At 47.8% G+C, this 71,087-nt stretch overlaps 1 protein-coding gene and 2 long non-coding RNA genes across 4 annotated transcripts in view; 2 read left to right on the forward strand and 1 right to left on the reverse strand.

The window, feature by feature from the left end:
• Positions 1–5,601: 5,601 nt before the first annotated feature.
• Positions 5,602–37,841, forward strand: LOC144307157 (uncharacterized). The gene is made up of 3 exons (XR_013374083.1): positions 5,602–5,754; positions 6,011–6,136; positions 37,531–37,841. It is a non-coding gene; the product is annotated as an uncharacterized LOC144307157 (long non-coding RNA).
• A 4,072-nt stretch (positions 37,842–41,913) lies between these two features.
• On the reverse strand, positions 41,914–52,909 carry LOC144307064 (uncharacterized). 2 transcript variants are annotated; one of them, XR_013374026.1, is made up of 4 exons: positions 52,524–52,881; positions 50,322–51,342; positions 47,121–47,211; positions 41,914–45,698 (listed from the first exon to the last, which is right to left on the reverse strand). It is a non-coding gene; the product is annotated as an uncharacterized LOC144307064 (long non-coding RNA). The 2 variants fall into 2 exon arrangements; XR_013374027.1 differs by lacking the exons at positions 41,914–45,698; positions 47,121–47,211 and having other exon boundaries at positions 50,188–51,342; positions 52,524–52,909.
• A 9,931-nt stretch (positions 52,910–62,840) lies between these two features.
• The window catches only part of FMOD (fibromodulin), a 10,204-nt gene continuing 1,957 nt past the window's right edge, over positions 62,841–71,087 (forward strand). The window contains exons 1-2 of the mRNA XM_077887264.1: positions 62,841–63,028; positions 65,715–66,702. Of these exons, the coding sequence (XP_077743390.1) occupies positions 65,724–66,702 (979 nt within the window). The 5' untranslated portion in view covers positions 62,841–63,028; positions 65,715–65,723. The remainder of the gene's footprint in view (positions 63,029–65,714; positions 66,703–71,087) is intronic.

A 71,087-nucleotide genomic window follows, 5' to 3' on the forward strand; every position in this document is an offset into this window, starting at 1 on the left:
GGATCTTAACTCCTAGATGCTACCATTTCCTACAAAGGATGTGGAGGGATGCATGACATATAGAAAGCTGGGAGATAAGTAGACTAGTGCATGAAAAGACAGGAGGTAGAAAATCTATTTTAAAACTATAGATGGAGGGGACTTGAATGGTTCAGCAGTTGAGCATCTGCCTTTGGCTCAGGACGTGATCCCAGGGTCCTGGGATGGAGTCCTGCATGGGGCTCCCCGCAGGGAGCCTGCTTCTCCCTCTGCCTATATCCTATATCTCTCTGCCTGTCTGTGTCTCTCATGGATAAATAAATAAAATCTTAAAAACAAACAAACAAACAAAAAAAGCAACTATAGATGGCATCTTTGGGGCAAGGTTGAAAATTCCATTGCTGAAAACAGTGACCCTGGGGCACCTGGGTGCTCAGTGGGTTAAGTGCCTGCCTTCAGCTCAGGTCACGATCCCAGGGTCCTGGGATGGAGTCCCACATCAGGTTCCCTGCTCAGTGAGGAGTCTGCTTCTTCCTCTCCCTTGGTTCTGCCCCCTGCTTGGGATTTCTCTATCTCTCTCTTAGATGAGAAAATCTTTAGAAAAAAAGAAAATAGTGTCTCTGTTCCTTTGTTTGGCAAATACAGACATGGAGGCCACAGCTACAAAAAGTTTGTACCTAACAGAAGTGAGAATAAATCTGTTGGAAGGTTTGGAATGCACCAACAACTTCCTCCGAATACAGGTTTCCTCCACTATTGGGAAGTAGACCCTTGCTAGAAAAATGTTTTTGTAAGCAGAAATGGCATAAAGCAAAGAAACGCTTACCATTAATTTACATGGAAAAAAATTTGAGTGTTTCCAGACCCCAAAATAACCTCTCTTAGGCTTTTCTGATACCTCAGGACTCATCTTGCTAACAGATGCACGATACAAATGGAAATAAAGCACAGATGCTTGTAGACACAGTTCAGAGCCTGGCAGCTGGAGGCTGAGGTGCTGAGTATAGTTCGGGGGGAGGAGTTAGGCAGGGGCATGCTGCCTCTGGGAAGGCTCCTGGCAAAACCAACACTGCACCTTATTTCTGCTTGTTACCTTTATTCATAAAAGCGAAGAATCCTCGCATAATTTCACTCAGCAAAAACAGGTACTAATTTAGGTCTTTCACCAAAGTAGCTCACAGGGAACTTTTGAAAAGCGGGAAATGTGTAAAGGCAGAGCGTGCTCCTTCTCCCTGTCCTAGCTCAACTCCAGGCCTTCTGTTGAACCACATTCCCCACCCCATCCAACCCCACCAAACTTCAAGCCTAACTCATTGACTTCCAGGGAAATGGCAGGGTGGGACAGAGGATGACAGCTCCAAAGGAAGCTGCCAAGCCTGCCCTGCCTCCAGAAGCCAATGGAAGGCATGATACAGAGAGGAGGAGGGCCAAGCTATTACTGGGTGGGAAGCTGGATTCTCTGTCCAGACCATCTGTGGGTACCTGTCCAAAGTTTTGTTGCTGGGACCTTCCTGAAGACTCTGAGGGACTGGGGTGGGGGTGTATGTGGGAGGTGGTCAGTAGCTCTTTGAGGGGTAGAAATTTGGGGTGAAAGATTGAGCAAGGGTAACCAGCTGCCTAGGAGACACGCCTGGCTTAAGACGGGGGCTGGATGCTGGGCTTCCAAAGAGTGTTGAGAGACCTGGCAGGAAGCTGCAAGCTTTCTTATTACAAGCTTCGAAAATTCCAGAACATTGCTTCTGCTGTATTCTATTGGTCAAGCAAGCTACTAAGGCCAACCCAGATCTTAAAGGAGGATTAGGCATCTTTAATCTACCACACATCCCCATCTGCCAGAAAGCATAAGTGAGGCCCATAGTGGTACCTGACTGCTTCTAGATCATGCCATTATAGTATCAATTAGGTAGTATATTCATTTTGTATTGCTGCTGTATAAATTATCATTAACTTAGTGGCTTATGACAACACATTTCTTCTCATAGTTTGAGAAGTCGGAAGTCTGCAATGGGTCTTATCAGTAAAAATCAAAGTTTCAGTAGACCATGTTTCTTTTGAAGCCTCTGAAGGAGAGAATTAGTTTTCTTGCCTTTGGCAACTTCTAGAGGCTGCCTGCACTCCTTGGCCCGGCCCTTCATCCTCCAACCTCTATTCTACCACCACACCTCCCCTCTGACTTTGACCCTTGTGATTAGACAGCGCCCATATGGATAATGCTGAATAGTTACTCCATCTCAAGATCTTTTTCTTTCTATTGCGAAAAAATTTATATTTAGATTTAGTCAGCTGAATTCAGTTTAGATGATCTCTCTCTCTCTCTCTCTCTTATTTAGAGAGGGAGAGAGGAAGGGGAAGGGCAGAGGGACAGAAAGAATCTTTTTTTTTTAAAGATTTATTTATTTATGATAGACCTAGAGAGAGAGAGAGAGAGAGAGAGAGAGGCAGAGACACAGGAGGAGGGAGAAGCAGGCTCCATGCTGGGAGCCCGATGCAGGAATCCATCCCGGGACTCCAGGATCGCGCCCTGGGCCAAAGGCAGGCGCTAAACCGCTGAGCCACCCAGGGATTCCGAGAGAAAGAATCTTAAGCAGGCTCCATCCCTAGCACGGAGCCCTAGGTGGGGCTTGATCTGACAACCCTAAGAACATGATCTGGGCTGAAATCAAGAGTCAGATGCTTAACCAACAACAACCAGGTGCCCCGAGATGATCCCAATTTTGTTGGCAACATCCAAAGTGTCATAGTCAAGAGCCAGTCGAACATATGCTTTCTTCTCTCCATCAGGCCTGATCAGGGTGCTGACCTTGGTCGTGTCGATGTCACAGAGCTTCTTCATAGCCTGTTTGATCTGGTGCTTGTTGGTCCATCTCAAGACCCTTAATCCTATCTGTACAGGCCCTTCTACCATGTAAGGTAACATATTCACAGGTTCTCGGAATTAGGATGTGGATATTGAGGGGCTTTTATTCCATCTACTATAGATACCAACTTTGACCTAGAACAGAGGCTCCTAGCTCATGAGGTGTTTTCCATGACAATAAGAGGATAGTGCTATATGAGTCATGTATTGCTTCAAAAATGCAGCATAACTGATCAACCCCCAAACCTGAGGCCTTAAAGCTAGATATGTTCATTTAGCTCACAAGCCTGTGGGTGATGGGTGGTTCTTCTCATCTTCCCTGCTCACATGTTTCTATGTTGGTGCTCATCAGCTGGGGAAACTGAGGCAAATCGGCTCTTTTCTGCATGTCTCATATCCCCCAGTGGGCCAACCCAGCTTATTTTCCTGCCAAAGGTCAAAGTGTAGGAACCCCAGGAGAAACATGTGAGTGCATTTAAAGGCTGACCCCCATCTGCTAACAGCCTATCATTCAGGGCAAGTCATATTGTTGGGGCCAGAGTCAGGGTAGGGAAGACATGCTAAGACTTCATGGCAAAGAGGTAGATAGCTAGAAGGGTGAAGAATTAGGACTCCGAATGTATTTTCCTCTTTATATCAGGCCCCCTGTGATGTCAGTATTTCAGTTTCAGGTGCCAATGGGTGCTGAACTCACCACTGAGCATTTGCTATGGGCTTGCAAGGGCTGGCAATGTTGCAACTCTGTCTTCTTCAAAGGTTGCCAGGCCTGTTTATTTATCCCATCCCTTGAGCTCTTCTTACACTGTGGCTGAACTCCTTCCAATGAGATGTAGGGTTTAATGATACCCTTGCCTCAGTGGGAGCCTGGGATTGCTCTGACCAATAGAACACAGCAGAAGTGGTATGATGTGACTTCCAAAGGTTAGGTTATAAAACAGGATTCAGCTTCTGCCTATCTCTGTCTCTCTGTTTCAAGATGGTTTTCCTTTGGAGCCCAACAACCATGTTGTAGGGAAGCCCAAGCCACATGGAGGGTTCGTTGGGAAACAACTAAGATCTTCCACCAACAGTCAGCACCTACTTGGCAGCCGCGTAAATAGGTCACCTTTGGAAGTGGATCCTTCAGTCCCAGTCAAACCTTTTGATCAAACTGCTTGAGAACTGAGCCAGAACTTCCCAGCCAAGCCACACCCAGATTCCTGATCCACAGAAACAATGAGAAATAATAAATGATGACTGTCACTAATATTTGAGATGTTTTGTTATGCAGCATTAGCTAACTAGCATGCACCTGTTCTTGAGGCTTAACACAAAATGAAAGTAAATATAGTCTGGGACCTTGAGGAACCTATAATCCCTAGGTAACCAAGTAGACATTAATGGAATCAATAGGAATATATGTGTTATTCTGTTTGGGCTTCGATAACAGAATACCATAGATGAGGTGGCTCATGAAGAACAGAAATGTATTTCTCACAGTTCTGGAGGCTGGGAAGTCCAACATCAAGTTACCAGAAGTTTTGGTGTCAGGAACCCACTTCCTGACTCATAGACAGCCCTCTTCTCTCTATGTCCTCACATGGCAGGAGGGGCAAGTCTGGTCCCTGGGGTTTCTTTCATAAATCTGTTCATGAGGACAGTATAAAGTGTTGGTTTACCTGTCAGAGGCCCCACATCCAAATAGCATCATGTTGGTGAGGATTTCAACATATGACTTTTAGGGTAACACAAACATTCAATCCATAGCAATAGTGGAAGTATTTAATATAATCAGGGTATATGATGTTTGCTAAGAGGGAGGATGGGTCAGTGATCTGGTGACCATATTTTCCCAGCTCCAAATTGGGACAATTGACTAATGATAGCTCATTGTAGCTTGGGTTGGGAACAGAATATCTATATCAGGACTGATGGAAATAGTTTGGTATGACCACTTTGTCCGGAAATTGTTCTGCCCTGGTGGGACCTGGCATGATTTGGAAGGGCTATCTGTGGTGTCAGCTCCTGTGCAGGGGAATAAATGATCACCGCATGAATGTTTCCAGACCTTGCCTTCTCTCCTGCCTAGGAAAGATGGGCTTTACCCAGTCACCTACTTCCCAACCCTCTCTCCAGAGTCTCTGGCTTTGCCAGACTGTGTACTATGGGCTTTTGTGCTGCAGAATCAGGAGGAGAGGAGAGAGAAGAGGGATGAGAAAGGGTGTGTGTGGCTATAGCTGGAAGAGGAGCTTGGGAAGTAGGAATTTGGAAGAGAAGAGGTAGGGGATCTGATTTGGTATGTAGAGAAATAAAAGAGAGAGGTAAAACAGGATTTTAAGAGGGATAGTACTGATCCACTGCATCCTCTTCATAGTATTTGAGAATTTGCACAAACAGCTTGAGTTATTTTGAAACATGTATTGGTTGCCAGACTGAGTTGATTTGATGGCAACTGCCACGAGAATGGGCCATGTGGGTGATGGCTAAGTGTTGCACTGTGATTTCAGAGCGGAGAGGAATGGGGTGTGGTTAGTTCTATGGGTAGGAGGCAGTTGGGTCAGTGGCTGTGAGGGGAAGAGGCTGGAAGCCAAGGAAATGTTTGTTCCAGTGTGACTTATGACCTGGAGAATTTGGGCTGCCCTGGGTCCAGCTGTGTCCAGATGTGTGAGCAGAACTCAGACTCAGGGCTTTTACAGCCTGTTTGTGGCGTCACTGCCCACTCTGGCAGGAGCCACCCCCACCCCTGGGAGGGAGTGGTTTGGCCAGAGCTGCCCAACCTCTCCCAAAGGAGGGAGGGAGGGACCTGGGGCAGGAGGGAGAGGTGAAACTTTGCTGGGCCCCCATGAGGAACTCAGAAGTAAAGACAGGGAGGAAAAAGCCCTCTGGAGGGTGAGGAGGTGTCCATAAAGACCTGCCTCAGGTTTCTGGAATTTCCCAAGGTATTGTGAATTTTCCAGGGTCAAGGGCCCGTTCCTATTTGTTTGTTCCTCAGAACTAGCATGATGCCTGACAGGTTGTAATTGCTCAGTAAACAGTGTTGGAGGGTTAGAGAGAGAGAAGGAAGGAGGGAGGAGGACAGGAGGGAAGAGGGGGAGGGGGGAAGGGAGGAGGAGGGGGCAGGGAGGGAAGGGGCAAAGCCAGAGATTCTGGTTTCAGTGCTAAGTTTCTTAAGTCCTCTTGTTCTCTCTGATCCAGCCATGCCTCCTCTCTCAGGTGAGCACTCGGCTGTTAGGAACCCACTTGGGATCCAACAGAGCTGGATTCGAATCCACACTCTACCACGTTACCCATGGGACCATAAGCAGATGACTGATGACTTGTGTAAGTTTCAGGCTCCTGTGAAAGAAGTCGGGGCTTTGCAGCAAGGGGGGGCAAAGGAAATAAGGGTATCCAAGCCCCTGGCACCACCCCAGCTCAGGGGTCTCCCTTCCTTCTGGTGAGTAAACACAGCCCTTGTCCACATCTGGCAGCCATCTGACTGTTCCTTACACTCTGACATCTGCAAGCTGCCCTCCCGCTCTCTCCTCCTTATCTCTGGCTCCGAGTCCTCTTGACATCTTCCAGGCTCGGTTACTGCTCCCTGGCCCCTTTTCCTGTAGTGTTTCTCTAGCTCTGCTTTGCTCCCGTGGTAGAACTCTGCCAATGACCCTCCAGGAAGCTCGGGCCTGGGACATGACAGGCCAACAGAGCACCCCAAGATGAGCCCTCAGGATAGGACTGTTCCCTTGGTGCCTTCAGAGGGTTACCTCTCATCTTCTTCTAGCAACTTAGCACAGTTTACTATGGGGGGGGGGATAAAATTAAAATTTAAAAAACAAAACAAAACAAGATGCTCCCACATTCCAGAGCATTCCAGGGCTGTGTCTCAGACCCAGGTCAACTCCATCCTCATCCAGCTTTCCACTGCACCCTTACATCCCCAGGCTCAATGGCCTCTGAGTTGCCATCCCTTCTGACTCTGCCCTCCTGTGCTGCCTAGAGAGACAGTCAGCTGCAGGCAGAAGCCTTGTTTTCACTCCCATCGCCCCCGCCCCAAAGACGGGAGGATTACACAGGGCGCCCCAGCCCCCATGTGGGCTTTTAGATTCAGTAGGTTTCTGTGTCTAAGATGAGCTGGAATACGCCCACCAGCAGAGAGCAGATCTGTGCCTGGTTTGAAGGACAACACCAGGTCTGGGGTCCGGTGAAATTCTGACAATCCAGGTAAAAGGTTGGTGGTCATGGTGGAGAGACTTCAGGGGCCATGCCCTAGGCTGACCCCTATGCCAGGGCAGGAACAGCAGCACGCAGTGGGCAGTGGCACACAGGTTTCCGAGCCTTCTCCGTCAGTGGGACACAGAACCTCAGGAGAGAGTGAGATCAGGGCCTGCTTTCTGTCCACCATGGGGCACCAGTGCACCATCAGGAGGGCCCAGGGGCTGCCAGTGTGGCTCTGTCCAGGGTGAGCAGCGAGTGGCTTGGGGAGGAGCCGCTGCAAGATGCCCTGGCAAACCCTTGTCACATTCCAAAACGCAGAGGACCAAGAACCCCCGCTTGGCCTGAGGCATCTCGGGCTGGCATCCCGCCCAGTCACTTCCTGCCCTTAGTCCCTCCTTTCTCTGCTTTCTTTCTGCATCCTGGGGCCAAAGGTTGGACTGGAGCTTCCATCTTTCTTCCTTGCAGAGGAGCTGTGCTGGAGCTGGGGAGACTAGGGAAAGGGGTGGGTGTCAGCTAGAACTTTCCACCTTGTTTAATGGAAAGCCAGACACCTCTAAAATAGGGACTGAGCACTCCCAAGTGCCTATCCCTGAGCCAACCAGCCCCAGAATAAAGACATGAAGAAGCCTGATCTCTGCCTGCAAGAACTGTCAGTCTAGAGGGAGGGCCCTTACGGAAGGGCCCTTAAAAGCCTCGTGGGCTGGGCACCTCAGAAAGATGGACACAGGAGCTGTCATGGAGGCTTCCAACCGCTGTACTCCACAGGCTGCACAACACTGGGAACCAGAGCAGCTTGTTCTTGGCCAGAGCCTAGCACAGAGCCGGGCCCACTGGAGGAGCTTAGTGCACATTGCATCGTGGAATAAATGAATGAATGAAATGAACCAATGAAATGAGGTGGTCTAAGAAGGCTTCCTAGAGGACAGGGAATCTAAATAGTGCCAGTGAGGGTGGGCAGGATCGGACCAGGCCAAGCAGAAGGGAATTTATCCTAGGTAGCCTTGTAAAGAAAGGCAGGAACAGGGACAGTCCACAGAAGGGTGGTTCTGGACAAGGGCAGGAGGAACAGCTGCTCCGTTACCCTCAGGATAAAGTGCAGTGTCCCTCCCAAGCCCCTCTGCTGGCTTTGCTAGCCACTTTGGTACTGTCTCTGACCTCTGTCTCTGGCTGGTGTCTCTGTCTCTCCCTTCCAGCTGCAGTCCATGGAGCAAGCCTCTTGCTCTCTCTCCTCCAGGCCTGAATCTTTCTCATGCCCCCTGGCAGGAAGACTCTCACCCTGCTCCTCCTCCTCCCCGCCAGAGGCCTCCCTTCCCAAGTCAGATCAGCCAGCCCTCCTAGTGTGGCCATGCGCTTGCCCCATGCTCACACTTAACACAGACCCCCGCCCATGATCAAGTTGCCAAATCCCCCTGGAGACCGCCAGCTAAGGTCAGAGACAACTGACTAGGACTTCAGCAACACAGACTTCCCTGTCTGAGGAGCTGGTAGCCAGGGACCCCATGTGCCGCCGTCCTAACAGGCACTGTGTGTCCCAGATACTCCCAACCTTGACTCACGTGGATCTTCCCTTCTCATCTCTAAATGGCAGAGGCTGGGCTGAAGTAGCCTTGGCTTTCAAAGCTTTCCTATAAAGCAATAACGATTTCTGATCACTCCTGGCAAACAGCCTTTGTGGCGGTGGATTTCTCATTAGCCTGTAAGCTCCTCGGAGCTGGAGGTCAAGGCTCTCTCTCCCTTTAAGTGTCACTCCAGACACACAGTAGGCTTAATAAATAATTGGCTATTTATTTGGTTAATTAACTGATCGCACCCTCTGAAAGAAGCTATCATCAAAATTTCCAAGCTCGGTTCTCAATTTTGAATGGGCTACAGGCAGGGTACCCATACCTAGAGTGTATGCACAGAATAGAACATACTACCACAAGTGGGAATAAGAAAGCTATTCCTGGGGCACCTGGGTGGTTCAGTCAGTTAAGTGTCTGACTCTTGTTTCAGCTCAGGTCATGATCTCATGGGGCGTGGGAACAAGTCCTGTGTCAGGCTCTGCACTCAGTGGGGAGTCTGCTTGAGGTTCTCCCTCTCCCTCTCCCTCTGTCCCTCCTCCCTCCAAAATAAATAAATAAATCTTAAAAAGAAAAAAAAGGAAAGCTATGGCATTCAATGGGACGCAGGTTCCCAACAGAATAAGCTTAGCTTTGGAAAAGGTTTTAGAGAGCACCTAGGCCAAGCCCTCACCTTATATGACTGGAAACTGAGATTAGAGTATGGAAATTATTTGTCCAAGGTCACAAGGCATCTTGCACCTTTTGCACATCAGATCCGCATGTGAGACCTTGGTCCTTGAGGAGCAGTGGTCTCTTCACTATAGCGGGCTGCCTTCTTCAACTACCACTAAGCCTCCTCCTGCTGCCTTTTCCAAATGTAGCCTGGTAGAAGGATCATGGGCATTGGTGAGCTGCTGTTTGGCCTTGTACGGCTCTCTAACTACTCTCCTGCAGAAGAGAGATCAGGCACCTGTCCAGAGGCCAGCATGTGAATTCTCAGTGAGATGATGTTGGCAGATCCAGTGGCCCTCAGTCAACATCGACTCTGTCTTCTTTCTCCCAGTTATTGGGAATTGTTCTTGCTTCTCTGCCCTTTCCCTGGTCCAAGAAAATCATGGAATACTTAGACGGGCTTCTGGGGATCTTGTGTGCCACTCTCTAAAACAGCCCGTCCACCCCCGAGCTCCTGAGGAAGGCATCTCACCGTGGAACTCATGGCAGCAGATGCAGGCAGGTGGGACTCCCCTGTGCCTGGGATCTAACCCGACACTTCTTGCTGCAGTTTAGGGATGAAGCCATCTTCCTTAGTTTGCACTCCAGAAGGAAGCAAAAAGCTCCTTTTTCCTTCCTCCTTCCTTTTCCTATTCTGTGTGTGTATTCTTCTTTCCGTGTCCTAATTTATCCTCCTTTTCCCCTCCTGTTCCCCCAGGGCTACAGGAGCTACCCCCATCACCTTCTCTGGCCTCCCTAGCCCTGTCCTTTGTTTTTAGATGGCCCCACATGACGTGTCCCATGCACAGCCCCCATCTGCAACATCGCACCCGGACCCAGGCATCTCGGCCACCCTCGGTGCCTGCTTCTGGCAGAGCTTATCTCTGTCCTCACACACAGCTCCTGTGGCAGGCGGTGTGGGCAGAGGGACACAGAACGACTCAGGTGAGTCTGCAGATGGAGTCACCCCAGCCCCCTCACCCAGCTGCCTGCTCCAGGAGAAGTGGAATCAAGGCCACCGTCTCGACGCCTAGGGCCTCTGTGCATTGCACAAGACGGGTGCTACTACCTTGCCTTGCCCAGGCCTTCTCCCTGGGCTGCACTGGCCACTTTGCCAGAAAATTCCAGGGCAGGCCAAGGCAATCTGCCTGGAAAACAAACCCTATGCCGAGCCACCACAGGATGGGCCAAGGCGTTTTGGTTTAATCCCAAAACTCTGACACAGACAAAACCTCATAAATCAGGGGGGAATTTTTGGTTGTTCTTTTAGAGCAGCCCGTCTTCTCTTGTGCTGGATGCCTCCCTGCTCCCTTTATCCTCCCCCTCTCCGCTCCCCTTCCTGGAGGTTGGGAGGGCAGGCGGAAGGGCCAGCAGGGAAGAGATGGGGTGATTTAGCAGGAGCCATGCTCCTGCTGGCTGTACCCCTTGATTTGCAGACTGACTAGAAGGCCTCACTGCTAATTCCAGTACTGACCATTGTGGGGAACAGCACGACCTTGGATTCTGGGAATGCGTTCCACCTTTGCCAAAGCGACTTCATTTCTGTGAGCCTGCACTCTCCCCCTGATAGCCCTGGGTGGTGGTTGGGGGAGGGGGAGTATTAGATCAGAGAGACTGGTGTCAGAGGTCACAGAGGTCAGCTGTGTCCAGGCTTGACTTCTTCCAAGCATGTGGACTCAGGAGGCCTCTGGCATTTGCCCTTTGCACCTGGGACCACCTCCCTGGAAAGCATGCCTTCTGTGGATATATAGGGCATTTCCAGAAGCTTCTACACACTGACCTCATATTGAGGTGCTTGGGAGCATGGGCTCCAGGTTCAAAAATCTGCCTCTGCCCCTTATGACTGTGGAGCCTTTGGCAAGTTATTTGGCTTCTCTGGGCCTGAGTTTCCTTGTGTGTGAAATAGAGGTAATGCTAGCACCACCTCACAGGGGGATTGATTATCATGTAAAACGTGCTAGGAGGGGCTTGTGGTGGGAAGTAAGTGCCATATCAGTATTTGCTAAACAAGTGGGTCGCAATTCTGAAATACGGGATCATACAAATGACAGTCCTCTCTCAGGTATGAAGCCCTCCAGACCTGGAATGCTTCTTCTCTGAGCCCTTCGTCTGCTCAACAAATATTTATTGCACACTCACCATGTGTCTCTGTGTTTGGCCTAGAGTTTGCTGTGTGAATAAAACAAAATGGCCTCATGTTCATGGACTTTACAGTAAATGCACAAATGGATAAATCATCTCAGACCATGCTGTGGACTATGCAGGTAGCTGGGGACAAGAGTGTTGGGCCAGGGAACAGCAGGGCAAACCCACGCAGGAGCTGGCAAGCATGAGTCCCTCTACCAGGACCTGGCATTGACCCCTGCCCTGAAGGAAGAAAGGAGCAGCCACAAGAGTTGGACGGTGGGGAAGAGCATTCTAGGCAGAGGGAATAGCATGCACAAGGGCCCTGGAGAATTTTGGGACCAGTTAGGGTTGAGGCCGTGCTCCACGTATGGCATGAGGTGTGGAGGGGCTTTAACTGGCAGGACGGCAGGGGCCTGTTTCGATTGTCAGAGCCCACTCTGGCTGTCCTGTGGAGAGTGACTTGGTGGTGCAGGAATGAAGACAGGATCAGTTAGCAGAGGGTCTGCAGTGATCAATGGAGGTAAGAGATGCTGGTGTCTTTGGCTGAAAAGTGGCTGTGAATGGGAGAAGGGGCCAAGGCAAGATGGGTTTTGGAGGGAGAAGGCGGATCTGAGAAGTGGCATGTGTGGAAAGCCTTCAGGGCTTTAGGAGCCTGCTAAGCTTGCTGTGACTCAGGGCTGTTGCTGGGAGGATGTGGGAGAATGGCTTTGAGGGTGGTATTGCAGGTGACTCCCCACACTGCGGCTAGAGCACTAGGTAGATGAAGAGGAGGAAGGTAACATCCCCAAACATCCCTTTCTGCAACATTCCTAAGTTCCCTCTTCTGAACATGCTCCGTCTTACCTACCTCTAAGGAAGACTTGGAGTGTTGGTCCTAGAACAAAATAGAAGACTCTGGAAAAAGGTTTCTTTTCAGCACAGAGCAGAAAATGACTGCCTCCCCGAGCTAAATTCCATGCTTCCAACCCAGAGCACTCAGGGTCTGGATCCAGAGGACTCCTGGCTCTACTACTTACTAGCTATGCGTTCTTGGGTAAGCTACTGAAATTTCTGTGCTTCCACTTCCTCTTCTGCAAAATGGGCATAATAGAGTAGTGCCCACACCATTGGGTATTTCAAGGCTGGCAAGAGATTGTGCTGAGTGCACTGTAAACACTGCCATCCTATATCCAAGGGGCAAATTCTTGTTTTTACTGGCAACTTAAGTCACAACAAGCTCATCATCCCCTAAAACTTAAAAGCTTTCCTATACGTGCCACTCCTAAGCCCTGCCGCTACCGTTCTGTGCTCACGCACTTGGATTTTTATTTTATTTATTTATTTTATTTTATTTTTTTTTACTTGGATTTTTAAACTCAAGTTCAGGGCCTGACATTTATCCCTGTTAAATTTCATTTTATTAAACGGAGCCTGTGGCGCCAGTCTGTCAGCTTCCTTTGTATTCTGATGAACGGAAGGCCCCACGGTGCATGCTAAACCCATTTTTGCAGGCCACAGAGGCATCGATGGATCCTGCTTCTGCCACTCTTGTCTCCTGGGGAGTGGTCCCTGGCCTTGAAAGTTGGAGGCAGGAGCAGCTTGGGGCTGAGATGGAGCTGGGGAGATAGCCAAACAATGCCTTGGCTTGAGGATGGTCCCGCACAGCTGTCCTGGTTCCTTCTCCCAAGTCAAGTGCTGGCTTTGAGTTTTGAGGTATAGGGCCAGAAAGACAAAATCATATCGTGGGTTGGCCAGTGACATGGACCTAGAGCTTGGGCCATAGCTCACCTCTCTGTCCCATTTATTTCCAAACCACTATGCCACATTCTCTGACCTTGGATCAGAGAAGAATGTGGGCCAGAGGGAAAGAGATGTCCAGCCCTGTAGCCCTCTTTTCTCACTTTATTAGCATAGTGTGGGGGTGGGGGAGATGTTCAAATGCATTTGAGTTTAGCCATGCACTTGCCCCCGATACACACGTACTGTTTCTGTACTAGTCAGAACTATCTCTTCCATATTGGTTGGGGGAATTGTGCCCTGTCCAACTCATATCCTATCTCTCCTCTGAGCCTTTCCAAAGCCCCCGTCCCCAGCTTGGAGCTGATCTCCTCATAGCAGAGGTGGCTACCTTTTTAAAAAAGATTTTATTTATTTATTCATGAGAGACACAGAGAAAGAGAGGCAGAGACACAGGCAGAGGGAGAAGCAGACTCCTTGCAGGGAGACTGATGTGGGACTTGATCCCGGACCCCGGGACCACACTCTGAGCCAAAGGCAGATGCCCAGCCGCTGAGCCTCCCAGTCATCCCCAGAGGCAGCTGACTCTGATGCTCTGGCTCAGCTGCATGCATTATGGAGCCTTCTGGGGGAACCTCTCTTCCCTAACTTCCTGAGGGCAGGAGGTTCTCCTGTCAGGACAGAGCCGAGTGTCTCAGGAGCTCTCTTCCTATTCTTCAGACACCTACTGGGCCCTGCTCACAGAGAGAGCTGAACCTGAATGTGACCCTGGTGCTCGGCAGAGGCCTGCAAAGAGAGCCAACCCTAGAAGCCCAGTAAGACAATGGCCCATTGATTTCATGGTATACTCAGACTCCAGGGGAGCAATGAGTGAGGGACCCATTCAGACACCAGGCATGTGTGGCTGTTTTCTGGGCCAGACACACATGCCTTTGGTACAACTGGAAGACTTAACCAGATTTCAGACCTGATGGCCCACCATCAGTCTCCCTCCTCTGTTAATGCACTCCTTGTTCACCGTGTGTTCAGTGAGGCATATTTCCAGGTGGTAGGTTCTAGGGAGAATCGAATTTCCCCTGAGGAGCAGGCTTGCAAATAACTAGGAGGGCAGGGAGAGAGGGGACATGGCTCCTGTTAAAATCTAACACTGGCAACCACATATTAACCCCTGCTGAAGCAACAGTGGGGATTATGGGGAAAAGTTCTAGAAGGTATCCTCTTTTTCAAGTTTTCCATTCCTCAAATAAACCCTTGATTAATTTTCTCTGCCAGTCTGCTAGTCTGCCTTGGAGATGACTCTGGGACAGGGCCTGCGATGGAGGACAGAGAAGAAAAATATAACCCCCTTATATTTCACAACACTTTATATCTTTGCAAAGCACGATCCCCTCCATAAGCCTATGTGCTATTATTAGACACCATCCACCTGTACGGCTTCTGGTGCAAGCCTACTGTGTGCATGAGGCAAATTAGAAGTAGAGGTGGGGCGGGGTGCCTGGGTGGCTCAATTGATTAAGCATCTGCCTTCAGCTCAGATTATGATCTTGGGGCCTGGGATCAAGCTCCACATCAGGCTCCCTGTTTAGCAAGGAGCCTGCTTCTCCTTCTCCCTTACGCCTATTCTCCTGTTTTTCTCTCTCTCAAATAAATAAATAAAATCTTAAAAAAAAAAAAAAAAGTAGAGATAGGGACACCTGGGTGGCTCAGTGGTTGAGCATCTGCCTTTGGCTCAGGTGGTGATCCTGGGGTTCTGGGATAGAGTCCCACATCGGGCTCCCTGCATCAGCCTCCCGGCGGTGAGCCTGCTTCTCCCTCTGCCTATGTCTCTGCCTCTCTCTGTCTCTCATAAATAAATAAATAAATAAATAAATAAATAAATAAATAAATAAATAAAATCTTAAAAAAAATTAGAAGTAGAGGAGATAAAAGCCCAGGTGGAGGGAGACAGAATAAACATACAATGAGGATTTAGGGTAGAAAAAAGGGCAATGAAGGCTGAAGGAAGAGGCATCTGGGCTTCTCAAAGGAAAAGATGGCTGATGCGGGCTGCTCCTGATAACGGAGTCAAGGAGAAGAAGGAAGGAAGGAAGGAAGGAAGGAAGGAAGGAAGGAAGGAAGGAAGGAAGGAAGGAAGGGAGGGAGGGAGGGAGGGAGGGAGGGAGGGAGGGAGGGAGGGAGGGAGGAAGTTCCTCATTTTATCTAACCAAGTCTCCTTACAGCTGATGCTCAGCAGCAGAGAACTGCCAGCATGGCAAAAAGCCTAGAAACCACAGTGTATCAGGAAAAGGAGGAGCTTTGGAGTCTGCCCTGGAGAGGGGGTTTGGAGATAAGGAAGCATGTCATCGTTATTTGGACTGATGGGTGATATAAAGACAGAGTGGTTGCTCTGTGTGACTGCAGCAGGGAGAACCAGGCCAGTGGGTGGAAGGGAAATAGTTGAGCCCAGCAGAGAGACAATAGGTGAAGCAGTGCAGACAGATCAACCACAGGTGCTGCCCCTTCCCCCAGGAGAACATTTGGCAACGTCTGGAGATGATTTCAGTTGTCATGACTGGAGGAGGAGGTGTTAACTGGCATCCAGTGGGTGGAGGTCAGGGATGCTGCTACATATAACCTACAATGTTCAGGAAGGCCCCTCAACAAAGAATTCTCCATCCCCAAATCCTAATAGTTTAGATCAATGTAGTGGAAAGAACACAGGCTTGGATTTTAATTTCAAATGCCAGGCTTGAGACCGTGGGCAAGGGATTCAAGCTATCTTGTTGGCAGTACCCTCATCTGTGAAATGGGGTAATAAAGCTGAATTTGCTGGCCAGAGTGCCATTCAGTGGGGTCTTTCTGTACAGTACCCGCTATAGAGAAGGTGCCTTGGGATCCTGTTGTGTTTTTTTTTTAAGATTTTATTTATTTACTGATGAGAGACACAGAGAGAGAGAGGCAGAGACACAGGCAGAGGGAGAAACAGGCTCCACACAGGGAGCCCAACGTGGGACTTGATCCTGGGACTCCAGGATCATGCTCTGGGCTGAAGGTGGCACCAAACCACTGAACCACCCAGGCTGCCCCGGATCCCTGTTATTATAACATGAGGGAGATGCTTCCTTTAACCAGTAGGACTGCCCACTACTGGATCAGAGCCCCAGAGAGGCCTGAGTTGTAAAGAATTTTCTGTCCCTGGGAATGCCCAACTTCTAGCAGGGGTATTGTCAAGGGTTTTCTCAAAAAGAGGGGGAATTAGGCTACATCATGTGGCAATGGCTTGGTCCTTCCATTCTGGCATTTCTCTGGAGGGGAATCCTGACATCTGCCCTATAGTCCAACACACCCAGGGATCAGAGAGATGTACTGTTCTGGAAACCAAAGAACTGATGTATAAGTCTGGTAAAAGTCTTTATCAGAGCCTTGCTCCCCACATCCTCAACAATGCCTCTCCCCAACCCTAGCCCACCCCCTGAGTTCTGGTATTTATTTATTTATTTATTTTTAGATTTTTATTTATTTATTCATGAGAGACACACAGAGAGAGGCAGAGACATAGGCAGAGGGAGAAGCAGGCTCCCTGCAGGGAGCCCAGTGCAGGACTTGATCCCAGGACCCTGCAATCACCACCTGAGCCAAAGGCAGATGCTCAAACGCTGAGCCACCCAGGCGCCCTGGTTCTGGCCTTTAATAGAAGGTGGAAAATTGAACAGGGTTCCCAAAACGGAATGCAAAGGATGCAAAGTTCAGAAGAGGATCCAGGAAGATGGGGAAGAGCTCTCTTTGGGAAGAGGGAGGTCGAGGGGAGCATGGGGAGTCTCAGTTGAGGCAATTGAGGCATCAAGTGGGATATTAGCCACTGTTCTCTGCCTCCTCAGAGGCCAGAAGGAGGAAAGAGCTTCCCCTGTAATAAGAGGAAGGTGAGACTCAAGTGCCTCCTTGTCAAAAAAAGCCAGGATCTATGACCTTGGTACACAAAAGACGGCTGCATCTGGCCACACCCTGCACTGTGCAGGGATACTGTCTCACTGTCTCGCTGTCTCAGGAACCTCTAGGGAAAGTCCAGCAAATGGCTAAACCATCTCCTAGAGCTGGTGTCAGCATCCCCATGCTGATCCCTCCATGCAGGCTGGGAGGGCCAGACTGGGAGGAGGGATGGGGAGAGAAAGAGTGGCAGAAATCCACAGACCTTAGGCAGGAGGCTGATGCATTTAATTGTACAGTTTATTCAGGGAGCAATGAGAGCTATAGAATTTTCTTACCTGAAGGCCAGAGACTGGACCGGATGACCCCTTGTGTTCCTTGAGTCTATAGTATAGAGAGGATCAAATGAAGCCTCTAAAGCCACCCTTCCCTCACACAGCAGTCTTGTGAGGGCTCACAAGGAGGAGACTCCCAGGAGGCCATCTGCTCTCCTAATCCTGCTCCGTAGAAGGGGTGTTTTGGGTGGACCTCTCCCTCCCCACCCTTGCCTCACTTCCCTGGAGGAGTCCTGGCCTGGAGATAAGCTGAAGGCCACGTTCAGGGGGCATGGGCAGTTAGTGGAGAGGCCCTATAGCTTCCAGAGCAGAGACGATGCAAGGTATCTCTTCAAGCAAGACAGGCAGACACTAGCCTATAAGAGGGGCCTGGGGTTAAGAGTGGTTGAGGTGGCTCTGAGGCTTGGTGGCATGCTGCCCAATGTCATGAGGGGTCCGGTCAGATTCTGGTCTGGAGTTTAGAGGATGTCACCTTGAAGGTACTTCCCCTCCTATGGGACTAGAAGCTAGAACAAATCTTACATGTTTGTCTCCCTACTAATCCTCAAGCTCCTTCAAGACAGGGCACATCTTAGTCCTATTTGGTTTCTACCACCTAACAGGGTACTTGGTACAAATAAGATGCCTGATAAATACTGGTGGGGGGAAGGGAGGGAAGGGAGAAAGGGAAAGTGGAGGGGAAGGGAAGAATGCCTTAGGTGAAGTCATCATGAGTAGCTGACCAGCATGCAAGCCTTCCCTTCCCCATCTGTGCCCAACCTTCCTTTGTGGTGCTTGTCTTCAGATGTTGCCCTGATTCTTCCTCTATTCCTCATGCCCTGGCCCATGTAGAACCTCCTTTCCCTGAGCTGCCCCCCATCCATCCTGTGCTCCAACAGCATGTTGGATACTACACTACAGCATTTAACCCACTGAACTGGGAGTCTCTGCTCTTCCTCTCTAGCCATGGATGGAGCTCCCTGGGGTTAAGGATGAGGGCCTGTCCCTCAGGCTGGCTGAGAGAGGGTGTCCAAGTCCCTCAGGTCAAAAGGCAGCACAGCAGAGCAGCTAAGACGAAGATTTAGGTGAGACAGCTCCCTCCTAGGATGAGGAGGGACATGTGATGGGGTGGAAGAAGGCTGCCTTGGAGGAGGTTCTGGCAGCAGCATTTGTACATGAAGGGCCCTCAGGCCAGCAGGACTGTGCCATTTGGATAGGCTTGTGTTTCATAAAGGAAATGAGGTAGTTTCTGGTATTGGAAATTAGAACCTGGCCTGGGAGCAGGATGGAAAAAACAGCTCCACTGGTTGCTAAGGGGTATCATGGAAGACAGGATTGGACCCTGGTCATCTCCTAGCCAGTGGCTCTTACAGGGAATCCCTGGATTGCTACGTGCCCTCAAAGATAATGTAAATCTCTTCGTTTCTTCAAATCTTCCCAAGTTGGCCACCCAACAAAAGCCTTGTGAGTGTTTCTACCACAGTCTCCATCTGTAGGGAGGTGGTGGGGAGCACGGATAGTCATGAGGAATGGTCAGGGACCCTGGACTGAATGATTCACCCAAAGCAGGAGCACCCTCTGGAAGTTTGCAGAAAGCTTGAAATGGTCATTAGGCTTTGCAAGATCCAAGGCATTGTAATGGTTCACATGGCACTTGCTCTGATCTTCAAGGTCAGTATGACTGTCTGGTCTCCATGAACAAGTTCATGTGTGTTTCAGTTGCAGTATTCCTAAAAGAAGTGTGAGCTTTCCTTGCAGAGTTGATGGCTGTGTTTGCAGCTATAATGAAGGTGTGTGTGTTTATGCACTTATTTTATTTTTTATTTTTTTAAAGATTATTTATTTATTTATTCATGAGAGACCCAGAGAGAGGGGCAGAGACATACATAGGCAGAAGGAGAAGCAGACTCCTCGCAGGGAGCCCAATGTGGGGCTCAATCCTGGAACCCCACGATCACACCATGAGCCAAAGGCAGATGCTCAAGCACTGAGCCACCCAGGCGTCCCTATGCACTTCTTTGAGATTTATGTATGGATATGATTGCATGTTGTACCTTTTTGGGAGATGCTGTTAAATTTCATGTAATCATACTTGTTAAAAATTTTGAGTACAGTTGACACACAATGTTACATTAATTTCAGGTGTACAACATAATGATTCGATAAGTTTATGCTATGCTCACCACAAGTGTAGCCACCATCTCATGAGATCATACTTTTCTTCCTCATTGAATCTTCGCACAGGGGAACAGAGTTCCCTCACACCCTATGAGGAGCAGAGGCCTTCCCAGGATCCATCCATCTGTCTCTGAGCCCAGCCAACTAACATGCATTCCGGGTCCCCATCTTCCCTTCTCCTGCCCCTGCCCCATTTCCCTGACTTCTGTTTCCAGCCCTAAGCACAGCCAAGGTCCTTAACCGAGAATAGGAAAACAAAAATCAGGTCACCAGATGTTTCCATTCCATTCTCTCCCTCCCCATCCCTTCTTACCACAGGGCAGTAAATTCTGACTATATATATAGCAAGCACCTGGCATCTCCCAAACCCAGTTGTGGCTGCCTGGTGACAGACCCAACAGATGGAGCCCGGGGGTGACCACAAGAGCCACCACATGGCCCACCCATGTCTCTAGCACCATGGTGCAGCTCATCTGCTTTGTCTAGGCAGCTCAAGCCGACCCCAGAATGATTTTCCTGTCTGACCGAAGGGTGGTACATCTGAGGCGCCAGGTCTCCTTCTCCCTGTGTAGACACTGCCCATCAGTGCAGAAGGACACTGAGGTCTCCCAGGCAAGAGCCCTGTCTGGATCCTGGAGGAATGAGAGACAAGCAGCACAGGGGAACTTGTGCACAGGGCTCCCTGGAGCTGGCCCCACCTGGAGGCCATAATGAGTGTCTGGGTCTCTGGAATGAACCAAGCATCTGGGATTCTCATTGGAGACTGTTTACTTGTCTATTTGCATGGCTAACAGCCCACAGCTGCCCCCTTCCTGCCAGGGACTTTTAGGAACAATGTCTCCAAGCCAGCGTGGCCTAGCCTGGGCATGAGCCCTTCCCACCTCTCTCTCCCTCCCTCTCCACATCAGCCACGTGGATGTGACTCACACAGGCTCTTGGAGCCTCTGCCAATAGCAGACAGAAGATTGCTCGGATAAAGTTGGATGGGTTACTTCAGGAGCAGGGACTAGTCCAGAGTGCCTTTGGAATCCCGTGGGCCTCTGTATCATCCTCCCATCGCGGTTCCTCAAGCAGCCCTCCACCCCAAATCTACCACTCTGGAGTAAGATCACCCACCCCATCTGGTTCTCTCCTCCAATAGCATGCAAGACAATCAGGGATCACTGCAGGAGGGCTCTTTGCCTTTCACTGGAATATTACATAAATAACACACCTAAAGCAAAATACTCATATAGGGATCCCTGGGTGGCGCAGCGGTTTGGCGCCTGCCTTTGGCCCAGGGCGCGATCCTGGAGACCCGGGATTGAGTTCCACGTCGGGCTCCCGGTGCATGGAGCCTGCTTCTCCTTCTGCCTATGTCTCTGCCTCTCTCTCTCTCTCTCTCTGTGTGACTATCATAAATAAATAAAAATTAAAAAAAAAATACTCATATAAAGTATCTCATTTTGTCCTCACAATCTCCCCATGAGACAGTTATTTCTCTCATTTCAAAGAAGAAATTGAGGATAAGAAGGTTAGATGAAGACAGAAGGCAGAGCACAAAGGATTTTTTATTATTTTTTAAAGATTTATGTATGTATGAATGTATGTATTTGAGAGAGAGAGAGAATGGAGAGTGGGGAGCAGAGGGAGAGGGAGAGAGAAGTCCCAGATTCCATGTTGGGCAGAGAGCCCTATACAGGGCTCGATCTCACAACCCTGAGATCATGACCTGACCCAAAATCAAGAGTCAGATGCTTAACAGACTGCGTCACCCAGGTGCCCCCAGAGGATTTTTAGGGTAGTGAAACTATTCTGAATGATATTGTGATGATAGATACAGGTCATTAAATATTTATCAAAACCCATGGAATGTACATTACTGAGAGTGAACCTGAAGGTAAACTATGGACTTTGGCTCGTAGTGACATGCCAGTGTAGGGTTGAGGACCATAGGAAATGGACTGCACTGGTGCAGAACGTTGATGGTCGGCGAGGCTGTGCATGTTAGGGGTGGGAGGGATGGGGGAGCTCTTTGTACTTTCTGTTCAATTTTGCCGTGAACCTAAAAGTGCTCTTCAAAAAGGTCTATTTTATAAGTAACCAATAATAATAAAACAGTTACATGACTTGTTGTGATCACACAGAAAAGAGTAGACCAGGGATCTGAGGATGGGCAGCCTGCTCCCACAGTCTGTGTTCTCTCCCACTGAGATACTCTCCCTCAGTTGGGACAGGAGAGGTTATGAGTGAGGCTGCCCTGGAGGTTGTCTAAGGCTAATCTCCTCGGTCCCACGTCCTAGACATGCTGCCTGCACCACTAAAGGTACTTGGAGACTTACCAGTTAACTCTTTGCCAATTGTCACTCCTCACCCCAGCCTGTCATCTGTGCACAACCCTCTCCACGAGCCCTAGACTATAGGAGCCTCAAGCTTGACTTTGTCTCTGTGTTCTTAGCTTGTAGCACAGCGTTGGACACACGGCAGCTGCTAAAGCAGCGGCTGCTGAAAAATTGCATGAATGCAGGAGCAAAGAGGAAGGAGAGGGAGAGGAGATGAAAGGCAAGAAAGAGAGGGAAGGAGTAAGGTGCAGGCTGGAGTAGAGAGGAGAAGAGGCTTGGCCTCCCTGGTTTGATCTTACGCCCTCTGTCCTCTGGGGGGCTAGAGAGCCCTCTGATGTTGTTCCTCCTCCCCTCCCTCCCAACAGGAGAAGGACTTGGCTGAGCCCCATCCATCCCTCCCTCCCCCCACTCACGTGTTCCTTATAAAGTCTTTAACCCTTGGAAGGAGGACTGCCCCGTCCCCTTGCCACAGAATGAACGTGTCATTTGGGCAAAAGAGAAAAGGAGAGAAGTTGAAGTGGAAAAAGCTCTGATTTGGAAATTCAGCTGACTGCCCTCCTTTGAAATAAAAGCTCCTGCAGGCTCTGGCTGCAGGGCAGGCGGGCCGAGCCAACAGTAACAGTGGCTGCCGGGACACTGGGAGGAGGCCTGGGGCTCTGCGGAGCGGCCCCAGAGCAGTATGAGCTCTGAGGCCACGAAGACCATGAGGGGCTCTGCTCTGGAGGCCGAACCTCCACCCTCTGCCTCAGGAGGGCTGGTGGCCAGTCGTCCTGAGGGACCAGTGGAGTGCTGTGCTGGGGGCAGGAAAAGGAGCAGAAGAGGCAGACAGTGAGGGAGGGCAGGGAATGGGTCTGCCTTGCATCCTCGGTACCTACCTCAGCCCCTGATACATAGAAGTTGCCCCAAACGTACCAGCTGGGGAGATAAAAAGTAACCTTTGTCCAGAGGTTGACAGGATACCCAGCCCATCCTTTCAGGTTGCTCCCAGCCTAATGGTGGAGGAAGAACACATATAAAGAAAACATGGGATCCAAAGTTTGGATACGTAGAAACCAGGGTCTTATTTTCAGAGCAGTACGTGGACTGCCTGGCCTGGAGCCTGGCGATGTTAACTGAGAGCCTCCTTAGAGCCGATCTTAAATAACCTTCAAAGGAGCAGATGGAAATTCTTTGGCTGTAACAAACAGGATAGGTGTCTAAGTGGAGGTGGGGGGACTATCCAGAGGCAAACTGGGGGAAGGAGAATAGGAGGCTGAGGAGGAGGGGCGGGGTGGTGCTCCCTGGCTGGGGTAGGTATCTGACAGGTATCTGCGGGTTGGCCATGAGCAAACAGGGCTGGCGTTACACTGGCTCGATTGTAACCTGGGCAGCAGGGGACATAGTAGAAGACAATTTATACACCTTAATGTCATTCTCCAGATTCTTTGTTTTCAGTCTTGGTTGTGCTTAGAGGGGAGATATATGGAGGCCTAGATGTGTGAAAGCCCAGGGCTCAATCTGACTTCCACAAGAAGGGCACATGAATGAATGAGGGAAAGCACGGAAACACATGAGAGGAGGTCGGGAGGCTGAGGCCAGGCTGTGCTTGGTCTTTTTGTTGTTGTTGTTTTGTTTTTGCAAAAGAGGGATATTGGGACAGCTGTTGAGAGGAGGCAGAGGAAAGTATAAAGAGACTTGTAAAAAAAGGTTGGCTGGACAACGTGTGCTGTACTCCATCACACACATGAACAGCCCCCGTCAGTAAAGGGCTGCCATTGAGGCTTCTGGAGCTGGGCCAATTGTCCTGTCATGTGGGAGCCTGCTTTGGAGCAAGGGGGAACCAAAAAGGCTCTAGTCGATTCTGGTTATACCTTTCTGGTAGACAATGGTTTCTATCCAATATCCATTCTTTTCTTCCTTATTAATGAAACCTCACTTTGCCTCCCAGACACAAGATGACACCTCCCAGCCTCCCTTGCAGCTAGGAGCAGCCATGTGACACAACGAGTTGTCTGTAGAAGCTGCTGGAGGGTTTGCCGGAAAGTTTAGATTTCCTCCTAGAGACCACTCCCACTTTGAGTATCATTTTCTTTTTCCTTCTTCCTGCCTGGAGTGTGTGATCAGAAAGCAAAGGTGAGATTGGAAATCACGTGTGACAGGTGGCGGAGCAGGTAGGGGGAGGAACCTGGCTCAGGCAGCTGATTCCTGCTTGGTGAAGTCATTAAGCAGCCACAGGAATGTGGGGCTGTTTAGTGGCCATGGAGTACAATCCTACCTGATTCAGGGGCCTCCCTCGAGGCCGCGTCAGAAGAGAGGAGCAGCCCCCAGGCCACAGCAGCCAAAAGACGCATCAAAGCATTGGGGCATTCATTATTCCAGCCTTGGCCACTGCTGAGTGGTGACAGGGAGGGCAGGACCTCACCCAATGGACTCTGCATCCAGAGGCGGCCCAGCCACCAGGTGGACAGGAGGCAGGACAGGGACTCAATGGGGCCAGTGTGGGGAGGGGAGTGTCCCATGGCTGGACCAAAGGCAGGAGGAAGGGGTGCAAAGTGCTTTGCTACTTCCCCACTCCCTTCCCACATGGGGACTCCCATGCCATTCCCCTAGCCCCAGGCTGTAACCTACTCATTTTCATCTTCTCCCTGGTTGAAGGACAAAGGGGAGCCCTAGAGGCCAGATTCCCTGGTCATCATGCCCTGCTACAGTGTGGGCTCTTGCCCTCCCACGGAAACGACCTGCACACTTGCCCACAGATTCCGGCCCCACCCCCAGCCCTTGGCTACCTTCATGGAGAAGAGGGTTGCTCTACTGGTGGCTCCCAAGGACCAGTTTATGAAGGCTTTGCTAGTCCCTGCCTATATGATAACAACGGCTATCACTTACTGGCTGGTTCCTGTGTGATAAGCGTTTTTCACATATCAGCTCATTTAATCCTCACAACTACTTAGGGAAAGTATGTACTACTATTATGACCTTCACTTCATAGATGATAAAACCAAGGCTGAGAAGTTAAGTGACTTATCTGAGGTTCTTCAGATTGTAAGTGGCAGAGCCCAGATTTGAACTCACTATTGTGGTCCAAAGTCCATGCACCAAATCGCTCCACTACAACTGCCTGTACGATATGGAAAAGCCAAGGAGAAGGAGGATAAACATATGTGCATATTTATACACGTGCATGCACACACATATTTTTAAAAATCTTATAATGTTGGTATAAATTTAACACCAGCTTGCTGGGGAAGGACTGGGATATAAATTCTTTACGTTTAGAGTGAGAGAATAAATCTTTTTTTTAAGATTTTATTTATTCATTCATGAGAGACGCAGAGACAGAGAGAGAGGCAGAGACACAGGCAGAGGGAGAAGCAGGCTCCATGCAGGGAGCTCGATGTGGGGCTCGATGCCGGGTCTCCAGGATCACACCCTGGGCTGAAGGCGGCACTAAACTGCTGAGCCACCCAGGCTGCTTGAGAATAAGTCTTTCATATTTTGTACGTTAAAATGTCCTTTTTCTGAGATGACAGAAGAGGAATATTTTATTTGGTCAACTGGCAAAATGATGACTGACAGCTTGCTATTTTTTAAAGTTATTTCTCCGCCCTGAGTTGTGATAGACCATGGAATTAAAAGTCTGGGGGTTCCTGGATTATAGGAACTCAAAGTCCTTTCTAGGTTGAATTGTCCCAGGTCTTCAGCTTCCAGATGATGTGATTTAGGCCATATACTGCCCCACCCCGCTGGTTTGGGGCCACACCAGCCTGGTGCCCTGGATAGCTTAGCAGGCGAGCAATCGCCCAGAGGGGCCTGTTGTACCATGCCTGTTGGAGGCTCAGCAAATATTTTGATCTGAAAAGAAAGTGTACTTTCCTGTCCTGGCCTCAACTTCAGCTCCAGCTCCTCTGCACTTGTCCACCTCTCGGGACAGATGCCACGGAAAGTGTTAAATTACTCTTTAGCTAGGTGGAAATATTTTATTTGAGGTCAGGCCTTAGACATAACCTCCCTGCACCAGATCCTGAATACCAATGTACCACAGAAGACCTTGCTCGAACCTGAGTGCTGTAGGAGAGGAAGCAAAAGGCAAAATTATGGATTATCTTGGGACTGTCTGTTCAAAGTACCTGTTCTCCATGTCTATGGATTCTGTCAAAGCCAGAAGTAGAACAAGCAGTACTGGGGGCAGTCCACTGGTGCTTTCTTGAAAAGAAAGCTGGCAAACATTGGTGGGTTTTATTTTTATTTTATTTATTTTTTAAAGATTTTATTTATTTGAGAGTGAGAGAGAGCATGAGTGGGGAGGAGGGGATAGAAGAGCAGAGGGAGAAGGAGAAGTTCTGCAGGGAGTAGGACACAGGGCTCCCTCCCAGGACCCCAGGATCGTGACCTGAGCCCAAGGCAGACGCTTACCGGACTGAGCTACCCAGGTGCCCCAGTATACACCTGTTTTGAAGCTAATATACAACAATTTGGGAGAAAGGGAGTTGGGACAGCCCTGTGCTGTCATCTTTTTTCTTACTAAAAGTTTCACTGTCCCTTATGAAGGAAGGAAGACATTCGCTAATGTCTATATAGCAGCTGGAGACATTCCTAGGAGGGGCAGCTGAAGCCACAGAACTGCTTCTGCTGTGGGGTCTACATAACTATAACCCAGTAAAGAATTAGACGGAGTGAATTGGACTCTGTCACAAACAAACTAAAACAAAACAGATTTAGAGTATTTGTGGAAAGTGGAGGGGGTCTTTTTCTTTCTGTCACACAAACACAGCCAACAGAAGATTGACGAAGGCTACCAGTCTGGCAGAAATCTCAGGAATGAGAGGAACAGGATATCTGCATTCCAGTTTTCAAACCAGATGTGAACTGGAATTGGGTGTAATGAGGAAGAGAAACAGTTGTTGATGATGCCATGTGGTGCACCCAATGATAGCATTCTTCCATCATCCAAAGAGCTTTGACAGCTTCACTACTCACTGTGAGATTAAAATACAGAAAGAGGAAAGAGCGGCTGGATCACAGCACTCATCTGATTTATTTGCTTTGAAAGATCCAGGCTGAGGGCCCAAATCTCAGCCATGGAAACTAGCTATTAAAACTGGTTCTCTTGGGATGCCTGGGTGGCTCAGCAGTTGAGCGTCTGCCTTTGGCTCAGGTCATGATACTGGGGTCCTGGGATGGAGTCCCACATTGGGCTCCCTGCAGGGAGCCTGCTTCTTCCTCTGCCTGTGTCTCTCTGTCTCTATGTCTCTCATGAATGAATAAATAAAATCTTAAAAAAACAAAAACAAAAACAAAAAAACTGGTTCTCTCTGGAGGTAGCGTTTTAAGAAATGGAGAAGTTGGCAAAGTAGATTGGTCTATTTAGAGAATGTTTGCAGCTATGGTGGTCCATTAGAATACCATGAAAAAGAACAAAAGAGAAAACATTTACTGGCAGGAGAGCTCTTAGGAAATCCACAATCCCAGTGTCAGGGGAGCAGCAACCGACTTGTAAATTGAAATTGGCAATTTGAGTTTTCTGAGCTTTTTGTGGGATGGAAGGTCAGGGAGGGGCTGTCTGCTTTTTATGGGTGGGCCCAAGGAAATGATTTCTGGTCTGGCTAGAAGCCCAGAGTTTAAATAGTCAACTACTCCCCAACGGTGCCTAGCCTCGGCCACTATAGGCTTTTCCCTTCAGCCTCACAGAGGCGACAGAAAGCAATGCCATGTGCTCTGCATGCTCGGTTGATCCCAGCTTAGACACAACTTTTTTTGACCCAGGTGCCCTTCCAGCAATGGCTCTTAGCACTCTTCTTTTCTTCCCACCTGTGCTTGAAAGAGAAGTCCACGTGTTATGCTGTCAGGACTGTCCCCTAAGATATAGGACACCAAGTTAAACTGAATTGCAAATAAGCAATGAATAAATGAGACATGCTTATTTAAAACTTTTGTTTATCAGGGGGCCCCTGGGTGGCTTAGCCAGTTAAGCATCTGACTCTTGATTTTGGCTCAGGTCACGATCTCAGGGTGGTGAGATCAAGCCCCTCTATGATGGGCATGGAGCCTGCCTGAGATTCTCCCTCTTCCCCTGCTCCTCCTCCCACCCCCACACTCTCTCCCTCAATAAACAAACAAACAAACAAACATTTTTAATCTAAAATTTCGAATGAATTCAGGTTTAACAGGACATCCTATATTTTCATCTGCTACATCTGGCAATCCCACTGACCTCAGATCCTCTTCCTTACTTTCCATTTGTGGCCCAGCCCATTGAAACCTGGATTCTGCTGCCTCCTCTCCACTGCTCTTCCCAGCTTCCCCAAGGATCCCCTCATGGCCAAATCCAAAGGAGGTGTTTCCCAGGTGTTACAGCAGGGACCTCTCTGGAGCAGTCAGCTATCACTGTTGGTGTTCCCTCTCTTATGGCGAAGCTGTCCTCTCTCTTGGCTTCTTGTTTTCTCCAGCTTTCACAGACAGCCCTTCTTTGCTTTCTTCATGCATCCCCCTTGTTAAGACATCTCTTACGTGCTTAGTGCTCCACAGGGTTCTGTCCTTTGACCTTCAGCGCTCTCTACACACAGAGCTGTGTTTGCTCCCATATTTCTCTCTCTGCTCAGGCTGCCTTGAACTCATCCATCATCTTGGCTACAGGGCATCTTGGCAGAAACCTTCCTGCCCTAGGCCTCCAAGGAGATGGGTTCAGCTGTCAGAGAAGAGAGGTGTTTCTGAAAAGGTCAGAGCACCAGACCCTGCAGGACTGATAGGCTATGAATTATGGATGTCACATCCCACTGGGTCCTAGTGCTCTAGAGCCAGAGAGGGATTATTATTATTTCTACGCCACCACCACCCCCACATCTGACTGGGAGCTCCTTGAGCTGAGCTCTCTTCCCCCATCAGACTGTGCCCTCCTAGAGATTAAGGACTGACAATGCCTCATGGAGAATGGTTAGCACATAGGTATAACTGTGTGATTATAGGATTGAAAGGTGGGAAGGATGACATAGGGTTTTTTTGAGGGAAGAACTGGGAGACCGTGAGGGAGAGGATGTACTCAATCTACTGTAATATGACATCTCCACCCAACAACCTGAAAAGCTGCTCTCCAGGTTGCCAGTTCTCTCAATTGCCCACTCTAATAGACTAGTTTGGACGTCTCTAATGCATTGGATTCTGTTGGTCATTCTTTTATGCTACTTTTTTTTTCTTTTAAAAATAATTTTATTGCATAACCAATGGCAACAGTTCTTTGTTATGCTTCCATGACACATTCTAGTAGAGATAGGAGGTGTGGATGAAGGAATGAAACAATAACATGGTAAATGGTTATAAATGTTTAAAAATGAATAGAATGAGAAAAGTGATATAATCTCTTCTATAAGTTGACATTTCTAAGGTGACTCAAATGAAGAGAGGGAAGAAATCATGGGGCTAGCCAGGGGAAGGGTGATCCAGAAAGAAGAAACAGCAGGTGCAAATGAATGAGGAAGGAGTGTGCAAGGGGCCAGGGTGGTAGAATCAGAGATGGGATAGGGGAGTAGGTAATGATGACAAAGAATCAGTAGGAGTGACTGATCATGAATGGCCTCATGAGCCATGGCAAAGACTGCTCTGTGTGAGCTAAGAAGCTGTTGGAGAATTCGGTGGTGGCTCTGCCAGGCGTGTACTGGTAGAGATGGTGACAAATGGTTAGACTTGAATATATAGCTGACAGGATTTGCTGATGGGCTGCATGTGAAATGTAACAAAAGGAAAGACTAACTCCAAAATTTTTTTGACCTGCATGATTGGCAGGCGAGGTGGAGATGCCATTTGTGGAGAAAGAAAAGACTACAGGGTACTTAGATTTGAGAGGGAAGACCAAGTTTAGTTTGAGACTTCAGTTCATAATACCCATTGAAAATCCAGTGGAGATATGTGATAAATTGACAGTTGAGTTAAATGCAGGACAGGGGTTGGAGATGGGGAGGTAGATTTGGAAGTCATCAACATATAAATGATATCTAGAGGCATGGACTTGGTGTATCTAAGGGGCTAAGTGTAGATAGAAAAGAGGTCAGAAAGAGGAGGAGGAACTAGGGAAAGAGATGGAGAAGGAGCTTCCAGAGAGATAGCAGGAGAGTGATGAGAGTGACTTCCAGAAGCCAAGGGAAAAGAAGGTTCCTAAAGGAGGGCATGATCAGTCATGTCACGTCTTAAGGAGCTACATAACATGAGGAATGGCTGTGGGGCCCAACAGCGTGGAGGACACTGGGGGCCCTGAAAAGAACTGTTTCAGTGAAATGGTGAAGTGCGAGCCCAACCAGACAGGAGTAAATGAGGGGGAAGATGAGATCAAGTTGAGGTAACTCTTAGTAGTTCAGGTGTACAGAACAGAGCCATGGAGCAATAGTTCAAAGTGGAATATGAAACCAAGGGAGAGATTTTGTGTTTTGTTTTTTAAATGGGAAATATTATACGGTTTGGGACCATCTCAAGACTGCCTCAGTGATACCATTACAACACTCAATTACTTATATAGTCAGGTAGGATCTTCCAAGTAGAAAGAAGGCAGGAGGGATCCCTGGGTGGCAGCGGTTTAGCGCCTGCCTTCGGCCGAGGGCGCGATCCTGGAGACCCGGGATCGAATCCCACGTCGGGCTCCCGGTGCATGGAGCCTGCTTCTCCCTCTGCCTGTGTCTCTGCCTCTCTCTCTCTGTGTGACTATCATAAATAAATAAAAATTTAAAAAAAGAAAGAAAGAAAGAAAGAAAGAAGGCAGGAGTTTCTCCCTCACTGTAGCTTATCCCGTGTGCTGCATACCTTATCTGGTCCTCTCCATAGGAGGCGCCATCCCCAAGAACTTAGTCAATAGAGTGGGTCACAGAAGTAATATTAGCTCATATATTAATGGATTAGAATTTTGTCACATCTACTTCTGCAAATACACATTGTGTTATCTTAAAATATTTCCCAAGTAGTTGGGGTTTTAGACATGCAGGGAAGAAAAGAGAGCAAAGACTTCCATTTCTGTCTATAAAGGAGTAATGGGGACTAGATTTATCCTCTTGTCTTAAACAAATTAAAAAAATAAAAAACACCACAGACAGAATATATGAAATACATGATTTTCAGACTTTGGAAAAGGACTTCTAAAAGAAGGGAAACAAAGTGATCTCTGAATTAAGGACCAGAGTTCAGAGTTTTAAGTCCATGTTGGCCAGGCTCTGCAGGGCAGAGTGCTGCATCAACAGACAGCTTCTGAGCCTTCACCTGTCTTCAGCCGAGACTGATTAGCGAATGCATGTGAGGAAACAACCAGGCAGGACTATCCCTGGCGTTCACACAGCTCAAGGAAGCAGTTCCTGCTGTCACCAGCCAGAAGCGAAAGATCTCTTTTGCCATCCTCAGAGGGGCGTCACCTCAGTAGTAGGGCCAAATTAGCCTTAGACTAAGGGATGTTTTGGACTGGCTCGGAGCTTGAAAGCAAGTCAAAGAATCAAGCTATTTCCATGCAACTTAACTGTATCTTAGAACAAAGCTCAGAATTATTTAAATACAGTTTTCTTTTTAAATCCAGCAACCAACAGTCTAAAGTTTACAACGTCTGGCAGCCAAACAAACCTTAGCAGGCATGCAAAGAGGCAGGAAAATACAACCCTTAATGAAAAGAAAAATAACTGAAACAGACTCAGAAATGACAGAGTTGATAGAATCAAGTAGACAAGAACCAAGCTACCACAGGGCTACTACAAGCAAAGCCGCTTCTAAATGTTCATGTTCAAGGGGTACCTGGGTGGGTCAGTGGCTGAGCGTCTGTCTTTGACTCAAGTTGTGATCCCTGGGTCCTGGTATCCAGTTCCACATCGGGCTCCCCATGGGAAGCCTTCTTCTCCCTCTGCTTGTGTCTCTGCCTGTCTCTGTGTGTCTGTCTTGAATAAAATAAAATCTTTTTAAAAAATAAATAAAAGTAAATGTTCATGTTCAAGTCTTCATGAGAGGGAGTTCTCAGAGCCTCTTTTATCAGGGTACAAATCTCATTCCTGAGGACTCCACCCTTATCACCTATTCACATCTCAAAGGTTCCATCTTATTTATTTATTTATTTATTTATTTATTTATTTATTTATGAGAGATACAGAGAGAGGCAGAGACACAGGCAGAAAGAGAAGCAGGCTCCCTGCAGGGAGCAGATGTGGGACTCAATCTCAGGAGTTCGGGATCATGCCCTGAAGCTGAAGGCAGACACTCAATCGCCGAGCCACCCAGGCGTCCTTCAAAGTTTCCATCTTCTGGAAAGCGGGACCAAAAGCACTTGCCTTTGGTCCCAGGGCACAATCCTGGAGACCCGCGATCCTGGAGTCCCGAGATGGAGTCCCGGGATCGAGTCCCGCGTCGGGCTCCCGGCGTGGAGCCTGCTTCTCCCTCCTGTGTCTCTGCCTCTCTCTCTCTCTCTATGGCTATCATAAATGAATGAATGAATGAATGAATGAATGAATGAATGAATGAATAAATAAATCTTTTTAGAAAAAAGGTTCCATCTTCTAACACCATTACTTTGGTCATTAAGATTTCAGCAGGTGAATTGGGGGCAGCAGGGGTGGGGAGTACAGAGCAGGGTTACATGAGGGCTGACAGGGGGCAGGGACAATCCAGGGCCATCTCAGAGTCTGTCTGCTACAAGAAGTTTGCTTGATTGTGCTGAGGACTTATGGGTATATACATATTTTGAAACTCACCAAATTTTACATGTTAAAAATGTGTAGTTTTTGTACATCAACTATACTTCAATAAAGTTGCAAAAAGCTAACAAACAAAAAACTTGACAAGCCAATTATAAAATTAATATGAAAAGGCAAAGAGCCGAGTTCAGCCCCAGCAGAAGGAAAGTCTTCCTCCAACAGATATGAGGATTTGTTTAAAAAAAAAAAACTACCATAATTAAGACAGTATTGCTAGAGACAAACAGTCTAGTGGAACAGATTAGAGAATCCAAAAACAGACACACACATGTGGGAGCTTGATGAACAACAGAGATAGCATTATAAATCAACAGGGACAAGATGGACTTCTATATAAATGACGCAGAGACAACTGGGTATCCATATGGAAAAAATAAAATTAAATATTCACTTCATAAACAGTCACAAAAATCAATTTCAGGTGGAGTAAATATCTAGATGTTTCAAGAGCAAAACTTTAAAACTTTGAAAGGAAAATATAGGTATATATCTCTATGCCTTTTGTGTAGAGAAGACTTTTGAAACAATAGAAACACTGGAAAATGTAATCATTTTGATTGCCTGATAATTATAATCTTTTATATAACAAAAATGCAATCTGTTAAATGAAAAACAAGCCACACAATAGGAGAAATTATTTTCAATATATATAACTGAACAAAGGATTTGTACCCATATTATGTATATATTTTAAAATGTCTGAGAATCAGTAAGAAAATTATAAACCCAATAGACAAATAATATGAACAGATAATTCACCAAAGAGAAAACCTCAAATTCTGTATGTTTGTGAAAATATTCTCAACTTCCACTAGTAATCAGGCAATGTAAATTAGAATTTTCTTTTTTTTTTTTTTTTAATTCATGAGGGACACATAGAAGCAAAGACATAGGCAGAGGGAGAAGCAGGCTTCCTCTGGGGAGCCCAATGTGGGACTCGATGCCAGGACCCCAGGATCACAGCCTAAGCCAAAGGCAGACACTCAACCATTGAGCCGACCAGGTGTCCCGCAAATTGGAAAATTAATAAGGATATTCACACCCATCGGACTAGAAAAATGTAAAAGTCTCACAACACCGGGCACTGCCAAAGAAATGAAAAAATATGAACTTGTATTCTCCTAGTTGGAATGTAAACTGGTAAAACCATTTTGGAAAAATATTTTGGCAAAGTTGAAGATGCACATCACTTATTTCACTGCTATGAACATACCCTAAGGAAACTTGCACAATTGCATAAAAAAATAAAATGTTTATTATAGCAATGATTTTCCTTCCTATGAAGCATAGTTGTATCTGTTGAGTTTTGTTTGCAATATGCATACGATACAGCACGGTGTTTAACAGCACAGACTCTAGAAACTGATTTGCCCTAGTCCTGGTTCCATCACTTATGAGCTGTGTGACCTCAGACAAGTTACTAAACCGTTCAGTGCTCAATTTCCTCTTCTCTAACCTAAAGATTATAATTATACAACCTCCTATAGAAACCCTGAGGATTACATGGGTTTCATGCACAGTGTTTAGAACACCTAGCCCTTAGTAAGCACTATGAGCGTTAGTTATCGCTGTTTTTTTTTTAATCTGAATAACTTTGTAAAGCATTTTGAAAGCAACCTTACTCCTTCCCTTTCCTGCACAATTCAGTCTTAAAGCAATTAGGTAAAGTAGAGCAAGGTAGGCATCCATGGAGAGGGGCGACCTAGCATGAGGTGTCGGAGCCAGAACAGAGTGAGGAAAGGATTCACCTGTGCTATGTGAAGGCCCAGCACTGGGTGTCTGAGCCCAAACAAGGTAAGGAGGGCATTCGCATAGCAGGGGAGGACTGGCATGGAGTGTTTGAGCCTGAGCAGAGCAGGAAGGTGTCCACGTTAGTAGGAGGAACAGTGGCGTGGGGAGTTAGCACCCAAGTAGGGTATGCAGCGTATGCATGTGAGAACAGCCCAAAAAAGTCTGGGGAGGAGGGCATGAAGAGTGCAGGGGAGCGGGCATTTGTGAGTAGAGGGTGGTATCTATCATGAGGTGTCTGTCCAAACAGGGAAAGTAGAGGTACCATGTAAAAGAGCAGCTTGCATGGAGAGTCGGAGCCCATGCATGGTGACCAGATGTCCACACACAAGGATGGCCCAGAAAAGAACATCAGAGCCCAAGCAGGATGAATGAGTGTCACTAAGGGGCAGGGTTGGCAACAGGGATGGGAAATTGGTTACAGGGGTAATTGATGGAATGAAATAGTCTTTTAATTATAGTGAGAGCCAGGGTTTTCTTCTTTGGAAAAAGGAGTTACAAATACAGGGAAGGAGAAGAGTGGAAACTGTCCTGCAGTATTAGATTAGAATCAAGGGCATTGTAAACACACACATATGTTCTAGCTCTGTCCATTGAGAGGGTCTGGGAAGAGCAACACTCCAGCAGCTACAAGTACATGTGGCACTCAGATCCCAGCTTCTGAATATCACTCTCCACTGAAAGACATGAGGGCTCTTGGAAGAAATGTCTGCTTTCAAGGCTGGAACAGAGACAGTACAAAATGAGCCTGGAACAAGAAAGAGTTCAAAGAATGATGGAAGTCAAAGGGCACAAAAGCTGGCTTGAAGGGGCTTGTACAGTTGAATCAGGGATAATCTGAATATCCAAATACATGCTAGTAGCAGATTACAACCCACTGCATAAAGGCGAATCTATGAGTCAGCAGACTATGGCCTATGGGCCAAATCCAGCCCACTGTCTGTTATGTATAGCCCACAAGAGTGGTTTTTAGGGGGGACACTTGCAATCAGTTCAATAATAAGGAATGCTAATTTTGAGCCCCAATTAAGTCTAATCTTCTCCTAACCAAAAACAGAATTCCATCCTTATTAGGAGACCTGCATTATTTTAAAAAAATGTACTCAAGGGATCCCTGGGTGGCTCAGTGGTTTAGCACCTGCCTTCAGCCCAGGGTGTGATCCTGGAGTCCCAGGATCAAGTCTCACATCAGGCTCCCTGCATGGAGCCTGCTTCTCCCTCTGCCTGTGTCTTTGCCTCTGTGTGTGTGTGTGTGTGTGTGTGTGTGTGTGTGTGTGTGTCTCATGAATAAATAAATAAAATCTTTTAAGAAAATGTACTCAATAATTATATTTTTAATTTTGTCTCTGAAAATCTGTGGAGAATTTTTTCCCTTCTTGTTATAATAGTACCTATATAAGAGGATTTAGTTTTTGGTGAAAGCTGTAGGAGTGTTGCAAAGGAGGGAAAGAGAAGCTTGCCTCTCAAACCAAGTGATGAGGACATTAAGTGACCATATGGAGAATATAATGGGATAACAGAGTGGTGCAGTACCCATGCCTATAATAAATGCAAGATACTGTGTGTGGCTGGCTAGTGCTTTGGCATTGGGGAGCAGAGAGAGCTGTGTCGGGAAGTTTCTGTTCTCCATGATGATAGGACCAATATCTTGATAGGAGCCTGGAATAGGGATGGTGGCCTGGGGGCTCTCTATAATGGGACCCTGCCCAAGAAGACTGCTTGAAGGAACTTTAGGGCCCCCCAACAAGAATCTGTGTGGTTTGGACCCCAGGACACCCATGAGCTAAGGAAGGAATGGTAAGTGTGCAGCTAGAGGAAAGGCATGGTCTGTATCAAGGAAGCTGTCATCAGAGGACCACAACAGGAGCATCACCAAGAAACATGTGATCCAAGAGAAGAATGTCTGTTTTTAATATGCACCAAGGCTAGAAAATACCTACATGCTTACAGCTCACTACAATGGTCAAGTGAGACCTTTCTGTTTCTTAAATCTTTCCCCTATCTAAGCAATGGTCTTGAGTAGACAGGAGGAGAAGGGATCAGCCCAATGTTTCAGGGAAGGGACCTGTCTCAATAGAATAGAGGCTGTTCATCTTGTAGCTGGGGATGGTGGGGGTGGGGTGGGGGATCAACTAGGAAAGTGTAGCTGGATTTCCCAGCAGTACTGAGCCTCATTTAGAGATGAGTCATCTCACATTTAGAAGACCAGGCCATGCAAGGGTGGCTTTCTTCTGACCATGTCTGCTTGCTTGGAAATGGTACAGAACAGAAAGCTGGATTGACCAAGGTTTGGGTTTTGCTGGGTAAATAGACTGGAGGAAGACAAGTATGTGCTGTGTGAGTACCCTGAAGGGCCATGATATCTACCATGGGGCAGGAGGGAGGTGAAGACAAGAGGGGGATGAAGGGCACTAAATCACAGGGCCAGCATCACAAAGTGCTCATGAGTATGAAGAATTGTGGGGTTGGTTGTGTCTATCAGCAGCCATCACAGACAACCCTAAAATGGAAGACATAAACCTGTTAACACCACTCATACCCACCTCTCTGCCCTTTCAACCTTTCAGAGGCTTCCCACTGTCTGTCATCTGACCCTCCTGTCCTTGGTGTGCTCTGTATATCCTTCAAAAAAATGCAGGAGCTGTGAATCTAGCTCAGTTCTTAGCCCTGCAAAGCCACTAAAAGGATTTTTCCCCCAAGTTTCAGTCCCTATACTCTGTTTTTCTGCACACTGCTATTTCTGGATCTGCATACTTTGGATAAAGTTCAGTCATTTTTCAGAAAGAAAAATCTACTCAGAGCTGGAGTAGATGCCCAGGGCCCCCTCCACCCCAGCTGGGTGAAATGCCCTCCCTTTCATCTACAAATGTTTCCCATAAGAGAGCTTTGGGAAAGAAGTGGTATTCCAACTCCTTTAAGTGGGGTCTAAGAAATAATAGGGAGACACAATAGCCACAGACCTTCCAGGACCCTCCAGGTAAAATGGCAAGGGCCGGAGACCCAGATAACGTCAGGGAACTCCAGCCAGAGAACTGTCCTTTGAGCACAAGGCGCTCAAGAAGCTGTCACATCATCTTGACTCTATAAGCTGAAGTGTGTACAATTTGGAGCTGGCTGGGGAAGGTAGAAACTCCTGACCTGTGTGTTGAGCTGTTCTGGTCAAGTACACGTGGTAAGTAGACCACCATCCCACTCCCCACCAAAAATTGTTTTTCAACCTCTTTTCTCTCCCAGGCTGTTTCACCTTGGGAACACAGAATCTCCTTAAAGAAATGGAGCCCACGCTGAACCTCCCTTGGTGACGTGGCCATGGCTTCTAATGAGAGCAGTTCTAACACCAATGCATTTATTATCCTCAGACTCTAAGTAAAAGAGGAACTCCCACAGCATGCTCGGGAGCCAGCCCTCACTGGCTCACAAGAATGAACTGTCCAACTTTCCAGAACCTTGTGAGCTGCTCGTTAAAGTCATACAACATTCGGAATTCACTTATATAAACTGACAACGTCACATTAAAGACAAAGATAATAGATATTGAAAACTCATCACGTGCTAATTGTTCTACTGTATTTTATTATTATCCATGCTCTTGATGTTATGTACCTCTGTTGTATCTAATGGCAGAAATATTGTAAAATGAAGCTCTGATGAGCATCTCTTCCTAACTCTGTGTTCAGTGACTTTAGTTTTGGTAGCTCCAAATAGCCTGTGGGGATCAGCAACCACACTCCTACTTCCCAGAGAGTGGGGCACACTGCTGGACCCTGGGGACCCAAGGGAGTGCAGTTAGAATGCCTGCAGCATCACCCTGCCATGTTCTCTGGCCTCCCCCCACAGCCTCCTCTCTGTGGGGAGGGCACAATGCTGCATTTACTTGAAGGGTATCTTGGCCAGATGGTCTCCCTCAGACAGCGGTGCTGAGGAGCTGGCTGAGGAAATATTTTCCCAGCTCTGCCTGGTTTCCTTTCAAATGGGAACAAAATCAGTTCTAAGGAATGCAGCTGGTAGGTAAGTAAATAGGGCAGCTGTGATGTGAGTTCCAGCTGAAGTAAAGCAAACTTATGAGTCTGGTTTGTATAAAACGCAAGCTTATAGATTCAGATTTTCCTCCTATCCTGCCCTCTCGTCTCTCTCCTATAACAGGACTTAGTCTGTGGCTGCACTGCCCTCCCCCTTCCCCAGGGATACAATCGGCACCTGGCTGTTCCTTGGCTCTAGGACAGGATAAACTTGCTGTTTTCTGGACACTTGTTTCCAGTGGTGGAGCTATTTATTTCTCCTTTCATAGTGGACATTGCTTAGGCACCATGGGATTCTTTCAAGGGCCCACATTCAAGGATCCGCTGTTCTGAATTAGAATAACCCTCCAGCCCCAATTCCCTTGGGGAATTTCACTGGAGCTCAGTCATTTCACTCCAGGGCCAAGTACAGGACAGGGAGGAATGGGGGAACCTAGCAGCTTTGGGAATTCAGCTAGATTTCTGATCCTCCCTAAAAATACACAATTTTCTTTTTTATGAAACCTGTTGGTGAATTAGCCACTCTAAAGATGCACTGTGGACATGTATTCCATGCTAGTATGTGCCAATGCTGCTCCAGAAATGGCTCCATCTACCAGCTTCTACTTGTTCATATGTATGTGTTAGTATGTAGTGGAATCATCTATCATGAATCCAAATGTCTAGAGACGTATATGTGTGTAGACAAGCTTATGTGGGTGCCATATTGTAGATATCTGGCGTTTGAATGTGTACAGGAGGACGTATGCAGCTGTGTGTGTTCCCTCTGCCTGCACCTTTGTGTATGCAGACATGACAATGTGTGTGCAGGAGGAAGCCCAGTGACTTCCACAAAACTGATTCAAATGCTTGGAGAATGTCACAATCTTCTAAAAATAGAAGAACTGAAATATTTTGAAGAAAGGATTTCTTTTAATAGAAACACACCCAAACATATTTCTTTTTAAAGACTCCCCATGTGTAATGAGAAAATACCAAATATTTACATTTTTCTATCCTGATAAGGATTGTTGATTTTCTCCAGGGACATATTTCATCATTCAATTTAGGCTAAAAGTTCTTTAGAGGGAAGGTCCTAAGGGGAAGGGGGAGAGGTCACAGGCCCTGAAGGGATAGGTTTGAATGTATCAAGCTTCCCTTGTTTCTTTCCAGCTGCTACCATCTGCCTCTAAAACATCTTGGCCCTCTTCCCACTGTTCAAAGGGAAGGAGCTTGTCTCTAGCTGTGGATTCATTTGGTACATGGGCAAGGGCCTAGGGGGCCATGACCTTCTTTCCTTTGAGGACAAGAAGACACAAAGATGACATAAAATTGTGTTGTAGCAGAATGAGATTAGAACCAGAGAGGAAATGTCTACTTCTTTATGGGCCAAGGATTTTCTGTGATGTTCGTGGAGTCTCCTCCAAAAGATTCTAAGAAGAGACTCATTGCTCTCTGATGTAGATTGAAAGTAGGGTCATGGAGAGGCATACAATTAGCAGGATGACCTCTGGAAGTTTTGACAGTACAATAACTTATATCTATTGGGCCTTTGTTATGGTGGCATGGATTGAAGGTTTTGTGTGTATCAACTCAATCTCCACAATTGTGTAAGGAGACCTCTATTTCACACATGAGGAAAATGAGACACAAAGAGGTAGGCACTTGGCCAAGGTCATGGAGTTGATAATAGATTATACGATGGGTCCAGGGTTCACACTCAGGTGGTCTGGCTCCAGAGTCCATGCTGTTAGCCATTGGGCCACCCAAGTCCTGCCAATTTGGCTTCATGTTTCTGTGTTGCTTCAGAGAAGTCAATGTCTCTTCTTTAGGGCTCACATACAGAAGTTTAAGGTTAAAACAGGTAGACATCAAAGGTTCCCAACCACCAGGAGTGCTTTTAGATGTGTGTGTTCATGCCATGAAAACCCTAAGCTGGAAGGGAATCTCAGGAGGTCACCTGTCCTCACGGGTCAAGGATGAAAAGTTTCTGCAGGAAGGAAGCTAACATTCATTGAGCACCTAGTATCTAACAGCTGCTGAGCTCCTTGCCTGTCTCAATGACTAGCATTTCTCAAGTCACCAGGTCTCGACACAAACCCTTTGTAACAAACCCTTTGCTCTGTATTTTCCCTGACAGTTGTAAAGTGTATCTTAAGTAAAAGCCTGCCAAGCACACAAACTTCTAAGGAAAATTTCCTTGCTTACAGCCCCTGTAACCTTGTGATTCTGTCTCTCTGGATACAGTTGCCTGGAGGCAAAGAACCCAATGGCAGCCAATTCACAGGCTGGCCAGTCCAGGCTAACAGTCAGGCTAATTAGACTGAGATAATCCTATATGGTTGCTCTCAGGAATCTAAGCTAGGAACTATTGGAAAAAGGAGATAGATAACAGTGGAAGTTAAAGTGAAAAGATATACAAAGAAGAGAACGGCCATGATGGTCATGCGCAAAATGAGGTTATGAGGGAGCAGAACTGGGAGTGAACAGAGGCTATGAGGAGAGAGAGAGAGAGAGAGAGAGAGAAATATGGAAAGAGAGATGAAGAGACAGACAGAGACAGAGAGAATGTGGCTGAATCCCAATGACCTTCTGGTTTCAGAACAACCACAAGGCCCTGTACACCCTAAAGCAGCTTGAGTGAGCTCCTTGCAACCAAAAGGCCTGCTTAGAATTCCAACGTTTTCAAATCATTTATTTTTTTATATTGTTAGAATTCAGACTTGATGTTATCCCATAATCAGTCTTTTGTTGATTTGTGTGTGTGTGTGTTTTAAGATTTCATTTATTTATTCATGAGAGACACAGAGAGAAAGGCAGAGACACAGGCTCCTCACAGAGAGCCCGATGCCCGACTCAGTCCTGGATCCCGGGATCATGCCCTGAGCCAAAGGCAGACACTCAACCTCTGAGCCACCCAGGAGTCCCTAATTTGTGTTTTAAAATGCCATTTTGATGGGCAGCCCTGGTGGCTCAGCGTTTTAGCGCCACCTTCGGCCCAGGGTGTGATCCTGGAGACCTGGCATAGAGTCCCACATTGGGCTCCCCACAAGGAGCCTGCTTCTCCCTCTACCTGTGTCTCTGTGCCTCTCTCTCTCTCTCTCTCTCTCATGAATAAGTAAATAAAATATTAAAAAAATAAAAATAAAAAATAAAAGGCCTTAAAAACCATGAATTAAAACCAGTACTGGGAACAGCGAGCAGAAGTTAAAGACAAAGGTTGTCCAGAGGACAAATGCTCATATCAGGGCTGCCCTTAAGAGACCAAACCTTGGTCCATCAGCAAAGTGGGGAGCTGAATCCAATACTCTGAGGTTAAGCCAAGGACACATGGGGATAAAGCAGTCCCTGCTCAGGACTGCCCCTTGCTTCCAGCAGAAACTAATGCTAATTCTCACTGAGGAAACATTTTCACGTTCATTCTCCAGGTTTTTCAGAAATTCAATCAACCGACTAGGAGATCACAATCACAGATCACCAGATACTCAAGAGATAAACCACCACAGCACACGTAGCCCCCTGTTTCCTCATAAGGGCTTCAGATATCGAAATGATCAGATACAGAATAGAAAGTCATGATATATAAAATGTTTAAAGAAATTTTTTTTTTAATTTTATTTATTTATGATAGTCACAGAGAGAGAGAGAGAGAGAGGCAGAGACATAGGCAGAGGGAGAAGCAGGCTCCATGCACCGGGAGCCCGACGTGGGATTCGATCCCGGGTCTCCAGGATCGCGCCCTGGGCCAAAGGCAGGCGCCAAACCGCTGCGCCACCCAGGGATCCCATGTTTAAAGAAATTTGAAACAAGGTGACAAATATGAGCAGGGAACTACATATCACCAGAAGTGACCAGGCATGTTTGAGGAAAGAACCAAAAAGACATTTCACAGATAAAATATCATATTTTGGGGGGAAAGTTTTTATTTTTAATAATCTCTCCTCTCAACATGGGGCTCGAACCCACATCCCCAAGATAAAAAGTCACACACTCTACTGACTGGAGCCAGCCAGGCACCCCTTGGTGAAACACCATAAGAAGCTTAGACAGAAGATGAGTCATAGCTCAGGAGAGAATAAGCAAAGTATAAAATAAGGCAAAGAGAGAGAACATATGAAAAGCATTAAGCAAGAATGGAGGATAGAATAAAAAAACTGTATAAACATCTAATGAGAATCCCAGGAGACAAGAGAGTGAATGGAGGAGAGATAATATTTGAAGAGAATTTTCCAGAACTGAGGAAAGACATGAATCTAGAGAGGAATACAACATATACCATGAGGAATGAACACACAGAAATTCACACCTAGACACATCTCGAGGAATGTGAAGAATAATAAAGTCAAGGAGAGGATCTTGCCATCAGTGAAAGAGTAAAGCAAAATCACCAGCAAAGGCATGAAATGTAGACAACCGCAGACTTCCCAACAGCAGTGATGGAAACCAGAAGTTGTGGAATCATATTGAGGGGAAAAGAAACCTCTCATCTGGCAATTGCATAAACAGAAATGTTATTATTCCTAATAGAGGGTGAAATAAAGACATCTTCAGAACTCAGACTCTGGAGTTCATGCTTCCTCCTCTGTCTCATTATGCAGCTACTGACAGTTCCCAGCTATGTCTAGATCTGCCATTATATTACAAGAACTCCCTTCAAAGAAATTGTTCTGGATTCTTCTATGTCTTCCTGCCTTAGCTATTTCTCCTAAGGTCAGAGCACATTGGTGAAGAAAACATGCTGTTTGCTTATTTTTGAGAGAGTTCCAGGCCTAAATCCTGGGAAGTTCTCTGTCAGGTTAAGGCCCTGAGGAAGTCAAGGCTTCCCCTGCTATGCCCTAGGGACAGTCTGAGCCAAGGGAGGTAATCACAGAACATACCATGAAGGCCCCCAAGTCCTTCTAGAAACCTTCCAGGCTCCCTGGGAGGCCACAGCTTGGTAAACCCTGAACCTTTAAATACCATCTTATTGAGTAAACAGACCCTGCAGGCATTGCAATAATCAGTTCAGTGTTCTCTGTAATCCTGGGGGCTGGTTTGCCTTCTATTTTCCCAAGGTCAGAAATTACTTCGTAGTTCACTTGGCTCAATTTCCTTTCGGATCAGAACTAGGCTTTTAACTAAAAGTCTTCTCCCCCTTGAAATGCTCTGGACCCTCAGCTAAAACTCCTGTCCCTAGATCACAAATCCCCTCCTGCCTGTCCCCTGAGGAGCAACCCCAAGGGTGATTAATGTGCTTAACATTAGTTGGTGCAAATATTTGAATCAGCTAACATTTGAATCCAGTATATTATTTGCTTTCTAGGAGCTGGCATTTCTTGAAGGTCTTCTCTGGCTCTCACAGAAGAGGCAAGACCTTCCTCTAGCAGAAAATGGGAGGAAATGCAGGAGCCAAACAAGGGGGACAACTGGAGAGGTTGCAGAGGCAAAGGAGATCAGAGGAGTTAGTGGAAGGGCTGCTCTGTCCCTCTCACAACCTGTATCTTGGCTTACCCAGGTGTGCTTGCTCTCTCTGTCTTCTTCCTGCTTGCTCCCCTGCCCTGCCCTGAGCTGGCCTAACCCCTACTCCGTTCCTGCCCTAACATTCCCACTCCTCCCCTTCTTCCAGGATGCATGGATCAGGAAGGACTTTTCTCCTGTAACCTAGACCTTGCTGCACCTTCTTTTTACCCTTAAGTCTCTCGGATGTGGGCTCCTGGAATCCTACCCTCACTCCCTCTATTTGGTAAGATAATACTAACTGCTATAACAAATAAGCCTAAAAATACAAACAGCTCAAATTTGATGGAAATATTCTTCTTATTCATGAAAAGTTCAAAATTGGTCTTACTTGCCTAGCAGGCAACCCTCCCTCCTCTGAGCTGTGGCTGGCATCGAGGGTCTTTCCCTCCTAAGGCTCCACCACCTCCACGCCTGCCACCCAGGGTGCTAGGATGGAGAGAGTCACACAGGCCTAGGTACCAGAGACCTTTATAGGCCAGGCCCCTAAATAGCGCTTAGCTCCTCCTCATTGCATTGGCTGGAACCCAGTCACATGGCCATGGGGCCTCCCCAGAGAGGCTGGCATTGGTAGGGTAGCTGATTCCCACCCCTGACCCTCTCAGTCTACTATTTTGCCTGCCACATCTTCACTGGGTACTAGTTAAGGCAGGGTCTACTGTTCAGAGAAGCTCAGATGCTTCACTCACTGTTCTAGACAGGGATGGTCACTAGATGTACTCTCCATGTTGTGTTTCTGAGCACATGGGCATGCCCCCCCCCCCCACTCCCTTGAGAAGCATTCTGAGGCCTCACTGGCTCTTGAGGGCTGGGATTGATTCACACAGCGCAGGTGTGGTGGCACTGGTTCCGTTTATTCACTGTCCCCGCCCCCATAGCATCATTTTATGTTTATTTCCCCAGTGGCTGTGCATCTCACTGGCCGCTGCCATCACCCTCAAATGCCACTCCCCCTTCCTGATCCACTTTACCCCTCTGTACTCAGCCTCAACCTACCTAGCTGATATCGGTTGAGTTGCAGAGCAGAGCCATCCTATGTAATAGATCAGGGACAAGGAACAGACCATGAAAAGCTTTAAAAGGCAGCCCTGTGATCTAGGCAATGCTGAGCAGTGGAGGGTACATGGGAGACAGCTGAGTTTTAGGAAGCAGCCTGGTGGGATGCCTGGTTGGCTCAGGTTGTGATCCCAGGGTCTTGGGATCGAGTCCAACATTAGACTTCCCTCAGGGAGCCTGCTTCTCCCTCTGCCTGTTTCTCTGCCCCTCTCTGTGTATCTCTCATGAATAAATAAATAAAATCTTAATTTTAAAAAAAAGAAGGAAGGAAAGAGAAAGGCCTATGTCCTCCAAGTTTGGAAGACGAGGCGGGAGCCAGGGAGGAGGTGCTGGTAAGATCACTTCCCAGCTGCACTGCAGTAGGGTAGGTGGTGGTGAGAAAATTTGACAGGGCCCTGAGCCCCTGGTGAAGAAATGAAGAGCTTCTCAGGGAACCAGTTTGGGAAGAGGCAATGCTCCCATTGGGTGATTTTCATGTGTGGGTGGAGGTCCAAGGCCACTCTCCATAGCCTATTTGCAGAGGACGGGGTGAGGGGGTTGCTGTGAATGGAAGGGGCTGCCTTCCTACTGCCGCCTCTCCCCAGCCAGCTCCACTCAGAGCCCAGGAGCCCTGAGACCAGATGTGTCCTCCAGGCTGCCACACGCTATTCATTTGGGTCCTCCATGCTGACTGGCTCTACGCTGAAGCTCTAGGACTAAACTGTGGGCCCATCACGACCCCTTCTGTCCTCAGATAGGAATGTGCATGCGCCTATAGCAGCAGCCAGCGTTGCGCAGGAACCAGATGCCTCAGAGTGGCATGGATGGGAGTTCTCAGTGTTGAGCTTCGCCTGAATGGAAGCACACCGTCTTCTAAAGGATGAGATGAGGCAACAAGGTCAGGAGGCCTAGCCAGGGCCACAGAGGTCAAGAAGGAGGCAGAGGCATGGCATTAAATTTCCTCTATGGAAAAACTGATTTCAGGACGCAGAGTGGAAAAGTTAATGTATCTCCCAGATCCTGGCTATTTTATTTTTCTTCTGCTCTCAGGCTCTTCCCAAATGACTTGGCCAGACCTGGCCAGGCCCTCAGCAGAGCCTAAGCAGATGAGGTTAGGGCCCAGAGGTCAGCACTGCCAGCAGGACTCGGAAACCCTGAGGAACCCATTTGTCTTCTTTCTGGAATGAGTCAGTCCAGGTTGGCCCAGCAGGTGGCCTTGCCTAGTTCCCACTCCAGCAGGGGCCACGGCACAGTCTTGTGTCCCAGGCCTGGTTCTGGTCATGAGGGATTAAAGCTGCTGGAGCCCAGTGCCTGGATCTGTGCGTCAAGCCCCTGGTCATTAGTCCCCCTCTGACTGCAGGCTGGAGTTGTGACAACCAGCTTTCTACCTTTTTTTTTTTTTTTTTAAGGATTTTGTTTATTTACTTGAGAGAGATAACACAAGTGGGGGCGGGGGGAACAGTGGAGGGAGGAGAAGCAGGCTCCTCACTGAGCAAGGAGCCCAATGTGGGGCTCAATCCCAGGACCCTGGGATCATGACCTGAGCTGAAGTCAGATGCCCAATCAACTGAGCCACCCAGGTGCCCCTCTACCTTGCTCTTGAGACCCCCTTTCTTCTACCCTGAGGACCTAGGTCTCTCCACCAGTCTTCTGGTGAATTCCTTCCTCTGGGAGCTGTGTGTTCTTGCCCAGGGATCACAAATCTTCCCCAGGGTCCTCCATGGTAGCTGTTGTTAATCAATCACATGACTCTTGCCTACTTTTTCTGCAGAAGCCAGACTCCAGACAGCCCCTACCAGTCCATTAGAGCAGATATCAATATATCCTCTCTGCTTTTTCCATTTCCTCCTCATGACCTGGAGCCCTAACGGTGGTGAAGACCCCTAACAGACTGGTTCCACACCAACAACGGACCCACCTGTGTATCCTATGACTCCTGTGCTGTGCCCTACTTGCAGGGGCAACCTGGCCATTTTGCTTTGGGACCCCCAGCTCTAAGGGTTCCCTGGGCCATCACCTGCTGTATCCCCTCTCCCACACTGTACTCTGGGCTCCTGCTGGCCCCTGCAGCTGGCTCCCCTAACAAGTGCCTGAGCCACCCCAGGGGCAGACCCCAGTTCATTTCTGTCCCCTCTACCCTACAGAATTTCACCAGGCCAGGTAGGGTAAGAAGCTCAAAGCTGATAACTAAGAGTCCAGCTCCTTTTCCCTCCTAATCTCAGAGGGAAGTTGACATTATCCATTATAGGAAGAGGGGAATTGGGTAGGGGGAGAAGGAAGATACTAGAGTCTTACCTGGTTCTGACCTCAAAGCAGGGAAACATCCCTTAATCAAGCTGAGTGACATCCCCGCATGGAACCAGGGCCCCCAATCCCATGTCAGCCCCTGTTAAAAAAACAAAGCACCTGATTGCCACTTATCTCAGGGGGCCCCTGGGCAATAAACTCTTATTTCACAACTCTTTTGTACACTTGCTGTCAAATACAGAGATATCTCTCCCTACACCACTGTCCTTGCCCTAAGTGCCTTAAAGCCCATCTCCTCAGCGTCCCCTGAGTGTGTTCTTAGAGGTCCTAGGGCCCCAACTTAACAATGCATATCTGAGGTGTAGGTTTCCCAAATTTTGAGCTTCAGCATCAACTGTAAGCCTGTTAAACAAGCAGAGTTGGGCCCCACTCTATTCTGATTAAGAATCCCCTGGATGGGGGCCTGAGACTCTGGCCCTAGGCCTGTGTCCCTAACATGTGGTTTGCAGACCACCAAGTTTCCATTAGCACCTGGAAACTTCTTATTAATGCAAATTCTCCCTCTACCCCAGACTCACTCAATTAGAGATGCTGGAATGGGACCATGCAATCTTGTTGGGTTTTTTGTCCCAAAGATTTAGTCATTTATTTGAGAGAGAGAGAGAGAGAGAGAGAGAGAGAGAGAGAGAGAGGAGGGGCAGAGGGAGACAAGCAGACTCTCTGCTCAGCCTGGAGCATGACATGGGGCTCGATCTCACAACCCTGAAATCACTACCTGAGCCAAAATCAAGTCTGACACTTAACCGACTGAGCTCCCCCAGGCGCCCCCATGCAATCTTATTTTAACAACCTTCCAGGTGATACTGAAGCACATAGAAGTGGGCCCTGCCCTAGGTGATTCCGAGACAGATTTAAGTTTGGGAGTCATTGATCCATGAAGGCCTCTGCAATTCTGATTCCAGCTGTGGCTCCTTTGGGCACATCCAGGGCAGCCCAAGCAGGGGGAGCAAAGACCAGGACCTCTAGTCTTCCCTTGGAGAACGAGCTATTAAAAGGGAGAGGGAGCTGCCATGGACAACTTCTCCAAGGTTGTTGATATACCTGGCAGTGGTTTCTACTGGCTGGCTGGCCAAAGGCCCTTCTGAAAGGTTCTATTCAGAGCTGGTGGATGAGTAAACATCACCACTTTTTTCCTTTCTCCGGAACCTGGGGCTGTGACCAGAACTCTTGGCAACTAACTATAGCTGTGGCCCTAGGAAAGGGTCAGGGTAAGAGAAGATCAATTCTCACCTGCTGTGGAGCTGGGCCCCAGGGAAGGAGCTGGCCAGTGGGTTGGGAAGAGGAAATGTCTCCCGGAAATAGAGAGTGGGAAAACCAATCTCTTCTACATCCCTAGCACAGTGCTTACATTTAGAAAGTGCCAGAAAAGTAAGCTGTGCTGAATGCTCACCAGATGGTCTCTGAGGGTCTCTCATTCTGAGGGGGGACACCTGGACAGGCTGACCACCCACAGATAATCCAACGGCAACATTAAAAACCAGGATGGGAACCGATGTCATAGACCTCAAGGGTCAGAGCACTTTGGGGCTGGAGTTGAGGACCTCTATAGTTGGTGACAGAGTAGAGATTTGACTCTGTCCTGTTCTTGGTGTCCATGTCACATAACCAAGCAGGGTTCTGAGCTGAACTGGCCACTGCACAGAGGACAGTACATCACTGGGCATCCTGTCTCAGGGTTTAGCACACTTCATTATTTCCAGAAGGCAGTATGCGTCCTGGTTTCTGGTTTCAACTGCAGTGTATTTTTTTTTAACCTCCTATCCTTTCATTCCCTAGGGAATAGGAATCAACTCTCCAGTATTTTATGAAATGATAAGACTTTAACTGTATTGAACTTGAATTCTCCATCACCTCTCATATTCCTGGAAACCATTCTTATTAGAGTGGGATTGGGTAACCATCATGTCTTTTCCCAGCCTCAATCTCCTTTCCTGCAAAGTAAGGATGACACCAACAACCTCACCATGCCCTTATATCATGTCACAGGCATTCAACAAATTCTGATTTCTTACTGACACTCTGTCTTGAGAAGCCAGCCCTCATAGCCACAACATGGTAGATTCTCTGTCTCTCCACTCAGAATACTCATTAGAGTCAGCTGAATTGTGTTCCCTAAAAATATATGTTGAAGTCCTAACCCCTAGTGCCTGTGAATGTGACCTTATTTGGAAATCATATCTTTGCACCTATAACTAAGTTAAAATGAAGTCATTGGACCAGAGTGGGTCTTAAAGCCAATGACTTCTGTCTTTATTTTTTATTATTATTTTTTTGCTTTATCTTTTTTAAAAAATATTTTCTTTTAATTCAATTTGCCAACATATAGTATAACACCCAGTGCTCATCTCATCAAGTGCCCTCTGACTCATGTCTTTATGTAAAGAAAGGAGAAGATTTGGATTTAGAGAAACACAAAAAAGAAGCCATGGGAAATGGAGGCAAAGATGGGAGTGATGAAACTGTAAGCCAAGGAGTGCCAAGGAATGCTGAGGGCCATCCGAAAGGAGGCAAAGGTTTTAAAAAAGAGAAAGATATAGAAAGGAGGCAGAGGCAAGGAAAAATCCTTCTCTGAAGCCTGCAGAGAAAGTGTAGCCCCACTGATACCCTGATTTCAGACTTCCAGCCTCTAGCACTGTGGAAGAAGAAATCTCTGTTGTTTTAAGCCACCCAGTTTTTGGTCATTTGTACATGCAGCCTTGAGAAACTAGTACCCCATCCCCCCTAAATCCAGAGCATGGCCATTAACCTTTCCTTGGTCCTGTTCCCATTAGCAGCCCCAGCTTTCCAGGGACATCCACCTTTATACAGCTCTCTCTAAAACAAAATAATATTTTACTTGGAAATCATGATTTACAGCCTATAAGGCACCAACAACATCCAAGTTTTCACTCTATCCTCCCAGCCTTCCTGGGAGAGTTTTGGTCTGTTGACCCCATTTTGTAGATGTGGAGACTGAAGACCAGAGAGATTAGTTTAATCTGATCATCCTGTGATGTCATGACAAACAAGTAGAAGAGCCAAGACTGAACCAGATATTCTGACTCTTAGGCCAGGATTCTTTTTCTTTAAACTTTTTTTACTGTAAAGTGTTATACATATATAAAAATGCACAAAACACAAATGTGAAAGCTTGAGGAAAGCAACACCCACATAACCACCATCCAGCTCAAGGACTAGAGCATTGCCCACCTCCCAGGAGCCGCCTGCCAACTTCTCTTCCTTCCTTCCTCCCCAAGGTAGTCACTGGCTGTAGTTAGGCCACTGCTGTTTTCACCAGACCACACATTCCATTCCGATGACATTCATGTCCTTCAAGATCAGTGGAGCTGTAGTAAAAAGTTAGAAGCCTCTGTCCTTGGGAAGTCCTCTAGACTTCTTCCCTAAGGGTCAGGATTTCCTGAAGCTTTGCCTCTCTGGGGCTCTTCTCCATCCTTCTCTTCAGGAGAAAAAAAAAAAACAAAAAAACAAAAAAACAAAAAAACAACTCCCAACTGGTCTTGACATTTTCAGAACCTAAAATCTGGGAGTAGCTGCCACTTTTTTGAAGCAGTTAAACCACAGACTTTTTAACTAGAGGGGAAGGAGGAAGGAGGGCAGAAGGATAGGCCCAGCGCTGGAATCAAGGATAGGTTAAAGAAACAAAACAATTACCAAGTTGCCCAAGACAGGCTGTCTGCCACTTCTCTCTCCCTTCCTCCCTCCGGTCAGAGATGTCTGCTAGAGTGGCAGGAGTCAGCCTGATCCTCCGGATTTGGGCCTAATCTTGCCCCAGGCACTGGTAAACCACATGGCTCCTTGGATCCTTCCGGCCTGAGTTTGTGACCTCTCTCTTCTCCAAGAGCTTGTGTTCCTGTTCTTGGTTTCTCAGAGCAGGGCAGGATCAGGCGAATGTAAGAGAATGGGGTCCAGTCAGAAACCTTCAGCCAGGAAATTGAGCTGTTATTCCCTTACCTGACTTCTGGAAAGTCACAGAAGTCCTCTGAGTTGCAGATCCAGCCCTCTGAAGCAAAGGCACCGGAAAAGGCTCTTCGGGATGGTAGTGAGTTAACACCGATGCAGATATGAGGTGTTCACTTGAACTCCCAGATGAGAAGAGACAAGCAGTTGGATCTTTCTGTTGTGGACAAGCCTCTGGGTTGCACATTCCCCTGGAGGAGGCTCAACGCAGCTACTTTTGCAGATGGGCCAGGAGGCAGGAGAATGAGGGGCTCTGTAGAGACAGCAAGAGCTCAGGGGAAATGACAGCTCAGCCAGCTGTAGGTTACAATCATTGCCACTCCCCACTGCTGTCCGGGCTGGCACCATGTGGCCGAAGCCCAAGGAGAAGGCAGGACAGTGTGGTAGGCTGGTGGGTTTGGAGAGCTAACTACAAGTGTCCTGTCTCTTCTTGGGTCGGGGAGGGGCAGGACCCTGAGCCCATGGGGGCAATTCATACTCCTGGGGTTGTTTTCTGGGCAAAAGTTCTGGCCTGAGTTCCTGAAATCTGCTCTAAGAAGATGGGCTCTATAGACTAGAGACCAGAAGACCTCAGTTTTGTTCTGATTCTACTACCTTTAGTGTGCTTGAGCAAGTCATGTCCACTCTCTGAGAAGTTTCCACATCTGATAATAATATTTTTAAATTTACCAAGCACATATTATGTGCAGGGTAATAAGAAGGATGCTTAATATACATCCTCTCTGATATCTACCCTGTGGAGCATGCAGGGATGCTGTGAGGGCCAAATAAAACGCATTTCCTTAAAAAGTGAAACATAGATTTACCACATGACCCAGCAATTCCACCCCTAGGGATATACTCCGAAGAATTGAAAACAGGCACTCAAACAAATACTCATTCACAGATGTTCACAGCTATTCACAATAGCTAAAAGGTGGAAACAACCCAAAGTCCCCCACTGGATGGGTGGATAAACAAGATGCGGTCCATCCATACAATGTAATATTACTCAGCCTTAAAAAGAAATGAAGTCTTGATGTTGCTACAACACAGATGCACCATGAGGACATGATGTTAAGTGAAAGCCAGACACAGAATCATATATTGTATCATGTCTTCTATATGACATATTCAGAATAGGCAGATCCACAGAGCTAGAAAGCAGATTTGTGGTTGCCAGGGAATGGGAGGAGGGGAGAGGGGGAAGAGATTGCTTAATGGGTAAAGGGTATTCTTCTGCAGGGAAAAAGTCTTCTTGAGACTAGGGTGTGGAGCTGCACAATACTTGAAATGGGCCAATGACCCTGAAATGTACATGTTAAAATGGCTAATTGTGTATCATGTGACTTTCATCTAATAAAACATACATACATACATACATACATACATATGGAAGTGGTTGCCATGTGTAAAGTTACTCCTCTAAAATGAGAAGGGATAAAAGCAGCTTGCCTTGGCTCTCTTCTAACGCATGACGCAGCCACCCTCCTCGGCATGTGGTTGAATTCAGCCTCCCGGGCTAGTGGTGCTGCCAAACTGCACGGGCTTATGGTATCCACGCGTGGCCTGATGTATCCGAGGGCGGTGTTGCTCCTCAGGGTATACAGTTCCCACACAAAGCATCCATCCCTCTGCAGGGAGTGAATGTGCCCAGAGCTTCCCCACGTACCCATCTCATCAGGTGGCAGGGAATTATCAGCAAATACAATGGGTCCCTATTAGCACGGAGCCTCCTCCTATACAACAGTGTCCTTCAAGGTTCACTGAAAGGTGAGACAGGCTCCAGCTTCAGAGACAGTAGCAAGTGGCAGGCCAGTGGGCTGTGGGAGGCTGCGGGGGGAGGAGGGTGCGTAGCAGCCAGAATGCATTGCTTTTAGCTAATGAGCAAAGCACCACACTCCCTTAGTGCCTCCTCCCCCTCTGATCTCCAAGCACTTAAAGGGCACTGCTTTCCTTGGGGAAAGTCCACAGAGAGGCAGGGGCTAGGAGGGGAGGTGGGGCTGCACAAGCACCATAGGGAAGGAAGGGGCAGCATTCCAGATTGGTATCCAGACCACCTCTGCTAATTGCCCTGGGTTTATCACTTTGTATGGAGATCCCAGAAGGGCTGTGTGGACAGAGCAGTATGTGTGGTGGGAAGAGAAGAGTCTCAGGTGCTGTGAGCTCAACAGGAAAAGGACAACTTTCTTAGACTGCCAAGCAGGAGGGACACCGGCTCTCCTCCATCCATGCCCTGCTCTGACCTCCAGAGGATGTCAAGTTCCCACAGGCCCCAAATCACCAACCTCTGGATGAGCCACCTACTGCCCCTGAGGCCACTCTCCTAAGGACCCTAGATGACTGGAGCCAGGTGACCTCTCTGAGCCACAAAACCTTAAGTGGAAGTGGGTTCAAGCCGCTGGGCTCCTTGGCCCCAGGTTGGTGCTGCAGTTACCATGGGAGTTGCCAGGGGCCCTACCAGCAGTGCTTAAGTCCCTGATGGACTTAGGTAATGGCTCCTTAGCATTCCCTTGCATTTCCCCCAGGCCTGGCTGGTGCTGGCACTTCAGGAGGAAATGCTGGCTGCCCCGAGGACTGTGCCCAACCTGAGGACGCCAGGTGGTTGGCTCTCTGCAGGGGTGCAGACAGCAATCTGAATAAGGTTTCATGGGAAGGGAAAGGGGGTCAGCGCATGTGCCCATCGCACCATCTGCGCCCACCCCCCTCCTCAGCCCCATGCACACACGCTCACACCACGGGTGGCAAACTCTGGTGCTCAACAAAGGAGGGACAATAATGCAGAAGGGGGTAAGGGCTTTTTTTAATAATTAATTAATTAATTAATTAATTAATTTTTTATTGGCGTTCAATTTGCCAACATATAGCATAACACCCAGTGTTTATCCAGCCAAGTGCCCCCCTCAGTGCCCATCACCAAGTCACCCCAACCCCCCACCCACCTCCTTTTCCACTACCCCTTGTTTCTTTCCCAGAGTTAGGTGTCTCTCATGTTTTGTCACCCTCACTGATATTTTCACTCATTTTCTCTCCTTTCCCTTTATTCCCTTTCATTAATTTCTATATTCCCCAAATAAATGAGACCATATAATGCTTGTCCTTCTCCAATTGACTTATTTCACTTAGCTATATGCCAATAAATTAGGCAATCTAGAAGAAATAAACGCACTTCTGGAAAACCACAAACTACCAAAACTGGAACAGAAGGAAATAGAGAACCTGAACAAGCCGATAACCAGGGAGGAAATTGAAGCAGTCATCAAAAACCTCCCAAGACACAAAAGTCCAGGGCCAGATGCCTTCCCAGGGGAATTCTATCAAACATTTAAAGAAGAAACCATACCTATTCTACTAAAGCTGTTCAGAAAGATAGAAAGAGATGGAGTACTTCCAAACTCGATCTATGAGGCCAGCATCACCTTAATTCCAAAACCAGACAAAGACCCCACCAAAAAGGAGAATTATAGACCAATATCCCTGATGAACAGATGCAAAAATTCTCAACAAGACAGTAGCCAATAGGATCCAACAATACTTTTTTCTTTTTAAGATTTTATTTATTTATTCATAGAGACAGAGAGAGAGAGGCAGAGACACAAGCAGGCATCATACAGAGAGCCTGATGTGGGACTCTATCCAGGGTCTCCAGAATCACACCCTGGGCTGCAGGCGGCGCTAAACCGCTGCGCCACAGGGGCTGCCCAGGATCCAACAATACATTAAGAAGATTATTCACCAGGACCAAGTGGGATTTTTCCCCGGGATGCAAGTCTGGTTCAACATTCATAAAACAATCAATGTGATTCATCATATCAGCAAGAGAAAAAACAAGAACCATATGATCCTCTCAATAGATGCAGAGAAAGCATTTGACAAAATAGAGCATCCATTCCTGATCAAAACTCTTCAGAGTGTAGGGACAGAGGGAACATTCCTCAACATCTTAAAAGCCATCTACGAAAAGCCCACAGCAAATATCATTCTCAATGGGGAAGCACTGGGAGCCTTTCCCCTAAGATCAGGAACAAGACAGGGATGTCCACTCTCACCACTGCTATTCAACATAGTACTAGAAGTCCTAGCCTCAGCAATCAGGCAACAAAAAGAAATAAAAGGCATTCAAATTGGCAAAGAAGTCAAACTCTCCCTTTTCACAGATGACATGATACTATACATAGAAAACCCAAAAGACTCCACCCCAAGATTGCTAGAACTCATACAGCAATTCAACAGTGTGGCAGGATACAAAATCAATGCCCAGAAGTCAGTGGCATTTCTATACACTAACAATGAGACTGAAGAAAGAGAAATTAAGGAGTCAATCCCATTTACAATTGCATCCAAAAGCATAAGATACCTAGGAATATACCTAACCAAAGGGGGTGAGGGCTTTTTAGAAGTGGGCCTCTAGCTGGCAGAACAACAGAATCTGAATCTCCTTGATCTACAGCCAGCAGTCACTCTCCCCCATCCCTCCTGCTACAGTTGATTAGCAGAGAGCCTCACACCACAGAGGAGAGGACTCTAATTAAAGTATCAACCTTGGGCCTGAACCCAAGTTGCTTTTCCCATTCACTTTAAATGACACCCAATGACACCCCACACACAGCTCTGAGCCTCCAAGGGGCTCTCAGGCCGGGGTTGCTGACATGGGGTCTGAGAACAAACAGCAAGTCTAGACAAGAATATCTCCGAGCTCCTGAGCTTTCCGTTCTTTCCCTGCCAAGGAATAGCACTTTTTCACATCAAATCCCAGTAATTGGGGGCAGCCCAGGTGGCTCAGTGGTTTAGCGCCTGCCTTCAGCCCAGGGCGTGATCCTGGAGACCCCGGATCAAGTTCCACGTTAGGCTCCCTGCATGGAGCCTGCTTCTCCCTCTGCCTGTGTCTCTGCCTCTCTCTCTCTCTCTCTCTCTCTCTCTCTCTATCTCTCATGAATAAATAAATAAAATATTTTAAAAAATCCCAGTAATTGGTGATGCTGGTACCTCTCCCTTGACTAACCCACAGCAGCCAACTAAAGACCAAGCCTTGGGTGGCTCAGCGGGTGAGCATCTGCCTTTGGCTCAGGGTGTGATCCCAGGATCCAGAATTGCGTCCCACATCGGGCTCCCTATGAGGAGCCTGCTTCTCCCTCTGCCTGTGTCTCTGCCTCTCTCTGTGTCTCTCAGGAATAAATAAAATCTTTTTTAAAGATTAAAAAAAAAAAAAGACCAAGCCTTCTACCTCGGGGTCCTCTTCCCACTTCCCTCCTCCCCCCACGGTTGCCCTCCCTTCTTCCCTCCTGTGGAGGCAAGATGGTGTGGCTGCCAGCTGTCAATTCAATGAGACTTAGCAAACCTTACCAAATATCCACAATGTCTTAGGCGTGGGTGTGGGGTTGTGAGGGAGCTGTTCCTTCAGCAATGTCAATATATGCCAGGACCAAAGTCAAAGAAAACTAGGCAAGAATACGGAAAAAGAAAGAAAGAATAAAAGAAGGCCTCATTCACTTCCATTTCCTGTGGGCTTGGTTTTCTCATGGAAACCTGGTTCTGGAATAGAACAGACAGGGTAAAGAGGGCCTGTTTCAGAAGGTGATGTGACATCCCAGACTCCAGGGCAGAGACCTCAGAAACAGATCTCCCAAAGCTGGGGAATTCCAAGAAAGCTTTTATTTATTTATTTATTTTAAGATTTTATTATTCATGAGAGACACAGAGAGGCAGTTAGCCCAAAGAAGTCAGACTTCGCTTTCCAGTTGACTTGACCTTCTCATTGATTCGCTCGCCTAGGCAACCTTTCCTTCACACTGTACACTGATGCTAGGCTGATGCTAAAATCCCAGTTCACCTCTTTATACCTCAGCTTACCGTACATGTTAAATGGAAATAAGTGCAATTGTGTTTCAGGGTTTTACAAAGATTAAATGTTGTATGTAGAAGACCTACTCTAGAGCCTTCAAAAATATCGGTTCCCTTCGTCTTCCTTTTTCTGGTTCTCCAGAAAGAAGACACACTCTTCTAATCCTGCCCCCTACACCCCAGTCCTCCCCTGAAATCACAACACATGACTCCTGGAAGATGCTGTTTTGTTGAAGAGGATGAAAAAGGGCGCTGGAGGAAGAGAGGGTCAGGTCCAAAGAAACATCACAGGTCAGACAGAAATGCTTCAGGGGACGAAGTTGGAGACTAGGCTGCCCTGTGAGGCTGGCTACAGGCAGGGAGTTGGGGGGGCGCATAAACTTTCCCCCAAGGGTGCATTACTTAACATGGCTGGGGATCTCAGAAGTGGGAGTTAGAGAAGGGAGAGAATCTTTCTGTGTCTTGATTGAGGATCAAAACAATTTCTATTATTACAAATTCCCTTAGAAATATAGCCCCATGGGGATGAGAAAAGGAATTCAGCTCTTTGCAAAGCTTAACCAAGCAGCCTGGCTGGGAGCCATTTGGCAGTTTCTCCAAAAGGAAAAGTGGTGAAGAAGCAACAGTGCCACCTCTTCATGCTCCAGCAACAGATGGAGGGAGCTGGTCTGTCAGTTCCCGCCCCGGGTGGGGGGGGAGGGGAATTCAACAGCTGGGGTGGATCCCTCCATCCCATTAGATGCGAGATGTGAAGATGCACAAGCAATGTGTAGGAGCAGCTCACCCAGCTGTCCTTCCAGTGACCAGGGAACTCGCCAGCCAAGGTGAATGGCTGCTCAGTCTGTGAATGCCCGGGTCCAGAGAGCCTCTGGAGAAGCATGGTGTATCTAGGGCACCGTTTTTACCCAAGGATTTTTCATGGGGAGGAAGAGGACTGCTATGGAAATAAACATGGGTGTTTTATGGGATGAAATGCAAAAATCACATGACTTTTTAACATCAAATGTGAGGTTTGATCCTGACGTTTTCCATGCCTCCTCCCCCAAGAGTGTTCTACACTGACCTTGCAGGCACCTCTCTAGTTATTCCATGGTGGGGTGGGGAAGGGGGGTGAAAATTCTAGGCACTGAAAGTTCCACTTCTATCCTTGGTTAGCTTCTCTCTGATTGGTTTAAGTTACCAAAGTAGATTTACTACTATTCAGTAAAATCCAACTTTTGTTTATTCAACCAATGTTTAGAAAGGGCCTAATAAGTGTCAGGCACTTGGCCAAGCATTATGCCAACTAATGACATTGCCCTCTCTCCCAAAGAATTTGCAATTTACTAAAATAAACAACAGAGGCTGCCATTTATTGAAGGACCACCACATGCAGGCTCCCTACCAGGCACCTCTATTTTTTTATCTCATTTAGTTCTTCCAAGATTTCATGATGTTAGGTTTATTGTCTCCATTTTACAAATGAAGTCTCATTGATGCTTAAGCAATTAGCCCAATGTCATGGGGACAAGAAGTGGTAGAGCTAGAATCCGAACGGATATGTATATGTTCCAAATCGATGCTTTTTCTTTTACGCTGGAGACTGTATATGCATAGCAGTCAGGAATTCAGACTCTAGAAGCAGATAGACAAGTTTAAAATCCGAGCTCTGCCGCTTAATTACTAGGCAGTCTTATACAAATGTATCAGCCTTTCTAAGATTCTGTTTCCTCATTTGTAAAAGTAAGATAATACTTATTTGATAGGGTTGTAGTGAGAATCTCAGAAATGGTAGCTGGTATTTTAGAGTTAATATCTAGTCCTGGTCATACCTAGAGCCAGGTAAGCATAGCCAGTGCCAGAATCCTGGGAATTGGTCCATCGTATATGATTCTCTCCCCCAGCACAGTCTCAGGAACATCATTAGTTCTTGGCTCATTTGTAAAACAAAGGATGTCCTATACTGAGTGGCCTCCAGACTTCAGATTTCAGGTTACCTCCTTTGCTTCCTCCCTCATGTAGGTGTCTCTCCCTAAACCAACCCTGATCTCCTAATTCAAGGACATTCATACTTTCTAGAAGGTGATCTGGAATCCATCAGGTCATCAGGTTAATAATACCAAGCATGTAGTAAATACACAGTCAAAATAAGACATGCTATCCATTAAAAGAAGAAAATTGTTGTCTTGTTTTCTTTTTAAGGAGCTTATTAAAAGAAAATTCTGAAGCCCTCAATGCATTTTCCAGAACTCCGAAATTGAGGTCTTCCTCCTATTGATTGATTGCATTTGAAAGAAAACAAATCTTTTCCCCAGCTCCAATATCTTTGTCTTGTCCTTCTGGAAAGAAGAGACTCTCCATGGTGAGTTCTAATGACCCTTCAATGCCAAGGGAATAAGGAGAAGCATCTCCCTTGGAAACTTTGGGACACTACTATTGGGTGCCAGGTAGCCCAAACTTTCCATCAAAGCATCAGACTAGTAAATAATCCCTCACTGGCATCAGGAGTTTTCAGGACGGGCCAGAAGTAGAGCCTGGATTTTATTCACCATGATCATCTTTCTACTGACCTCTTTATATTCAATTTACTAATCCTGTTTGGGTAGATTTCCACTCTTTTTTTTTTTTTTTTTTTTAAGATTTTATTTATTCATGACAGACACACACAGAGAGAGACAGAGAGGCAGAGGGAGAAGCAGACTCCATGCACGGAGCCCAATATGGGACTCGAGCCCGGGTCTCCAGGTTCACAACCCAGGCTGAAGGTGGCGCTAAACCTCTGGGCCACCGGGGCTACCCCTGGATTTCCACTCTTATCGCCACCATCCCTTGGTTGTTTAGGAGCAGAGGCTGTGTTATAAAAATCAGGGGTATTGGGTCCTAAGGGAGAGAAAGAGGAAGGGATTGGTGACCACCAAAGCGTCACTGTATCTTTGAATTCCAGTAGGAATTTGAGTCAGAACACATCTCATCCCTTCCAGACAGGGTGGGTCCAACATCAGAGACAATCAGCTTTGCCTAGTGGTTGTGGTTTAACCTGTACTTTTTGGGGTGGGGAGGAAATACCAGTGGCCTGCACCCCTGGAAAGTCAAATAGGCTTGAAGGCCAAATGGTTTTCCTGGCTTTGTTGGTGCTGGTTATGCCATGGGGCTTTGGGTACTGAAGACAGGCTGACTCTGTAGGGAGCCCAAAATACCATTCATTCCAGAATACTTTACTGATTACCTACTAAGCACAAAGCATTGAATGCCCAGCTGGGGATAGGGGTTACATAAATGAATAACAGAGCGTCTCTTTTTAGTTTGCTTGTAGTCTGGTGACTGGGCAGTGCTGGCTTGACACCTCCCGAAAAGCACCCGTGTCCCAAATGAACCCCTTTCACATGTGGACTCCCTCAGCAATCTGGAGAACATCAGTATCCCCTACTTGGTTTTCCATATTTCAGCCAAGCTCTGAGGGCCTGGATCCAGGACCCAGACAAACAGAGCAGTAGTAGTCAAAATGGAGATTAGAGCCCATAGATGGTGGGATCTTTGAACAGTGGGTCATCCCCTGGAAGTTGCCCCCTGGCCTGGTCCCAGTCATCCCTTCTTTATTCCTCCCAAGCCTACCTTGAAACAGGATAGATAATTAAAGATGTGGTACAATCTCTGCTTTAGAAATGATCAACAAAACACATGGAGATGCTGCCTTTTGGGGTGGAACTGCTTTGGGAAGGATCCCAGTCAATGGTTGGTCCTCAGCCTCCCCTGACTTTCACTGTTAGTAAATTCAGTGTAATTCAGCATGTTGCAATTTAAAAAAAAAAAAAAAAAACTATATATATATATATATATATATATATATACACACACACACACACACACACACACACACACACACACACACATCTGCACCCAATGGGCAGATGTACCTGGCTATCTAGGCCCATCTAAGAAGTGTGTCTTGGGCCCTATTGCCAAAACCAGTGTCTTCCTTTGAAAAGTGACTGCTTTCCGGACTCAAAATGATGAGAAGGTTATCTGTGCATTATTGACAACCATCTTCACATTGAGACCACTCTGTCTCACTCATGGAATCAGAGTGTGCTGCAAAGGCTTCTGCTTTATTTTGAGCAGGCATTATACTGGAACCTTCTTTGCATCCCTAATACTTAGGATCATGCCAGGCACAAAGTAGATGCTCACATTTATTAAACTGAAATAAAATATGTCTGGGCTTGGAAAGAGAAGTCCTGTATCTCAGCTCCCTCTCACTCTTACCATGCCCTGTCCCCAGATTCCTGCAGATTGGGCCACTCTAATTAGTTGGGCTCAGTATGAATTGAATCCAAGTGCATTATCAGGATAGTCATCGCCCTCTCCACTCCATCAGTCCTCTGGTCTTTTGTTGTGGGAAAGTCTTTGGAGTTACGCAGCTCAAATTCTTGTTTTAGGGGATACCTGAGTGGCTTAGCAGTTTAGCGCCTGCCCTCTGCCCAGGACGTGATCCTGGAGTCCTGGCATTGAGTCCCACATCAGGGTCCCTGCATGGAGCCTGCTTCTCCCTCTGCCTGAGTCTCTGCCTCTCTCTGTCTCTCTCTCTCTCTCTTTCTCTGTGTCTCTCATGAATAAATAAATAAAATCTTAACAACAACAACAAACCCTAAAAACCAAAACCAAAAAACCAAATCCTTGCTTTACCACTTTCTGGCTAGTCACACCATATCTTAGTGCCTCTATTTTTAATGCAAAGTACCTACTGTGGCCATTAAATGAGATAACATAAGTTGAACCACTTAGTTTATAGCAAGTGGTCAGCAAATACCCATTCATTATGTTTAATCTTTTAAAAGACTCTTCAGAAGTCCTGAGAAGAATGGGTTTCTAACAAGGACCTTTCTGATGGCCTACACAGTTCAGAACTTTTGAAGCAACCAAAAGTTGCATCTGCCTTCACACCTCTAAATTCTTCAGATTCAAATCTGAGCCTTTCTCAGTTGTTTTGTTTTTTTTTTAAATAAGGAGTGTTTCAAACTTGAACCTTTGTGCCCTGATGGCATTCTCACCTACTATGGAAAATAGTATGGTGGTTTAAAAAATTAAACATAGAATTACTATATGATCCAGCAATTCCACTTTTGAGCATATATGCAAAACAATTAAAAGCAGGGTCTCAAAACGATATTTGTACACTCATGTTCATAGCGGTGTTATTTACGACAGCCAAGAGGTGAAAACAACCCAAATGTCCATCAGCGGATGAACAGATAAACAAAATGTGGTCTACACATACAATAGAATGTTGTAGGAAGGGAATTCTGCTGCACGCTACAACAGATGGATTTGAAGAACATTATGCTAAGTACCAGCCACAAAAAGACAAACGCTGTACAACTCCACTTATGCGAGGTTTCTAGAGGAGTCAAATTCATAGAGACAATAGAATGGTTGCCAGGGGATTATATGAAAGTGTGTGGTGGTAGTGCATAATAGGTGATCACAAATGTGAGCTCCCCTTCCTTTCCATTAATTCCAGTGGAGGAAAGAAACCCTGCCCAGATGAGTCTACACTGATAAGGGATGCAACCAGAGCCAGAGCCAGCTGTCCTGTGTCATGCCCTCTCATGCAGTAACCACTGGCATGGAGGGGGAGCCAAAAAGGCCAGAGTAGTCCTGGGTCTCTGGGGAGGACACAGGGGGTTGCTGAAAGAACTAAGATGGCTCTTCCCAAATCCTGGGCCTCCCCAGCCCTGCATCTGCCTTTGTGGGTTAAATGAGAAATCCAGGCACTTGGTAAGAAGCTGTGCAAATACCTTCTAGGATGCCACTAACCCATTCAGCAGAAAGACACTCAGAGCTGCCAATGCTTTAGGGAAGATCAGTGAGTGGAAAGAAGGTGGTTTTTCTAAGTCAGGACTGAAGGATTTTGCCTGGTGGAGTGTGAGCTCCGCCCCTGCAGCAGAGCCGAAAAAGCCTCCTCGGTCCCTCTCTTCACAATATTTGATCCGGAATTTGGGGGCGGGACCCTGGCCTGGCACAGACCCGCACACTCTCAGTAGACACTCTGTCTCTGTCTCTCTCTCTCTCTCTCACACGTTCTCCAACCCAAGGAGGCCAGACAGAGGGACGTGGTCACTCTCTGAAAGGTTCAACTGGAGGTAAGTTTAGTCATTTTACTTAAGTTTTTGTCCCTTGTAGTTCCATAACGGGAGAAAAAGAAAGAGCTCGAGCATGGGGAGAGGGGCTGGCAGGGGGGAGTCATTCCTCATGCTCCCATCTGGGCCATGACGCCAGGATACTGCAGACAGGCATGGGGGAGGAGGGAATGTGTTAGCCCTGTCCTACAGTTCCTTTCTGGTTGTTGTGGGAAGGGGGAACCTCCACTTCTCAGGCATGAGAAAAGGAAGGACCAGGTATCTAGCCAGCCAGCTCGGTTCTGCTAATACTCATAATCCCACCACCCCAGCCCTGCAGTGTGTCCAGTAGGCAGACTATGGTATCTGAGTGCTGTTATAGGGGAAGGATGGGGGGGCAGTGAGAGAGAGAGAGAGAGAGAGATAGAGAGAGAGAGTGTGTGCTGGGATGAAAGGGAGAGAATAAAGAGAAATGTTGAGAATCAACCACATTCAGGGAGCCATGAAGGAGGGTCCAGCCCAGCTGAGAGGAGGACTTCTGGTCTGATGTGGTAAGAGGCAAAGATCATTCTCCAGAGTGGGGGAATGAGAGAACAGCATTAAATCCTGAGTCAGCTCCCTAAGACTCATGGAGTACCATGAAGGTCTCTACTATTAGGGTGGGCAGGGGGATTTAAAAGTGTACAACCCTGGAGCAACACTGCTAAGAGACAGAGGGGAAGAGAGGCAGAAGCTCCCCACCCAGCTCTCTTAGCAGCCATGGCTCCTAAGGAGAGGCCAAAGTGGGTAGGATGCACAGCCCCTGGATAGCTAGATCTTGAAGAGGAAGGTGGATCTCGTCTGCCAAGATGCTCAGTCTGGAAGGAAAAATGGAGACAGAGGCTCACTGTGCCAGCCTCCAGACAGCTACCTTGGCCCTGCAGCAGCCTAAGGCTGTGCATGGAAAAATGCGCTGTTGGCAGTGGGCTGCTCCATCTATCTTTACTCCTGGCCAGAGCCAGGGCCCAGCCAGGGTGTCCAGGCAGTGGGCAGTTGGGTTGGCTTCTCAGAAACACTGTGGGCTCTTTGTCCGAGGCCTGAGGCTGCTTGAGGATGAGCCAGGTGGCTCTCCTCTGCAGCCCAGAGGCTAATGGAATGAAGGAGGCCTATGGGCATCACTTTTAGGAAATAGAGAGGTCTGGGGCCTGGGAGGAACGGTTGCAGAAGGTGACTAGATTGAGTGACACAGTCAGGGTCTTTCCCATCAGTTCATTGGATTTGATGCCGACTTTTAGATTTCTTTCTTCTGTCTCCAGTTGCCAACTTGAGGAGGCCTAATAGCAGTGTGAGGGATATATGTGACCCTTCCAGGACCAAGAAAGGTTCTAAGGTTCCTCTGCCCAAGGGTGAATCTCTTACCTCTGGAAGGTTCCCATTGCTTACAAGGGCTATCCAGTGCATTGGCTATAGGAATTCAGAGTAGGGTGACCAGTAGGGTCCCTCATCTTCCATATCTTCAGTTTCCCTCCCAGAATGCATCAAACCCACATTTCTCTCCAAGCCTGCCCTGTTCTCATCTCACTAGCATACAAGCTCAAAGCAACAGGTTGCCTGGCACTGGTGAGGAGAAGGGGGTAGTCATGGGGGCTGGTAATCCAGATGTCATCATAAATAGCTCAGAATGAGAGATGCCAGAAGCCCATTCCAAAGCCACATTCTCTTAGATATACACAACTTTCTTCAATCCCTATTCCATTTTTCAGCATTCTTCATTCATTTCTCTGGGCTCCACATGGCTCTAGCATAATGTCTATGGTGGAGCATGAGGGGAGGTAACACACTTTAGTAGATATTATACAAGAGATCCCGAGTGCATGGACTCAGATTCCACACACTCAGAACCCATCCTAGAAGACCAGTGTCATACCTGGTGCCAGTGTCCCCAATCTGGAGAGGACTGTAGCTATGGCATGAAGACCCTGTGCCAGCCAGGTTGCATGCATAGTCACAAACTGCCAATCGGAGAGTTTTCTCACCCAGCAGACTGCTATGGACACTGGCACTTTGAAAGGTCACCCAAGCCTTGTGGGGACTGCAGACAGCCCACACCCCTCACCAGAGACCAGAAACCAGAAACCCCCAGCTTGCCCAAGAGACCAAAAGATCTTCTAGGTGTAGTTCAGATCCTCCCCCTTTGAGGTCTCAAAATGCTTCTGGAGGTTTCCCACAAACATGGAGAGAACCAGAGAGCTTTTTCCTTGGACTCTTGGAAAATATTATATCCCTGGGGAGTTCAAACTGAATGTGAATTCAGGCCTGAAGAGCACCCACCACCGCCACGGGCATGATTGTGGTGGGCTCACCAGGTCCCCCCACAGAACCTTCAGGTTGCTAGAGGCTCCTAAGGACCTGCCTCTTGAAAGAAATGCAGTGCTCCCCATTCAAATTCCTTCTAGTCTGGAAGGCTCTGTTTCTGTGACTCTATGAGCAAGGTAGAATGCACCTGCCTCCCCCAGGTAGCCACAGTCCAGCCGGATCAAGTGAGCTGAGCCGGTGCTGGGGGAAGGCGTGCAGGAAGTGAGAGCAGGGTGGCCCCGCCCCCCAGGGGCTTACTGCAGATGTTAGAGCTGATTGCTCACAGCCCAAGGCTGGCCTCCCCGTTTCCCTGCCTCCCTGCCTCCCTACTGTCTCACTCATGCCTGCTTGCTCTGTTCTCTCTCCCTTCTTGCAGAGAGACAAAATGCAGTGGGCCTCCCTCCTGCTGCTGGCCGGGCTCTGCACCCTGTCCTGGGCCCAGTATGATGAAGACCCCCTTTGGTGGTTCCACTACCTCCGCAGCCAGCAGTCCTCCTATTATGATCCCTATGACCCTTACCCCTATGAGCCCTATGAGCCTTACCCCTACGGGGTGGAGGAAGGCCCTGCCTATGCCTATGGCTCTCCACCCCCGCCAGAGCCCCGAGATTGCCCCCAGGAATGCGACTGTCCACCCAACTTCCCCACAGCCATGTACTGTGACAACCGCAACCTCAAGTATCTGCCCTTCGTCCCTTCCCGCATGAAGTACGTCTACTTCCAGAACAACCAGATCTCATCTATCCAGGAAGGTGTCTTCGACAATGCCACGGGGCTGCTCTGGATTGCTCTCCATGGCAACCAGATCACCAGTGATAAGGTGGGCAGGAAGATCTTCTCCAAGCTGAGGCACCTGGAGAGGCTGTACCTAGACCACAACAACCTGACCCGGATGCCTGGCCCGCTGCCGCGATCGCTGAAGGAGCTCCATCTCGACCACAACCAGATCTCGAGGGTCCCCAACAATGCTCTAGAGGGTCTGGAGAACCTCACAGCATTGTACCTCCAACACAATGAGATCCAGGAGGTGGGCAGTGCAATGAGGGGCCTCCGGTCCCTGATCTTGCTGGATCTGAGTTACAACCACCTGCGGAAGGTGCCTGATGGACTGCCCTCGGCCCTGGAGCAGCTGTACTTGGAGCACAACAATGTCTACTCGGTCCCTGACAGCTACTTCCGGGGGTCGCCCAAGCTGCTGTATGTGCGGCTGTCCCACAACAGTCTCACCAATAATGGCCTGGCCTCTAACACCTTCAACTCCAGCAGTCTCCTGGAGCTTGACCTCTCCTATAACCAGCTGCAGAAGATCCCCCCAGTCAACACCAACCTGGAGAATCTCTACCTCCAAGGCAATAGGATCAATGGTGAGACACTGACAAAGGGGAGTGGGGAGTAGCTTTGAAGAAAAAAAAAAAAAAAACCCTATTCTGAGTGCTAGCAGCAATACAAAAGCCATAGACATAGGGAACCAAAGAGCACTGATGAAGCAATCTGCAACCCAAGCTCTCCCCCTGTACAAGAGGTACTAAGTGGCATGTCCCTAGACCAAACAGCAGTGCTGGGAAAATTCAGTAGGGGGTGGGGTGGCCTGGAAGAAGTCATTCCAGAAGAGGTAAGCCTTGAGAGATAAGTGAGTGCGGGCCAAAGGAAAGGGAAAGGGACAAAGCCATTCTAGGGAGTGGAAGTGTCACACAGGAACCAGTCACTGAATAGGTCACCTGTAGGGGACAGCCCCTGTCCCTGTGTGTCTGAGTTGCTCATATGTTGAGGAGCAGCAAGAGGGAAGTGTGCAGAGGTTTGGATGAGAGCAGTTCATGGAGAGGGGGATTTAGGACTTCTAGGGTCCATCTTGGGAGGAAGGTGGGCTGTGAAGAAACCATAGCATTTGTACTATTGATCGAGACGAGGATGAGCTCTCTGCTTCCACATGTGCTTTACGCCTGCCTCCACAGCCCATCTTGGTTTTGGCTGTTTATTTTTTGAACATAACAACTGTTGGATAAGAACATGCGACCTCTGTGAGCTGAATGAGGTACTTGTTCTGGTCAGTTCTCCCTGGAGTACAAGGAACCCCTGGTGGGGGAAGCAGAGGTTCCCCTAGGGTCACAGGGGCCCTATCACCACAAGCTCCAGGGTGGGAGTGGGGGTAGAATGCTCAAGGACACAGGCCTCTTGTTTTCCAAGCACTTCCCAGTAAATGCCTACAGGAATCCAAAGGGCTACCTCTCTGCCTCTTATGACCAAAATATTCATTTCAGATAGAATTATCTAGTTGCTCTTCAGGATCCGTGTCAGGATCTCAGGTTCAGAAAGTGCTTACATTATCCCAGGGCCTCTGATGTTGGAATCCCAGCTCGTAGGTCCTGAGGCTTCCTCCAGTCAGCAAAGTACCCCCTTCCTTGGGAAAGGACTCACTACCCACCATGGGCAAAGGGCTTTGAAGCAGAGCCTGCTGTGAGCAAACCAGCCATCAAAGCCCAGATAGGGACTGAGCTTTCATCCCCTCTCTCTCTGTCCTTTCGCTCCCCATGCTCAGGGAACAGATTAGTCATTTGGCAACATGCTAATGGGCTGGATAGCCCTGTGAGTCAAAGAGGCACCCAGGCCCAGAGGTCGACAGCAGGGCAGGCGAGGTGAGGAGCTATCTGGTCCTCTGCTTTGAAGCCCAAGACCCCATCATGGGCACACGACTGTTTAATTTGTAAAGTGTCTCTCTTTGGGGGAGGGAGGATTCTTCTTTTCCTGAGTAGGCCAGCTCTCTGAGACGTCTCTGAGATGTCGCATGCTACAAAAGGTTTGACATTTACTCGTGGCTGTCCATCATCCCACCCAGAAGTCACTTGCCACCCCACTCTGAATCCAGAAGGACTGCCACATCAGAAATGTCATATTATGTGTCATGTTTGACCCCGAAAATGTGACAGCAAAGAGCAGCTGCCAAGGGAGAGAACCCATTAGTTATTGCCTGATTATATGTAGTCTGGGAAAGTTGGGGTGGGAAGGGCTCCATCACGGCACCCTGTCACCCTCTGCCTTCTGCAGAGCACATCTGCCATTCAGATACAAGCTGGTCCACCCATTCCCAAAGCTCTGTGGAAGATCAAACCACTTCAGCTAAGTGGACCAAGGTCTGATGAGAAAGCTCTCCATTAAGTCAAACAACTTAAAAATGTTCAGCGTCTCCCTCAAATCCCTTCTTGCATCATTTAAGCCAAATCCCCTGATCTAGTCATCATTTAGTCTCTCTGCCAGTCTTCTTCTGAGGGAAAATAATACCAATTCTTGCATTTAATTTTTCTTAAATTAGCAAACTAAGACATGTGAGGTGCTTGGCCTAGGGCTGGGCACATAACTGAAAAGCAGTAGACGATAACAGTTACCAGCTTCTTCCTCTCATTGCCACTTGGAAGTTGACAGGCATACTTTCGTTTTGTTTTACTCTTTGCATTGCGGAGATGGAGACCCTGAAAGGGAGCAGTCATCTCTCCAGGTACCCACCTGCGTAGGTAGAACCCTGAACACAAGCCTTCAACATGTGAGGACCTGGCACCAGGTGTTTCTGGCTGAGAACATGAGGAATACCTCTCTGATTCGGACCATCAGCAGGAAGGACAGTGCCCTGAGTTTGACCCCCCTCTCCCAGGGCATCCTCCCACAGTCAGTTGCTGGGCTGGGGGTGGGGGTGGGTGGGACCCAAGTAAATCTGGGGGAGGAGCTACATGGAGGACAGAAACTAAAGGGTGTGCTGGGGAATAAAGCCCTCCCTCCCCCTTCCCTCTTCCATTAGGATCTCCCTCAGATTTTCCAGCCTGGCAACAGCAAGGGAAGACAGCTCAGAATGTTATTCATTCAAGGGAGCAGGGTGGGTACCCCAGGAGGAATTTGGAAAGACTTATGTCAGTATTTAATCTGGCCTGTAAAATGTCCTCCAGAGTCTCCAAGCAGAAGCCCTGTCCTTTCCTTGAGCTTGGGGGAGACAAACTTGGGGCACCGTGCATCTGCTGTGTGGATAGACTCCACGTACTTGGTGTGTCTGGCAGTCCTTAGGTATTCCCTGTATTTATATAAGTGTGCAGGGATCCAGGATTTTAGCAGATGCTCTCAGAGCCCGAGTCTGGGGTGGAGAATCAATCTGGTACAGTCCCCAGTAGATTTGGAAATGATCTCTAAGCCGAACTACCTGACTTCTCCCCAGCCCATTCCACTCTATCCTTCTCTGTGGCCACCCCAGGTGCACCCCCAGCCTAAACTCTGCACCCAATCTGACCATTCAGAGTCCACTTAATCTACTTCCTGGGACCAGAAAAGAGATGTCCAAAAGTGTCCACAAGATCCCCACCACCCCCACCACACTGCACCCCTGTCCCCACGTGTCTCCCTTCCTACCCTTCCCACCCTGCAACTGAATGCTGTCCACAGAAGGGCATTTCCCAGCCTCTCCCCTCTCCCCAGCCCTGTGTCTTATTATTCTTCAGGGCTGGACTTTGTGTCTTTGTTGCAGTACAAGTTAATGGGTTGCAGCCTTGCCGCATTTCCTCTTGGTCAGTTCTTGGGAGAGACTGAAAACAAGTGTTAGTGCTATGGCAAAGCACTTTCCTGGCCAGCCTATTTAAGCTCCCACACTGTCTTCCTCGCAACCTTCCCTTTCACACCTGCAACCACAACCTCATTGAGGCCAGCCACAGTGCTCCCAGGAAAAGAGTCAGAAAACCTTCCTCCTCCCGCTCCTCCCGCTCCTCCTGCTCTTCTTAGTCCTCCCGACCACCCAGGTAGGCTGAGGAATGCCTCCGGTGGAAGCAAATGCAAGCTCTGGGTCTGCAATGTAGTGACAGCCCTCAAAGTATATCCCACCAAGACCCAACAGGTGACTTCACCTGGACCCCCCCCCCCCCCCCCCCCCCCCCCCCCCCCCCCCCCCGGCGGCCGTCAGGCACCCCTTCGTGGTGACTTGCGTCATCCCTGCTGGAGTTTTAGCTGAATTCTTGGTTTGTTCCCTTCAAGTTCCTGACCCAGTAGACCCGAGACAGAAGTGGTTGATATGTCCAAGAGGAGAACCAGAGGGAAAAGAGAAGGATTTATGTTAAACCCCAAAAGAACTATTTTGTTCATTAAGATCATGTGTTTTGGGGAGAGGGGGAGAACAGCTTCAAAAAATCTTTTGAGATTTAAAAAAAGGGAGGAGTCAGGTAAGCCATCTCACATTAAATGTAGGAGGCAAGGGAACTATCTGTTTGACTGTTGAGGTCCACAGCAGCTCTTTTCCAGCTTCTCGGATCTGCGGGCCTTGCTCATTCCTTCGGCAGTACTTAGAATGGAGACATGCACCCCCTCAAAGCTCCTGCACGCAGAGGTACTTGTCTCCCTGCCCAGGCTTTCTCTCTTTCATTTCCTGCCACCCTCTGTATCTGCCAGAGTGTCAGGAGATATTCCAGATCTAAGTCCCTCCACGTCCCCAGTCTTCCTTCTCAGAGAACAAGCCCTCCTTCTCCAAAGGCCATCAAGTCCTTCGAAGCTGCAACGTTGGTCTCTGACTACCTTCTGCTCCCACTGCTGCCCACAGAAGGGAAACGATAGATCGGATCCTGGCTGGAAGGACACTCAAGGACATCCCAGGGTCTGCAGAGCACCGTGCAGATAAAGGCGTGGTGTTTCGGGGGGCCAGGGCTGCAGACGCAGGCAGCGATCCCGCTCTGGCCCTGGTGTTACCCCCTCGCGGTGCCGGTGGGCTTATGGCCCCACCCAGCCAAGT

The sequence above is a fragment of the Canis aureus genome, chromosome 38 (assembly GCF_053574225.1).
Source record: "Canis aureus isolate CA01 chromosome 38, VMU_Caureus_v.1.0, whole genome shotgun sequence".
In the NCBI taxonomy this organism is placed as follows: domain Eukaryota; kingdom Metazoa; phylum Chordata; class Mammalia; order Carnivora; family Canidae; genus Canis; species Canis aureus.